The 63,831-nt window shown below is 41.6% G+C and overlaps 1 protein-coding gene across 1 annotated transcript; it reads right to left on the reverse strand.

The window, feature by feature from the left end:
• Window positions 1–15,529: 15,529 nt before the first annotated feature.
• On the reverse strand, window positions 15,530–42,394 carry syt9b (synaptotagmin IXb). Its single transcript, XM_014125481.3, has 7 exons — window positions 42,152–42,394; window positions 34,926–35,289; window positions 34,283–34,823; window positions 18,347–18,467; window positions 17,884–18,055; window positions 17,182–17,311; window positions 15,530–16,096 (listed from the first exon to the last, which is right to left on the reverse strand). The coding sequence occupies exons 1-7, from the start codon at window positions 42,297–42,299 to the stop codon at window positions 16,022–16,024; spliced, it is 1,551 nt and encodes a 516-aa protein (XP_013980956.1). The 5' UTR covers window positions 42,300–42,394; the 3' UTR covers window positions 15,530–16,021.
• Between the last annotated feature and the right edge of the window lie 21,437 nt (window positions 42,395–63,831).

Below are 63,831 nucleotides of genomic sequence, written 5' to 3' on the forward strand. Positions count from 1 at the left end.
TCCTGTCTCAGAGCTCTACGGACAATTCCTTCGACCTTATGGCTTGGTTTTTGCGCTGAAATGCACTGTCAACTGTGGGACCTTATATGGACAGGTGTGTGGCTTTCCAAATCATGCCCAATCAATTGTATTTGCCACAGGTGGACTCCAATCAAGTTGTAGAAACCTCTCAAGGATAATCAATGGAAACGGGATGCACCTGAGCTCATTTTAGAGTCTCATAGTAAAGGGTCTGAATACCTATGTAAATAAGGTATATCTTTTTTGTATGCATGTGTATACATTTCTAAAAAACTGTTTTCGCTTTGTCATTATGGGATAATGTATGTAGATTGCTGAGGATTTGTTTTTATTTAATCCATTTTAGAAAAAGGCTGTAATGTAACAAAATGTCGAAGAAGTCAAGGGGTCTGAATACTTTCCGAATGCACTTTATCCCATGCAAATAAAAACTTGCACTGGCATTCAGTCCACATGCAATCCAAAGTAAATTGTGAATGTTTCCAACATGAGTTTCTCTCTAGCTGATGTGTTCCCCACAGAGAGTAAAGAAAAATAAACATTTTTTAGTTTGATGCTTATTCTCCCTGTCAGTAATGATCGGGTCTATCTCTCTAAGGGCCCCAAGAGGTTGGTAATGGTTACAAAGTCAGTACACAGTCCTGAACCTTAATAAAAGACAGTGCTGCTTGGTAATGTTTGGCCTTGTATCATGCTTTCCCACATTGGATTTACTTTAGACATAGATCTTAGAAGCCTTACCAGGTCCTTGTTAAAGCTTGTTGTTACCTAATTAACCATGATGTATCCAGCTATAGATTGCACTGACCTGTCTGTTCCATTGTTATTTATAGATTCACTCTAGTGACTCTTTTGCTGTTGCACAGTTGATCTTGTGATCGTGTAGGTAGTTAAACAGCAGAGGGACATATTCCCCCTAAAGTATTGTGAAACTGCAACAGTGATAGCCAGCAAGCAACGTCTCCTTCAGCTACCAAATGAAGGCATTAGCAATTCCCCAATTCTTCTGAACCAGCACAACCCTCTTTCCCATTTCCATAATTCTCTCGCATCTTTCTTTTTCACGCTTCCACCATTATCTCACATCAGTGTGAATCAGAATACTAAATTATGACATTCTCTGGAACTTCAAAGGACATTATCCAAAATTCCGTATGGAGAGATGACCCTTTGCTCAGTGCTTTGTGAGACATACTTTGGGCGGGAGAGTCGATCTTGTAACAGTGTGGACAGTGAAAGGACAGTGTGTGTGTGTGTGTGTGTGTGTGTGTGTGTGTGTGTGTGTGTGTGTGTGTGTGTGTGTGTGCACGTCTGTGCCTGTACATTCTCTTAACTGTACATCTTTATAGCGTATGTGAGAGTAACTTCCTCAACTAAGGAAATTCCACCATATGGTGCTGCTTGGTATGCATCCGTCAGTGAATAGCTAATGAGAAACAGAAATTACATGTACATATGCATCATATATTCTCTCATGTTTTTATCTGCACAATCTACACCATGAGTAGAACATGGCAACCCAATTTAGATCTCTGAAAATGTTATTACACTCATAGGAAAAAGGTGCTATCTAGAACCTAAAAGGGTTATTCAGCTTTCCCCATAGGAGAACCCTTTGAAGAACCCTTTTTGTCTCCAGGTCGAACTCTTTTGGTTCCAGGTAGAACCCTTTTGAGGTCCATGTAGAAACATTTACACATATGGTTCTACATGGAATCCAAAAAAGTTCTACCTGGAACCATGAAATGAAATGTATGTATTCACTACTGTAAGTCGCTCTGGATAAGAGCGTCTGCTAAATGACTAAAATGTTTGAAAAAATGGGTCTCCTATGGGACAGCCAAAGAACCCTTTTTCTAACCCTTTATTCTAAGAGTGTGCATTACATTAGAGAGAGTGTTATCCAATGTATTTTTGCATTCCTAAGTTATGTACATGTACTCTACGTACTAGATGTATGTACAGTTGAAGTCGGAAGTTTACATACACCTTAGCCAAATACATTTAAACTCAGTTTTTCACAATTCCTGATATTTAATCCTAGTAAAAATTCCCTGTCTTAGGTCAGTTAGGATCACCACTTTATTTTAAGAATGTGAAATGTCAGGATAGTAGTAGAGAGAATGATTTTCAGTTTTTATTTTTTCATCACATTCTCAGTGGGTCAGAAGTTTACACACAATCAATTAGTATTTGGTAGCATTGCCTTTAAATTGCTGAACTTGGGTCAAACGTTTCAGGTAGCCTTCCACAAGCTTCCCACAATAAGATGGGTGAATTTTGGCCCATTCCTCCTGACAGAGCTAGTGGAACTGAGTCAGGTTTGTAGGCCTCCTTGCTCGCACACGCTTTTTCAGTTCTACCCACAAATGTTCTATAAGATTGAGTCTGATGATCTGAATCTGATGATCCCTCAAAGCTTGTGATTCTGCTTTACTTTGTTTAAAGCATATTCTCCTCCATCAGATGCTGTCTGTTTAGTGGTGGGAATGTTGTTAAATATAACAGTCGGCCACAATCTCTTGATCCCCTGAAGATGTACCTCTGAAAGACAATTGGAAGAATAGGACAAATGCACTGCTGTGTGTCCGTTTCCAGGCCCAATGTCCCCAATAACATTAAGAGAGCCTTTTATGAGGGAAAATTGCCTTGACAGGAAAAACTATATTCTACTTCAATAAGTTGTCTCTTTGTTGGTATTGTTTTATGTTTCAAATCAAGTTTCTTCTGGTCGATATCTGGTGACTACAATGAAACTAAATAGAAGAGACTGAACAAGAGATCAACTGCAGGGAGTGATAAGTCGTTTTGTGATCCAAAATAAGGAGATGAGAGCCATGCTGTGAGCCGAGATTTTCGTGGATGTATCCCTTTAATGGAGATGGATGGAGTAAACGCTGGCAGACTGACTCTGAAGTGCTTTCTGTTTCTTATTGGGATGCTGCTGTCTGTTCCCTGGATGCCAGACCACACAGTCATCTTGGTCAAAGCACATGGCTGGATAATCCTATTGGTATCTGATTCCATAGTCTGTCTGGTCAACATCTGGGCTGTATGTGGATGATGCATTAAGACCAGCTTCAGAATCAGCTCTTGACTCTTATAGACTGTTTACTGTAGAGGAGACCATACTCAAGAGTATGTGTAGCTGGTTCTTATTAATAACAGATAAGATGTTCCAAACCCTGCTGAGAGTAAAACAAAATGGAACAAGTAAGACAGTCTTACAAGAAAGCTGATAAACACTGATAAAGTAATTGAAGGATCAATTATTTTATATTGGCAAACATTGTTCTTCCTCGGCAATCTAAGAACCAGTTGCAACTGGCCCCATAAACCTGTGTGCCCTGTGCAGCCCAGAGTGGTATTCATGGTACAGTACGTTAGCTAAGTGAACAGGGGTCCCAGGGGAGGTCCTGTAGCTGTTCTCCCCCACCGCACCGCAATGTGCTCTCCGTCAGTCCCTGGGCCCTGGATGAGCGCTGTTGCCCTCCCAGTTCCTCAATGAGGATCCATCCAGAGTTCTGAAACCTTGAATAATTCAACTACTTCCCCTCAACGTATTTACATGACCCATTTTAGTGGGAGCCCCATTTCAACACCTATTATGACTTTTCTTGTTGTTGAAAAAAGACACCCCCCTTTTGCTCTTTAGAGTGCTGAAATGCTTTGCCTAATTACAATTTCTTGGAGGGCAATCTATCTCGACCCACCAAGGTTTTTGTTATCGTCCTCAACTCCAAAAGATCACAAACAAGCGTATAGTTCAATGAGCAACGGTCAGACATTGTGATGTAGGCAGGGCAGTTATCTGCTAATAGTCAATGTGTGAATCCCTCGATGATACAGTTGTGTTTGCAGACTAAGTGACCTCATTTGCTGCTCTTTCAACTAAGTGCTGCTCGCTGGTGGAATAATCTCAATTTTGCCCCTGATCTAGGCTGGCTGTAAATCACAGCACTGTAGATAGCAGAAGCTCCATACGGCCGTTCCTCTGATTGCCGTCGATTTAGATGAGAGCATGAAAGTGGGCCACACTTCCTCTTCCTGCCATAATGAGCTGAGAGTCAGACTGGCTAATGAGGAACCATAAAGATCAGAGCACTCCATAGAGTAAAGCAGGCCTAATGGGGTGTGGTAGTGTATAGAGGTGAAACAGATGTCTGCGATTTAAGTAATAAACAAATTACTTAAATAATAAATTCATCTACGTTTACTTTGTTATGTATTATTCTTAAGTTATTCAAACAAATAGTGGCCAACTTATTTAGGGAAGGATCTGTAACACAATTCACCCTACCCAATCTGAAATGGGTTTCTCCCACAGTCCTGGTATGTGGAGCCGGTTGTTGTTAATAACTTGCAAATTGAATGAAGAGAGAGAAATCACAGAAAACAGTGTGATTCCTGGGGCTCTATTTGGATAACCCCTTGTCTACCAGTTTAATTTGAGTGCAGAAGAGGAGAAAAACTAAAGTACTTAATGAGGACACCCTGGGAGTCTAGACTAGTCCACCGTAACATTAAGAGAACACCCTGGGAGGCTAGACTAGTCCACCGTAACATTAAAAGAACACCCTGGGAGTCTAGACTAGTCCACCGTAACATTAAGAGAACACCCTGGGAGTCTAGACTAGTCCACCGTAACATTAAGAGAACACCCTGGGAGTCTAGACTAGTCCACCGTAACATTAAGAGAACACCCTGGGAGTCTAGACTAGTCCACCGTAACATTAAAAGAACACCCTGGGAGTCTAGACTAGTCCACCGTAACATTAAGAGAACACCCTGGGAGTCTAGACTAGTCCACCGTAACATTAAGAGAACACCCTGGGAGTCTAGACTAGTCCACCGTAACATTAAGAGAACACCCTGGGAGTCTAGACTAGTCCACCGTAACATTAAGAGAACACCCTGGGAGTCTAGACTAGTCCACCGTAACATTAAGAGAACACCCTGGGAGTCTAGACTAGTCCACCGTAACATTAAGAGAACACCCTGGGAGTCTAGACTAGTCCACCGTAACATTACGAGTCTGCGCTTTTTAGGGACCCCAGATCATTACATTTTAGTCCAGGGAAGGGTCTTGAGTTTGACAATCGAGACCATCATTCTTTTGAAGTTGAGCCTTTGTAGGCCAGTAGCTATCAATCAGTAACAGTTTTTCTATCAATCAGTAACTGTTTTTCTATCAATCAGTAACTGTTTTTCTATCAATCAGTAACTGTTTTTCTATCAATCAGTAACTGTTTTTCTATCAATCAGTAACTGTTTTTCTATCAATCAGTAACAGTTTTTCTATCAATCAGTAACAGTTTGTCTGTAAAGACACATGTAGTGTAGTGTCTTATGCTAGCAGTTGGAGTATCACTGAGATATGAAGTTGGGAAGTAGTGGATGTTAAGGTGTTGCTTCTTGTTTGAATGGACCCAGCTAAGAAGCACAGATATGCACAGGGAATGTGGTCAAAGAGACTAGATGAAGTAGTTTGTAAGAGAGAGTTCATACTTAAAAGCCAAGCCTTTGGCAGTGTTGTGGATGGAAAATAGAACGTGGATTGCAATTTAAGTAGCCATTTAGGTCAGGCTTTACCAAGGGGACGGTGTGTGTGAAGCACATCAGAGGACCACATCAGAACATACAGTACGGTGGTCAGCTGCTCAGCTATGCAATGTGTGAGAGGTCTATTTGTGTATTTTTGCATGCGTGCGCAAATGTGTCATATATTTGTAAAGACAGGCTGGGATAGCAAGCCAGGTGTGAATCAAGAGGTCACATTAGTCATGAGCACAGTAAAAAAAAATTGTGTTGAAAAGGTAACATGCAAGCCACATAAGTCTGGCAGATGCTATCCAAGAGTTCAGAATAAAAAGGGCAAAAAGTATTTACACCGTTTCTGATTTTCTCTATTTTTGCATATTTTTGATACTGAATGTTATCAGATCTTTAACCAAAACATAATATTAGATAAAAGGATACTTAATTTAATAAATAAAATAACAAAGTTAGGAAACACCCAATTAGCCTGTGTGAAAAAGTAATTGCCCCCTTACACTCAATAACTGGTTGTGCCACGTTTAGCTGCAATGACTACAACCAAATGCTTCCTGTAGTTGTTCATCAGTCCTCACATCGCTGTGGAGGAATTGTGTCCCACTCTTCAAATCAAATTTGATTTCAAATTTTATTTGTCACTGCTCCAAATACAACGTGTGCCTAGGAGACTGGGAATCAGGCCTTCATGGCCTAAATTGCTGCAAGTTAACCACTACTAAAGGACACCAATAATAAGAAGAGACTTGCTTGGGCCAAGAGACACAAGCAATGGACATTAGAGCGGTGGAAATTTGTCCTTTGGTCTGGAGTCCTAACCACCGTGTCTTTGTGAGACGCGGTGTGGGTGAACAGATCATCTCCGCATGTGTATTTCCCACCGTAAAGCATGGAGGGGGAGGTGTTATGGTGTCGGGGTGCTTTGCTGGTGACACTGTCAGTGATTTATTTAGAAATTAAGGCACACTTAACCAGCATGGCTACCACAGCATTCTGCAGCAATACGCCATTCCATATGGTTTGGGCTTAGACAAATCAAATCAAATTGTATTTGTCACGTGATGAATACAACAGATGTAGACCTTACAGTGAAATGCTTACTTAAAAGCCCTTAACCAACAATGCAGTTTTAAGAAAATACCCCCAAAAAAGTAAGAGATAAGAAAAACAAATTATTAAGGAGCAATAGTAAATAACAATTGCGGGGCTTTATACAGGGAGTACCGGTTCAGTGTCAATGTGCGGGGGCACCGGTGTCGAGGTAATTGAGAAAATGATGTACATGCAGGTAGGGTTATTAAAGTGGCTATGCATAGATAATAACAGAGAGTAGCAGCAGTGTAAGGTGTGTGTGGGGGGGGGTGTTTATCGGAGGGCATAGCGGGATTTCTTATAAGCTTCCGGGTTAGAGTCCCGCTCCTTGAAATTGGCAGCTCTGCCCTTTAGCTCGGTGAGAATGTTGCATGTAATCCATGGCTTCTGGTTGGGGAATGTACGTACGTACGGTCACTGTGTGGACGACGTCCTTAATGCACTTATTGATGAAGCCAGTGACTGATGTGGTGTACTACTCAATGCCGTCGGAAGAATCCCGGGACATATTCCAGTCTGTGCTAGCAAAACAGTCCTGTAGTTTAGCATCTACTTCATCTGACCACTTTTTTTTATAGTCCGAGTCTATAAAAAAGGCCGCTTTAGCAGGGCAGAAATTTGATGAACTGACTTGTTGGAAAGATGGCATCCTATGACGGTGCCACGTTGAAAGTCACTGAGCTCTTCAGTAAGGCCATTCTACTACCAATATTTGTCTATGGAGATTGCATGTCTGTGTGCTTGATTTTATACACCTGTCAGCAACGGATGTGGTTGGAATAGCCAAATCTACTAATTTGAAGGGGTGTCCACATGCTTTTATTATATATAGTGTATGTAATTGTTGTGTTATTTGTTCACTCAGGTTCCCTTTAAGATCTGATAACGTTCAGTATCAAAAATATGCAATAGTAGAGAACTAGATACTTTTTCACAGCACTGTACAGTTGTGTAGGAGGACAATCAGCTAATTTAAATACACTCCCACACACTGTACTGTTGCTGTTGACAATGTATCTTTAAAAATAAATCAAATCACTAAGGATACCACATTTTCTGCCTTCAGCTGAAAACATCTATTGCCTTAGAGAGGACATTGACTTGTCCAACAGTAACATATTTTTGGTGTGTTGAAAGTGGCCCAACTGAAAAGCAACTTTCTGCACCCATTGCATCATTGCAGTAAGGACTCATCTGTGAAATCCTTATCGTGGATGGCTTTTTATACATGCTTGTTTGTCTTCTGCACTTAAAGGACAGGTACATTTACTGAGGTCGAAAATAGGGGAGGGTTGTCTAACTAAATGTTTTTCTTTTGGGAGGGTTGTCTTTTTTTTATTGGGCACAGGGGAGGGTAGTGCGTTTGTCCCTGATTTACCGATCTGCAGGTTTTACTATATAATGTCTTCCATTTAGCCACATTTACTCATCTTCTTTCATGCGCCTTCCCTATCAAGGTGTTTTGGTACTTCTCTTATGCACTATGCTTTTTTGTGCGCTTACTATACCACAGGTCAATACAGTCTACCAGTCAACTGTCTATCCTGCCCTCTAGTCATAGTGACAATAGTGGTAGTTGGATCGTTCGTCCAGATCTGCAATAGGTTAACTAGCAATTATACCATACATAAAATCATTAATATCTGCACCAATGTTCAATATAAATCCACAAGATAGAGGAATGAGGCCAGGTGTGTCATTGCGCATGAATGAACAATGAAGACACGGAACTCTTGTTTAGGGACAAACAAATTATCCTACCGAGACTAGCCAACCACACCACACTCCAATGAATAATTGCACTATTGTTTTCAAGTGAGTACAATTCTACTCTAGGCTGTTAACTGTAGTGAAAATGTAATTTCAAGTATAATAATGGCGCAAAAGCCCGTTATTTGAATGTTTCATTCCATTTGGATCAGTTGTGGGTCTACTCTCAACAGATAAGAAGGCACAGTAGCAGGCCAGTCTGGAAGTAGTTTTATTTTGATACTGATGTGCTTTCTTTTGCCGATCATCATTCTCCCAAGTCGTCCTATATACTGTAATGTAGCCACAGAGGCCTATGCTCCCAGCAGGCCCAGTTATTCAGAAAAGCATAACACTGCGTTCTGCCTCCTTTCTGATCCAAGCAGCTATTTCCCGACTTAGAACCTAACGTTTCAATATACCCTAAATATTTGTCATTTAACTTTTAAAATACTGTATATTACCTTTTATGTGTGGCATAAGCCCAACTATTCACAATGTTTTAATCTGATTAGGCTACTTGAAAAGTCTCCTGTAGGCTACCTGCGCATGTTCATCCACTCCACTCTATTAGAATTCCAGCATCCAAACTATGCAACGGCCATTCGATTAATGGAAAGAGACATCTGTTACAAAACACCAAAAAGTTTCATGACATTAGGAGATTGTCAAACCAAGTCTTCAATACTGAGTAAGGAGGGATAGAGTAGGGAGGGATGTATTTTCTGTTTCTTGAGAATGACATACTATTCTTGATTGTGGTGTTGAAAACTCAAACCATGATGATAAGTGCTCGAAGTTGGGAATCTGTATATGTAGTTATGCGTTGCTTATTGGCTGCATTTGCAGCCAAGGGGCGTCTCAGGTCTCCCAACATATCACCTGGCTATGAGCAGACGGCATCCTGGGAGCACCTCAGGTCTCCCAACATATCACCCTGCTCTGAGCAGACATCATCCCGGGAGCGCCTCAGGTCTCCCAACATATCACCTGGCTCTGAGCAGACAGCATCCTGGGAGCACCTCAGGTCTCCCAACATATCACCTGGCTCTGAGCAGACAGCATCCCGGGAGCGCCTCAGGTCTCCCAACATATCACCTGGCTCTGAGCAGACATCATCCCGGGAGCGCCTCAGGTCTCCCAACATATCACCTGGCTCTGAGCAGACAGCATCCCGGGAGCGCCTCAGGTCTCCCAACATATCACCTGGCTATGAGCAGACAGCATCCTGGGAGCACCTCAGGTCTCCCAACATATCACCTGGCTATGAGCAGACAGCATCCTGGGAGCGCCTCAGGTCTCCCAACATATCACCTGGCTATGAGCAGACAGCATCCTGGGAGCACCTCAGGTCTCCCAACATATCACCTGGCTCTGAGCAGACAGCATCCTGGGAGCACCTCAGGTCTCCCAACATATCACCTGGCTCTGAACAGACTGCATCCTGGGAGCACCTCAGGTCTCCCAACATATCACCTGGCTCTGAGCAGACAGCATCCTGGGAGCACCTCAGGTCTCCCAACATATCACCTGGCTCTGAGCAGACATCATCCCGGGAGCGCCTCAGGTCTCCCAACATATCACCTGGCTCTGAACAGACTGCATCCTGGGAGCGCCTCAGGTCTCCCAACATATCACCTGGCTCTGAACAGACTGCATCCTGGGAGCGCCTCAGGTCTTCCAACATATCACCTGGCTCTTCCTGTCTGCTGGGGGATTGTCATCCACATTCTCTCTGTTGCTCTGACTCACCATTAGGCAAACCAAGACTGAAGACCAGGGGAGGGGAAAAGAGCTAGCTAGATTAAATTTTATTTTCATTAAAGTAAGATTAGACCGAAGGGTAAAGAGTGGGATGAAAAGACACGTTCATGCACGGATAAAATGCTTTGTCCGTACTCCCTCCTTGCCTCCATTTTCCTGTTCTAAAGAGCGGGTCCCCTCTGCTCTCTGGTGGTGGCTGTGCTGTTAAGAAGCAGTCACGAGAGCAAACCCATTTTGGCACTGCTTTGCACTTCAGAGCAATCCTGCTGTTTTAAACAATTAATTTTTCTAACTAATTACTGGAGCATAGGGGCTGGATGCTGTACGTGATTAGTAAGAATGCAGGCACACCACAGACGCCAACCCCTGTCAGTTCTTGCACGACTACATTCCAGCAAATGCCAGGTCTTACAATGCCTGGATAGGTATTAAATATATCATCTAACTACATCATGTGACATAACAATCTGATGCCTGACTGCACAGTCGATGACGTGGCATGCAACCATTGGTTGATGCAATACAACTCCTGCACATCTAGTTGTTTAGGAACTCGATCATTAATTGAGCTCTCCATCTGGCTGCTGGTGGGGTCCCATTCTCCTCATCAGAGTTCACCTGATGACTTCCTGCTGACTGCACAGTGCTGGGTGATTGATGTGATTTCCCTGAGGGAGGGGAGTGGTTCTAAATCTGGCTCCAGCACTGTAGATGGAACCGGCTCCGGTCCTGTGTCGTGTTCCCATCAGCAGCCCAGTGTGCAGCTCCAACACTATGATTGGAGCACTCCCCACTGGCCTTCAATCACACCAAACACATTGCGTAATTTTTCATCTTCCATCCCCCTGCCTCAACCTCATTACTGTTTATTTATTTAAAAAAATACATTTAGGGGGTAGATCAGCTTTAATATTGCAGATAGATTGTGGCTTCCATCAATGTAATTGTTTGCATCATTTCCAATCCCCCATATTTTCTTAAATGTTTTAAATATATTTTCCCCTAAACCTACCACCCCTACCCTAATTGGAGTAAAGTAATGGACAACAATACTTAGACTTCTACTTCCAACTTCTACTTATACATTTTATGGGCATGGTACATTGGACCTTTGTTATCCCTCTTTTCCTTTAGTCCAACCCTTCAGCTACCTTCAGCTACCCTCAACACCTATCTCTGAAAACTATCCAGTTCTGATTTTTACTTGCCATATGCAGTACCACTAAAAAGTTGACACACCTACTCATTAAAGGGTTTTTCTTTATTTTTATTATTTTCTGCATTGTAGAATAATAGTGAAGACATCACAACTATAAAATAGCTGATATGGAATAATTTAGTAACCAAAAAAGTGTCAAAATCAAAATATATTTGAGATTTTTCAAAGTAGCCACCCTTTGCCTTTGACAGCTTTGCACACTCCTGGTTCCCACATATGCTGAGCGCTTGTTTGCTGCTTTTCCTTCACTCTGCGGTCCAACTCATCCCAAACCATCTCAGTTGGGTTGAGGTCGGGTGATTGTGGAGGCCAGGTTACCTGATGCAGCACTCCATCACTCTCCTTCTTGGTCAAATAGCCCTTACACAGCCTGGAGGTGTGTTTTGGGTCATTCTTCTGTTGAAAAACAAATGATAGTCCCACTAAGTGCAAACCAGATGGGATGGCATATCGCTGTAGAATGCTGTGGTAGCCATACTGGTTAAGTGTGACTTGAATTCAAAAGAAATCACAGACAGTGTCACCAGAAAAGCACTCCCACACCATCACACCTCCTCCTCCATGCTTCACGGTGGGAACCACACATGCGGAGATCATCCGCTCACCCACTTTGCGTCTCACAAAGACACGACGGTTGGGACCAAAAATCTCAAATTTGGACTTATCAGATCAAAGGACAGATTTCCACCGGTCTAATGTCTATTGCTCGTGTTTCTTGGCCCAAGCAAGTCTCTTCTTCCTTTAGTAGGGATTTCTTTGCAGCAATTTGACCATGAAGGTCTGATTCACGCGGTCTCCTCTGAACAGTTGATGTTGTTATGTGTCTGTTACTTGAACTCTGTGAAGCATTTATTTGGGCTGCAATTTCTGAGGCTGGTAACTCTAATGAACTTATCCTCTGCAACAGAGGTAACTCTGGGTCTTCCTTTCCTGTGGAGGTCCTCATGAGAGCCAGTTTCATCATAGCACTTGGTTTTTGCGACTGTACTTGAAGAAACTTTAAAAGTTCCTGACATTTTCCGGATTGACTAACCTTCATGTCTTAAAGTAATGATGGACTGTCATTTCTCTTTGCTTATTTGAGCTGTTCTTGCCATAATATGGACTTGGTCTTTTACCAAATAGGGCTATATAGGGCTTCTGTATACAACACAACTGATTTGCTCAAACACATTAAGAAGTAAAGAAATTCCACAAATTAACTTTTCACAAAGTACACCTGTTAATTGAAATGCATTCCAGGTAACTACCTCATGAAGCTGGTTGAGAGAATGCCAAGAGTGTGCGAAGCTGTCATCACGGCAAAGGGTGGCTACTTTGAAGGATCTCAAATATAAAATATATTTTCATTTGTTTAACACTTTTTTGGGCTACTACATGATACCATATGTGTTATTTCATAGTTGTGATGTCTTCAATATTATTCTACAATGTAGAAAATAGTACAATTAAATGAAAACCCTTGAATGAGTACAGTGAGGAAAAAAAGTATTTGATCCCCTGCTGATTTTGTATGTTTGGCCACTGACAAAGAAATTATCAGTCTATAATTTTAATGGTAGGTTTATTTGAACAGTGAGAGACAGAATAACAGCCAAAAAATCCAGAAAAACGCATGTCAAAAATGTTATAAATTGATTTGCATTTTAATGAGGGAAATAAGTATTTGACCCCCTCTCAATCAGAAAGATTTCTGGCTCCCAGGTGTCTTTTATACAGGTAACAAGATGAGATTAGGAGCACACTCTTAAAGGGAGTGCTCCTAATCTCAGTTTGTTACCTGTATAAAAGACACCTGTCCACAGAAGCAATCAATCAATCAGATTCCAAACTCTCCACCATGGCCAAGACCAAAGAGCTCTCCAAGGATGTCAGGGACAAGATTGTAGACCTACACAAGGCTGGAATGGGCTACAAGACCATCGCCAAGCAGCTTGGTGAGAAGGTGACAACAGTTGGTGCGATTATTCGCAAATGGAAGAAACACAAAAGAACTGTCAATCTTCTCGGCCTGGGGCTCCATGCAAGATCTCACCTCGTGGAGTTGCAATGATCATGAGAACGGTGAGGAATCAGCCCAGAACTACACGGGAGGATCTTGTCAATGATCTCAATGTAGCTGGGACCATTGTCACCACGAAAACAATTGGTAACACTACGCCGTGAAGGACTGAAATCCTGCAGCGCCCGCAAGGTCCCCATTCGCAAGAAAGCACATATACATGCCCGTCTGAAGTTTGCCAATGAACATCTGAATGATTCAGAGGACAACTGGGTGAAAGTGTGGTGGTCAGATGAGACCAAAATGGAGCTCTTTGGCATCAACTCAACTCGCCGTGTTTGGAGGAGGAGGAATGCTGCCTATGACCCCAAGAACACCATCCCCACTGTCAACCACGGAGTTGGAAACATTATGCTTTGGGGGTGTTTTTCTTCTAAGGAGACAGGACAATTTCACCACATCAAAGGGATGATGGACGTAGCCATGTACCGTCAAATCTTGGGTGAGAACCTCCTTCCCTCAGCCAGGGCATTGAAAATGGGTCTTGGATGGGTATTCCAGCATGACAATGACCCAAAACACACGGCCAAGGCAACAAAGAAGTGGCTCAAGAAGAAGCACATTAAGGTCCTGGAGTGGCCTAGCCAGTCTCCAGACCTTAATCCCATAGAAAATCTGTGGAGGGAGCTGAAGGTTCGAGTTGCCAAACGTCAGCCTGGGTTTTGCCACCAAGTACTAAGTCATGTTTTGCAGAGGGGTCAAATACTTATTTCCCTCATTAAAATGCAAATCAATTTATAACATTTTTGATATGCATTTTTCTGGATTTTTTTGTTGTTATTCTGTCTCTCACTGTTCAAATAAACCTACCATTAAAATTATAGACTGATCATTTCTTTGTCAGTGGGCAAATGTACAAAATCAGCAGGGGATCAAATGCTTTTCCCCCTCACTGTAGGTGTGTCCAAACTCACTGGCTGTGAGGTTTCACAAAAGTTCTGAACCTTTCTATTCTCATAGTTCCTACAGATTCTAAATAAAAAAAATCTAGATTTTTACTAAGAGTATTATTGATCGATTGACTATGGCTTTTCAAATCACCCAGCAGTGCTATTTGCAGAGTTAGTTTTAAGTAAATGTTGAGATTTTTCAGCCATTCCTGAACCTGCAACCCAAAACAGGCTACATCATATGGGCAGTATCAAAACAAGTGAGCTAATAAGTCTCTCTTCGCAGCAAAATATGCAGAGCTGGGATGATTATATTCCCCATAAACACAACAAATATTTTGTATGATCATTTGAATAATAAAACTCTAAGTTTTGTATCAGGTGTTGTTTTGTGTATTTGTATTTATTAAGTATCCCCATTAGCTGCTTTCTATCAGTTCATAAACCATGGAATCAGCACATCAAAAAAAATCTCTTAGCAACTATTTAGCAACCTGTATGGCGCAGGCGTAAACCTGTTGGTCTTGAAATGGAACTGGTATACTTTTTTATTTATCACATTATTATTAAACATTTTGGTCTTTAATGTAGGGTCGACAGACAAGTTCCTTACCATCTCCCCCTTCGATTTACCTCCATTTTTGCGGTAATGCTGTAATCAGTTCATTGCAATTTTTGAGCAGACATTTCCATATATTTTTGTTAGCTCCATGTGTGACACAACTCCACCTCGTTACTGTTTGTTTGGCTGTCAACATACTCGGCATCCGTCATGTGTGGACTTATAACCCTCCCCCTGCCAACCCTCCAACCGCAGGTGTGAAGAGAGTGGGTTTGTGGGGAAAAGTGTTCAGGACAGGCTCTAAGGCCTGTGTCCATTTTCTCTTTTCTTCCTGACACAGCAATTCACTGTTGAGATCCAAAAATCACCTGTCTGTCTTTGTGTGTTAAACTTAATTAACATACCTTTTAGATGCTCTACAGACTATCACTAACATTTCAGTTAACTATCCACTGACCCTAGCCCTAACCTTTACCTGTATTCTAAACCTAACCCTCACAGTAGCCTTAGCAAACTGCTTATCAACAGATGGTTTGCGGATAGTATGACCATCTGTAGAGCATGTTGTGTCAAAGCTTCCTAGAAGTATGTGCATTCTTCAGTATGATCACTGGAACTACTATATAAATATTTATTTAGTAACATCTGAATGGACAATTTACATACTAGGTCTTAGTTTCATGGTACATTTTGTGTTTACAGTATGCTAGTATTTCACATGTAATCAACCAAAGAGCATTAGAAATGACAATATTACAGGAAAAAAGAAAGAACCCATGCACTGTACCCAAAGAACAAATATCAATTAATTGTAACAATGTGTGATAAACAAGACATAAACAAGACTATACAGTTACCTCCCAACTGAAACTGGATCACTTTTTGCATTTTAAACAAATAGTACTAATAAATGGCCACTGGACATGCAGTTTACTAAACATGGTCCCCCACGCAGCTTAATCTGTGTCAGGGAAACTGAGTGTAACAACTACCATCAGCTTAATGCTCTCTCCTACTCTTTTGATGCTGAGGCTCTCTGTTGATCCTCTTCACCACCCTGTGTTCTCCACATAATAATACAAATAATAATAATAATAATAATAATAATATCATGGTGAGGGAGGAGTCTTCAGAGAGTTGGTGGAACCGCCCTGACTTCCACCTGCAGTCCCCTGGCCCACCCACTAGAGAACACACAGATAGGAGACAGAAACACAGTCAGAGAGATGAACATAACAACCAGGCTACAGTATATGAGGTCTAGGAATACAATGGACAGCTGAATTGCACGAAGAGGAAAGATTCAGAAGTGAAATCTAATTTCAGCAAATGGAAAGTAGGAGGCTGAAGTCACATAATGCACTCTGAAGATTTCATTCGTTTTACCCAGAAATTGTCCTCTGTGTGTACGGCCCGGCCCCCCTTTGCGTTCTGTTGCGCCTCTGTCCACAAATCCATTGTCATGCACTGTGCCTCTGCAATGCCATGCTCCGTTTAATAAAAATCACTAATTCAATGTTTCTACTTTTAGAGGACCTCCAATTCAGATTGCAGTTCGTTTAACAACTAGCATGCATTTTCCAGCTGGCATTTAATAGCTTAAAAAGGATGGATGGATGGATGGATGGATGGATGGATGGATGGATGGATGGATGGATGGATGGGGAGAGAGAGAGAGGTCAGGTTTGAGCACAGTTTAAATGGCTGTTTTAGAGAATATTAATAAAGAGGGTGTGGCCTGGGATGTGAATTATTGATGACAACTGTCTGTGGTCTTGAGGGTCAGCGAGTCTTGCACAAAGATTTCAAAACACCAAGGCATGAACAGCCGCGAGGGGAAAATAATGAAAAGTCAAGTGTGTGCATGTGGTTGATGGGTTAAGTAAGCTTCCGGTTCTGTTTCATTCTAGTGAATACACCCCAGGGCTGACTGTGCAGCTACAATGTTAGTAAATGACAGGCACTTAAGTTATTTCACTGTGTAGGCTACATGACTGTAAATGTTAATGTAGTCCAGGAACTGTTTCAGGTCAGTTAATGAGGGTGGAGGAGTAGTGTTTCTAAACAGCTTAGTGAATGAAGCCTCTTCCTCTTGCTTGTTGTCTACTTCCCCTTGAGATGTGTGGTCATAATGTCAAGGATAAAACAGTCTTTCTTCTTCCATCAGTATACACATTGAGTCACATAGAAAGACGGACGGACGGGCGGACATACAGTATTAATGGATTTACCACACACACACACACACACACACACACACAAACTGTACCTCTACTAGGGGGTGCCAGTGGGCGATGGGCTTGCGGGGGTACGATAGCATCTCGTTCCAGTGGCCTCGTCCCAGGCTCTCTGCCTCGTTGCCCACCCTACACACTCCAATGATCTCGTTGTGACCTACACTGTGGGATAGGGGGTCACAACAAACATACAATCTCATCAAAACCTTCTGTTTCCATACATGCACTCCCATTCATGTTTTTGTTTGAAATCATGTGGATTTGTGCTTGTCTACACATTTTCACTTAATAATAATAAAAATCATATCGTAGGTTTGGTATCCTGTCCAACAGCGTGTTCTTTGGTGTAATAATTATAGTGATGTTTGGCAGATTATATCAACTCCTCAAATATTTACTCTGAACAGCATCAGGAGGCAAGGAGTCTGTACTCTGTGTTCTCCAGGCGTGTTCGTCAACATTTTTTTTTTCTCTCGCTCTCTCTCTCTCTATTGAGCTGGGTTAACAGAATGCCAGCTGCTTTCCAAACCCATGAACAACTAAAATGTGTTACACTTAGGGAGGCTCAGCTATGTGTTTGGATATGGCTAATATACTGTTTTCTCCGTTTCTGTTCAGTGTATCGTAGTCACCACAAACTTGTCGGCTATTTGCAGAAAATAAAACAAACTGCTGCCATAACGGTAGGGGGGTTCAGTTCATAGAAGCTTTGCAAAATGTTTTAATGTATTTACCGATCGTAGTCCATCACTGCTATTAGGAGACTGATCTGATCAATGTTCTCAGGAGGTACATCAAATACTATGGCTTCGTTGTAGACTGGATTCAGAGTGTTTCGCTTGGTGGATGTTTTTCTCTTTTTTAATCTCCGTCCCTCACACATCAAAGACACCTTCACATAGGGATCTAGAGAGAGTTGGGACACAGGGAGGGAAAGGGTAAACCCAAGGAGTAACAGATGGGGTATGTCCGCATTAGGCCTCTGGTCAACAGTACTGTACTATACAGGGAATATGATGCCATTTTGGATGCAGACATGGCCTCCTCAACAGTCATGCTATGTTGATATGTTTTGTCATGCCTTCTGCTCATTGGCCAATGTCATTAAAAGACCGGGAGACAGAAATTACAATTCCATTTGAAATATTACCCTGTCATATTAGACTAGAGCCCCAGTCCCCACATGGTTGACCCTACCTGAGGCTCCAGTGATGTCCATGGCTTTGAGGTTCCTAGCCTTGATCATTGTGATGGTCAGCCTTCCAGCCGTTGGTAGGTAACACAAGGAGAACATGAGATCGCCCAAGTCCACATTGTCCTACAAAGCAATGAAAACATCAATGAAAAATGTTTAGTAACTGAATGTCTCACGATGTCACCATAAATTATAGCTCTGGCATCCCTGTTAGAGATTCTGCTGGTTCACAGTGAACCGTGTTTGAGTTAACAGGAAGAGCAGCAATCCAATTATCACCTTTGAAAATAGCTTTTCTGTGAGAGTGATGCGTTCGTCAGACACCAGCATCACTCACAAGGTTAGTTACTGGCAGGGAATATGGAGGCCACGAGTCTCACCTCCAGTTGAGGCATGCACCTCACAATGGTAGGTAACCCTGACAACCCTGTTAATCCTGTAGGTTTTAGAAGCTGGGAGCCCACTCTAAATAAGCAGCATCTTCAGGCTTGGCTAGCACTAGCCTGACATCTGAATTAAGCTTTGTGTGTGTCACAGGAGGTTGGTGGCAGCTTAGTTGGGGAGGACAGGCTCGTGGTAATGGCTGGAGCAGAATAGGTGGAAAGGCATCAAACATGTGGTTTCCATGTGGTTGATACCATTCCATTCACTCCATTCCAGCCATTATTATGAGCCATCCTCCCCTCAGCAGCCTCCACTGCTGCGAGTGTGCTCCTTAACCCTTAGCTCTACAGGTGTGTTATAACAGAGCATTCCCCATGTGTGAAGGTTCCCGTCAGCAGGCCCCTGGGCTCAGTGGGAGGGAAGCCCCATTATTCTGCATCAGCAGGAAAGGTCAGTCCAGCTCTCCATAGAGAAGCGCTCATTATCAGGACTGGCCTGGTCACCTCCTGCCTGGTCAGTGGTCAGTCCCAGTATCACACACACACAGCCTCCCTGAGAAGCTAGCTAGCTCCCACTCTGCTGGAGCTCTGTTGCCAGGGTTATCTGGCGTCTCTGCCTGGCTGTCATGGCTCTGAGAAGCCCATCGTCAATATTGGCAACTGGGTTTAGTTCCTCATATAGCACACTGTGTTCTCTATGGAAAGGGTTTTACTAAGGGAATATGTTCACTGATGAAGTAACGGAAGTTTGAATATACTGAAAGGCAAACACAGCTCCATTTATGCTCGTTGCTCACTCAATGATGACTGACCTGAATTGGAAAATTAATTTCTGTAGGAATAGTGTCCCAAACTGTGATTTCAAAGCTCAAAAGTTAAGCTAAAAGTTTAAGAATAACATGCTGTCTGATGCGCTACATTATTCTAATATGCTGTATATGAAAAATGCATGTTGTTATAAATGGGTCTCAACTCTGATAGTTAACTACTTTGATGTTCCATTTCAAAGCCTCTAAAACACCTTGCATCACATCCACCAGAGATCAATGGACATGGTTGCTAAGGACTTGCACTAATAATGTATGCTGTTTATTGTCTTATTCTTTGTGCATTGTAATTCATGTCCTGTCCTGCAAGGAATGTGAACGATTTTGGAGGTTGTTGTTGACTTTTCATTTTTTAGACAAGGACATTGATTGGGAGTTTGAAAAAGGTCAGGTGCCATGGTGGAAAATGTAAAATTGGCACATCAATAAGTGTTCTTTCTGGATGGTTGTAATGGCAGATCTAATGCAATCTACTGTATCCAAAACAACATTAGGGCGCACTAATACTGCTCTCTGGCCCGTGTCCAATATCACTATCAATTGAATCAAACAAAGGAGTTGATTTATCAAGTCTGTCAACATAGGGCAAGGAACCACAGTGATCTCTAACCTACATCATCATCAGTCCACACTTTGCAATGCTGACATGGTCACTCAGAACGCACAGCAGGAGGTTTCCATCGTAAAGTGGAACAAGTCACACACAGACATGCTCGGCCTCTACACACACACACACACACACACACACACACACACACACACACACACACACACACACACACACACACAGAGGAGAGATTAGGGGTGGAACTATATAACCCCTCCCTCTCAGGCTAAATAATCAAATGAACCACTTCCATCTGCAGACTATAGCATAACAGTCCCCTCTATTCGTTGAAGCACTTCAATCAAGTCAGTGGTGGAATTATGGTAACTTGTGCTCTTTCAATGAAATTACACTGGCGCTCTAAAGGCCCCCAATATGGCTGAGTGAGAATGCTGGCAGTCTATCTTCTGTAATTATCCATCACCCTGGGATCTCGCTCTCTCTCTTTTTAAAGGGCCTCTTAATAGACAGGGTGTGTTGCTACCATGTCAGTAGAGAGAAACAGAGTGAGATGGAGAGAGGAAATGGCTTTGCGATAGCCGGCGTGTGTAAGACCATGTCATCTTATTACAACATCAGACAGTAAGTCAGCAGTTGTGACCCACTGTGGAACGACATGATTCCCCACTTTAGCTGTGCTACCCTGGGCTGCTATCTGCTAAATGTACACTGACAGAATCAGAGTAAGCTAACACATTAGAACCACCTAAGGTAGTACTCATGTTTGACTATTTAACAATGACAGAGTTTGGGATGATTCTGTTGTCATCTTGTGAATAAAAGATTCTTAAAGGCCCAATGCAGCCGTTTTTATATCAATATCAAATAATTTCTGGGTAACAATTTAGTACCTTACTGTAATTGTGGGCAAAAATTATATTGAGCAAAAATGACTTAAAATGGGGAGGGGAAAACTGGAGGAAACTGAAAACTCTCTTTGTTATTGGTCTATTAACCAATTTACCACATGGTGACGCCACTATGGAAAGCCGAAACTTCCGCCCATGCAAACCTGCTGATTAGAAGGTCCTGTGTAGATTGTATTTTCAACCAGCAACTATCAGGAAATAACACTGATCCAATTTTTGGTAACACTTTATTAGTGAAGTCCATCTGTAGATGCTCTACATCAGTAACATTTCAACTATCTACCTACTAACCCTTATCCTAACCCTAAACTTAACCTTAACACTTACCCTTATTCTAAACCTAATCCTAACCATAACCTTAACGTATCAACGCTACATATTCGTTGCCAAACCCACTGGCTCCAGGTCTTCTATAAGTCTTTGCTAGGTAAAGCTCCACCTTATCTCAGCTCACTGGTCACCATAGCAACACCCACCCGTAGCACGCATTCCAGCAGGTATATTTCACTGTTCATCCCCAAAGCCAACACTTCCTTTGGCCGCCATTCCTTCCTGTTCTCTGCTGCCAATGACTGGAACGAATTGCAAAAATCACTGAAGTTGGAGACTTATATCTCCCTCACGAACTTTAAGCGTAAGCTGTTAGAGCAGCTTACCAATCGCTGCAGCTGTACACAGCCCATCTGTAAATAGCCCATCCAACCAACTACCTACCTCATCCCCATATTTGTTTTTGTTTTTCTGCTCTTTTGCACACCAGTATTTCAAGTTGCACATCCTCATCTGCACATCTATCACTCTAGTGTTAATTGCAAAATTGTAATTGCTTCGCCACTATTGGCCTATGTTGTTTGTTTAAAATCTGCGATGGTGACACAAGGCGCTGCACAACGGGACGCCTATCCCTAAGAATTAAATAAAGGTGAAATAAAAAATTAAGATAGTATGACCATCTGTGGAGCATCTACATAGACTATCCAGACTATCCAAATAAAGTGTGACCAAATGCTTTTATAGTGTTAGTTTCATCAGCTGTTGTACAATATGATATAAAACACAGAAACTGAATTTTGACTGCACTGGGCCTTTAATACTCAATGGACCTGGTGGGAATGTGAACAACATTTGGATGTGTAGCTTTTCAGTGGTGACAGGTCTTCTCTCAGCAGTTGGCCTAGTAAATCATCCTGATTGACCTTTTCCTCTTCCCTCTGTCATTCTCTCAACCTGATAAATGGATTGGCCTTTACGTACTTTACTCCTCAATATATTTATATTACTTATTTACTTACTTAATTCTCTTCATTCCTGGAGGAACATAGGGCCTGAATATATTTATAGATGACCTTAAAATAGTTAAAAAACCAAAATCTAGAGCTGCATCACTCATGGGCCTAGATAATGCCTTAAAGCTGGAATAAATAATAGTGAAACGGCCACGTCCGTTTGCGATATTGCAACAAAGTTACTGCAAACAACGAACACTGTTTTTTTTCTAGCTCGTTCCAGTCACTACCTGCAGCGAACTGAAAAGACGAGCGACCCAGGGATGTGTGTGCTTTGGGGACCTTTAACAGAATGTGACTGGCAGAACGGGTGTTGTATGTGGAGGATGAGGGCTGCAGTAGATATCTCAGATAGGGGGGAGTGAGGCCTAAGAGGGTTTTAAAAATAAGCAACAACCAGTGGGGCTTGCGACAGATATACAGAGATTACCAGTTTACAGAGGAGTATAGAGTGCACTGATGAGTCCTATAAGGAGTGGTGGCAAATCTGATGGCCGAATGGCTTCCAGTTGAAGCTCGCATCCGCTACAAGACCATGGTGCTTGCCTACGGAGCCGTGAGGGGAACGGCACCTCCGTACCTTCAGGCTCTGATCAGTCCCTACACCCAAACGAGGGCACTGCACTCATCCACCTCTGGCATGCTGGCCCCCCTACCTCTGAGGAAGCACAGTTCCCACTCAGCCCAGTCAAAACTGTTCGCTGCTCTGGCACCCCTATGGTGGAACAAGCTCCCTCACGACGCCAGGACAGCGGAGTCAATCACCACCTTCCGGAGACACCTGAAACCCCACCTCTTTAAGGAATACCTGGGATAGGATAAATGAATCCTTCTAACCCCCCCCTAAAAGATTTAGATGCACTATTGTAAAGTGGTTGTTCCACTGGATATCATAAGGTGAATGCACCAATTTGTAAGTCGCTCTGGATAAGAGCGTCTGCTAAATGACTTAAATGTAAAATGTAAAAAACATCTAGCCGCTCGAGAGCACCCTTACCTGCCGATCTATAAATTATGTCTCCATAATCTAGCATGGGAAGGATCGTCATCTGAATCAGGGTTAGTTCATCAGCTGGGGTGAACGAGGAGCGATTACGATAGAGGAAACCAAGTCTAGATTTAACTTTAGCCTGCAGCTTTATGTGCTGAGAGAAGGACAGTGTACCGTCTAGCCATACTCTGAAGTACTTGTATGAGGTGACTACCCCAAGCTCTAAACCTTCAGAGGTAGTCTTCTTACCAAACCATATGACCTTTATTTTGGAGGTGTTCAGAACAAGGTTAAGGGCGGAGAAAGCTTGTTGGACACTAAGAAACGTTGTTGTAGTGCGTTTAACACAAAATCCAGGGAGGGGCCAGTTGAGTATAAGACAATCATCTGCATATAAATGGATGAGAGAGCTTCCTACTGCCTGAGCTATGTTGTTGATGTAAAAACTTCTTAGGGCTAGTGGTCCCGCTAGCGGGACAACTTCTAGTTAAATCCTGTTGAGGACAGACGTTCCGCTAGTGGAACGCCTCGCCTAATATCCAATGGTAGAGCGTGGCGCGAAATACAAAAACCTTAAAAATGCTATAACTTCAATTTCTCAAACATATGACTATTTTACACCATTTGAAAGATAAGACTCTTGTTAATCCAACCACATTGTCCGATTTCAAAAAGGCTTCACAGCAAAAGCAAAACATTAGATTATGTCAGGAGAGTACCCAGCCAAAAATAGTCATAGTCAAAGCAAGCATATATGTCACAAAAACCCAAACCACAGCTAAATGCAGCACTAACCTTTGATGATCTTCACCAGATGACACTCCTAGGACATTATGTTATACAATACATGCATGTTTTGTTCAATCAAGTTCATATTTATATCAAAAAACAGCTTTTTACATTAGCATGTGATGTTCAGAACTAGCATACCCACCGAAAACTTCTGGTGAATTTACTAAATTACTCATGATAAACGTTGACAAAATACATAACAATTATTTTAAGAATTATAGATACAGAACTTCTTTATGCAATCACTATGTCAGATTTTAAAATAGCTTTTAGGCGAAAGCACATTTTGCAATATTCTGAGTACATAGCTCAGCCATCACAGGCTAGCTATTCAGACACCCGCCAACGTCGGGGCTCACTAAACTCAGAATTACTATTAGAAAAATTGGATTACCTTTGCTGTTCTTCGTCAGAATGCACTCCCAGGACTTCTACTTCAACAACAAATGTTGTTTTGGTTCCAAATAATCCATAGTTATATCCAAATACCTCCGTTTTGTTCGTGCGTTCAGGTCACTATCCAAAGTGTAACGCGCGAGCGCATTTCGTGACAAAAAAATTCAAAATATTCCATTACCGTACTTAGAAGCATGTCAAATGCTGTTTAAAATCAATTTTTATGCTATTTTTCTCGTAAAATAGCGATAATACTCCAACAGGACAACGTTGTATTCATTCAAAGAGAGAAAGAAAAAAATGGTGAGGTCTCGTGATCTCCAGTCTCACTGTCCCCAGGCAGACCACTTACAAACTTTGCTGCTCTACTTTGCCCAGAGACAGGAGACGCGTCATTCCGCTTTCTGAAGGCTTTAGAGAGCCAATGGAAGCCTTAGAAAGTGTCACGTAACAGCACAGATGCTGTAATTTCGATAGAGATGCAACAGAAGGACAACAAATTGTCAGCAGGGCACTTCCTGCATGGAATCTTCTCAGGTTTTTGCCTGCCATATGAGTTCTGTTATAATCACAGACACCATTCAAACAGTTTTAGAAACTTTAGAGTGTTTTCTATCCAAATCTACTAATTACATGCATATTCTAGTTTCTGGGCAAGAGTAGTAACCAGATTAAATCGGGTACATTTTTTATCTGGCCTTGAAAATACTGCCCCCTATCCACAACAGGTTATTAAACTGGAGTGCGCGCAATTCAAATAAATAATCATAAATAATATGGATTTTAAACATCTTATATTGGCTGAAAGCTTAAAATCTTGTTAATCTAACTACACTGTCCAATATACAGTAGCTATTACAGCGAAAACATGCCATGCGATTGTTTGAGGACGGCACTCCACATAAAAATATTTTTCCACCGGCACAGGTTTCATACATTCACAAATAACGATTAAATATTCACTTACTTTTTGAAAATCTTCCTCTGATTTGTCATCCAAAGGGTCCCAGCTATAACATCTAGTGTTGTTTTGTTAGATAAAATCCTTCTTTATATCCCAAAAAGTATGTTTAGTTGGCGCCATTGATTTGAGTAATCCACTCGTTCAACTTGCAGAGAAAGGAATCCGAAAATCTACCCCTAAACTTTGTTTCAACAAGTCAAAATACATTTCTATTTACTCCTCAGATACCCTAAAATGTAATCAAACTATAATATTTCTTACAGAAAGAAGTATGTTCAATAGGAAACCGATTTTAGCTGGTGCATAATGTCTTCATAGCGCGCAAACACAACTTTCCAAGACTGTGTCCTTCTGCTAAAACTGATATATCTTATTTGTTTTTGAAGTTACAAGCCTAAAACCTTGAACATAGACTGCTGACACCCTGTGGAAGCCATAGGAATTGCATCCAGGGAGCTAACTTTCAATATGACCTTTCTTTTGAATATCTAAGAGGATGGTCTCTCAAAATAAAAACTTCTTGTTGGTTTTTCTTTGGATTTTCTCCTACCATATCTATTGTGTTATATTCTACTATATTGTTTTAACATTTCTACACACTTCAAAGTGTTTTCTTTCCAATGGTACCAATTATATGCATATCCTGGCTTCCGGGCCTGAGCTACAGACATTTTTCTTTGGGCACTTCATTCAGACAGGAAGTGGAGAAAAAAGGAGCCTAGCCCTAAGAAGTTTAATTAAAAAGAGCATGGGGCCTAGGATCGAGCCTTGGGGTACACCTTTGGTAACAGGCAGTGGCTGAGACAGCAGATGTTCTGACTTTATACACAGCACTCTTGAGAGAGGTAGTTAGCAAACCAGGCCAAAGACCCCTCAGAGACACCAATACTCCTTAGCCAGCACACACACGGCCACACAGAGTTCAAGTAACAGACACATCTCAACATGTTCAGAGGAGACTGCGTGAATCAGGCCTTCATGGTCGAATTTCTGCAAAGAAACCACTACTAAAAGTAAACCATCTGCAATGGATCATGTCACACACAGTCATTCGATTAATCAAAAATCTTATCTAATTACAATATGTCCCAAGTTGGCTCAGATCAGTACTATTGAATGTTGTGTCAGGGACACAGATTACTGCGGTCTTTGTAATGTTTGTTATAACAACCCAACAATTAATGTGAACCTGAAGAGGCTATTGGTCTTCCTCTGAGTTCTAGAACAGATGAGTTAAGCTGTGTCTAATTAAAAGTGTTACCAATGTGGTAAACAGCAACAGGTCCCTCCATCCGTATAGATCCAGATCCTTCATCTTCCTGACAGGATAAACCGCCATTGATCCTGTTCTATTGTCTACCGGTTCAATTCAACACTCATAAAGGTGGCTGTCTGACCTAGAGGCTTATAGAGACCAAGTAAAAGGTTTGGAGCTGGTGCACTTGTATCTCTCTCTGGCCCTGGAAGGTGTGGGATATGGTAAAAAAAAACATTTCAAACATTTAGCATTACTTGTAATTGATGTTATCAAAGAAGTAGGTGGTGTGTAACATTTTCAAACAGTGTTCTTGACCTCCTTACTCTTCATGCGATCCTACAGTTTTTATTTATGGAGATGTAGCACTTTAAGGCCAAATGTGATGCCAGTTTACAGCTTTTATGTTACATATGGGATGTTTGAAACCCAACTTCACCCTGAGGTATGATTTATGCATGGACTAGTGCTTGGACTTCTGATGTCCCATGCTCTGTTCCCAGGGGGGCTGGCCCAGTTGGCTGAGTGTGTGCGTGTGAATTTGTGTACATTATGTTTGTGTACATTATGTCTGTGTGTGTGTGGCCGTTTTGTGTGTATATGTGACTGTGTGTGTGTGTGTACTTGCTTACACATTAAAAGGAAACCGATGGCTCCCAAGTGAGCTCACCCGCATGACACAGAATGTAGTTTTTTTTTTTTGATCTAGGAAGTCGCCAAGCTTGACATTCTCTGAGAGTCAACATGTGAAAGTCTGACCTCCTGAGGAAAGCTGTAAAAATATCTAAAAATATATTTAAAAAAAAGTATTTTAGCCTATATTTCCGACCTTATTTAAAGTGACTGGCTGTTAATGGATTGATAGCTTTTAGATCTGTCTTTAATTTGCCTTCAATCTTCCACTAACTCTTCTCCACGTCATACCTTTTAGCAATTCTAATCCAAATGCACAGAAATATGGACAGTTGAAGTTGGAAGTTTACATACACCTTAGCCAAATACATTTAAACTCAGTTTTTTTTACAATTCCTGACATTTAATCCTAGTAAAAATTCCTTGTCTTAGGTCAGTTAAGATCACCACTTTATTATAAGAATGTGAAATGTCAGAATAATAGTGGAGAGAATGATTTATTTCAGCTTTTATATCTTTCATCACATTCCCAGTGGGTCAGAAATGTACATACACCCAATTAGTATTTGGTAGCATTGCCTTTAAATTGTTTAACTTGGGTCAAACGTTCCACAAGCTTTGCACAATAAGTTGGGTGAATTTTGGCCCGGTCCTCCTGACAGAGCTGGTGTAACTGAGTCAGGTTTGTAGGCCTCCTTGCTCGCACACGCCTTTTCCGTTCTGCCCACAAAGTTTCTATAGGATTGAGGTCTGACTTTGTTGTCCTTAAGCTATTTTGTCACAACTTTGGAAGTATGCTTGGGGTCATTGTCCATTTGGAAGACCCATTTTGCTACCAAGCTTTAACTTCCTGACTGATGTCTTGAGATGTTGCTTCAATATATCCACATAATTTTCCTACCACATGATGCCATCTATTTTGTGAAGTACACCAGTCCCTCCTGCAGCAAAGCACCCCACAACATGATGCTGCCACCCCCGTGCTTCACGGTTGGGATGGTGTTCTTCGGCTTGCAAGCCTCCCACTTTTTCCTCCAAACATAACAATGGTCATTATGGCCAAACAGTTCTATTTTTGTTTCATCAGACCAGAGGACATTTCTCCAAAAAGTACAATCTTTGTCCCCATGTGCAGTTGCAAACCGTAGTCTGGCTTTTTTATGGTGGTTTTGGAGCAGTGGCTTCTTCCTTGCTGAGCAGCCTTTCAGGTTATGTCGAAATAGGACTTGTTTTACTGTGGATATAGATACTTTTGTAACCGTTTCTTCCAGCATCTTCACAAGGTCCTTTGCTGTTGTTCTGGGATTGATTTGCACTTTTCGCACCAAAATACGTTCATCTCTAGGAGACAGAACGTGTCTCCTTCCTGAGCGGTATGACGGCTGCGTGGTCCCATGGGGTTTATACTTGCGTACTATTGTTTGTACAGATGAACGTGGTACCCTCAGGCATTTGGAAATTGCTCCCAAAGATGAACCAGACTTGTGGAGGTCTACAATTGTTTTTTCTGAGGTCTTGGCTGATTTCTTTTGATTTTCCCATGATGTCAAGCAAAGAGGCACTGAGTTTGAAGGTAGGCCTTGGAATACATCCACAGGTACATCTCCAATTGACTCAAATGATGTCAATTAGCCTATCAGAAGCTTCTAAAGCCATGACATAATTTTCTGGAATTTTACAAGCTGTTTAAAGGCACAGTCAACTTAGTGTATGTAAACTTCTGACCCATTGGAATTGTGATACAGTGAAATAATCTGTCTATAAACAATTGTTGGAAAAATTACTTGTGTCATGCACAAAGTAAATGTCCTAACCGACTTTCCAAAACTATAGTTAGTTAACAAGAAATTTGTAGAGTGGTTGAAAAACGAGCTTTAATACTCCAACCTAACTGTATGTAAACTTCCCACTTCAACTGTACTTGTACAGGTTGTTCATCTCCATGGGTACTAATTATAGATGTATATTAAAGTGCAACTTGCCCTGTGTAGAGCCAATGGTAGAAAGTACCTAGGCCTAGACTTAATTGTCCTCAAGGAGTTGTCTAAGCCTAATCATACTATTGATTAACTGAAATCCCAACACTGGTGGTAAATCATGGGATCCTGGTTTCCATGGGAAGTAAAAATTAACACGTAAAAAAAGAGCATGGCCCTACAGGCAGACAGTAGATAGATGTACAGTACTGGACTCACTGACATGTCAGAAAGGCTCTAGAGTCTCAATTGTCTGTCTCAATACAAGTCCACAGTCTCATTGGAGTCTCACTGAAGAAATAAGGACTATGGTATCATTGAAGGATTGTACGTAGTCTCAGTGATATACAGTGAGGGAAAAATGTATTTGATCCCCTGCTGATTTTGTACGTTTGCCCACTGACAAAGAAAGGATCAGTCTATAATTTTAACGGTAGGTTGATTTGAACAGTGAGAGACAGAATAACAACAAAAATATCCAGAAAAACGCATGTCAGAAATTTTATAAATTGATTTACATTTTAATGAGGGAAATAAGTATTTGACCCCCTCTCAATCAGAAAGATTTCTGACTCCCAGGTGTCTTTTATACAGGTAACAAGCTGAGATTAGGAGCACACTCTTAAAGGGAGTGCTCCTAATCTCAGCTTGTTACCTGTAAAAAAGACACCTGTTCACAGAAGCAATCAATCAATCAGATTCCAAACTCTCCACCATGGCCAAGACCAAAGAGCTCTCCAAGGATGTCAGGGACAAGATTGTAGACCTACACAAGGCTGGAATGGGCTACAAGACCATCGCCAACCAGCTTGGTGAGAAGGTGACAACAATTGGTGCGATTATTCGCAAATGGAAGAAACACAAAAGAACTGTCAATATCCCTCGGCCTGGGGCTCCATGCAAGATCTCACCTCGTGGAGTTGCAATGATCATGAGAACGGTGAGGAATCATCCCAGAACTACACAGGAGGATCTTGTCAATGATCAAGGCAGCTGGGACCATAGCCACCAAGAAAACAATTGGTAACACACTACGCCGTGAAGGACTGAAATCCTGCAGCGCCCGCAAGGTCCCCCTACTCAAGAATACATATACATGTTCGTCTGAAGTTTGCCAGTGAACATCTGAATGACTCAGAGGTCAACTGGGTGAAAGTGTGGTGGTCAGATGAGACCAAAATGGAGCTCTTTGACATCAACTCAACTCACCATGTTTGGAGGAGGAAGAATGCTGCCTATGACCCCAAGAACACCATCTCCACCGTCAAAAATGGAGGTGGAAACATTATGCTTTGGGGGTGTTTTTCTGCGAAGGGGACAGGACAACTTCACCGCATCAAAGGGACGATGGATGGGGCCATGTACTGTCAAATCTTGGGTGAGAACCTCCTTCCCTCAGCCAGGGCATTGAAAATGGGTCGTGGATGGGTATTCCAGCATGACAATGACCCAAAACACATGGCCAAGGCAACAAAGGAGTGGCTAAAGAAGAAGCACATTAAGGTCCTGGAGTGGCCTAACCAGTCTCCAGACCTTAATCCCATAGAAAATCTGTGGGTTGAGCTGAAGGTTCAAATTGCCAAACGTCAGCCTCGAAACCTTAATGACTTGGAGAAGATCTGCAAAGAGGAGTGGGACAAAATCCCTCCTGAGATGTGTGCAAACCTGGTGGCCAACTACAAGAAACATCTGACCTCTGTGATTGCCAACAAGGGTTTTGCCACCAAGTACTAAGTCATGTTTTGCAGAGGGGTCAAATACTTATATCCCTCATTAAAATGCAAATCATTTTATAACATTTTTGACATGCGTTTCTCTGGATTTTTTTGTTGTTATTCTGTCTCTCACTGTTCAAATAAACCTACCATTAAAATTATAGACTGATTATTTCTTTGTCAGTGGGCAAACGTACAAAATCAGCAGGGGATCAAATACTTTTTCCCCCCACTGTACATATCTATATACAGTATCAGTCAAAAGTTTGGACACACCCACTCATGCAAAGGTTTTTCTTTATTTTTACTGTTTTCTACATTGAAGAATAATAGTGAAGACATAAACTATGAAATAACACATATGAAATCATGTAGTACCCAAAAAAGTGTTAAACAAATTAAAATATATTTGAGATTTGAGATTCTTCAAATAGACACCCTTTGCCTTGATGACAGCTTTGCACACCCTTGGCATTCACTCAACCAGCTTCATGAGGTAGTCTGGAATGCATTTAAAATAACAGGGGTACCTTGTTAATTTGTGGAATTTCTTTCCTTCTTAATGTGTTTGAGCCAATCAGTTGTGTTGTAACAAGGTAGGGATGGTGTACAGAAGATAGCCCGATTTGGTAAAAGACCAAGTCCATATTATGGCAAGAACAGCACAAATAAGCAAAGAGAAATGACAGTCCATCATTAATTTAAGACATGAAGGTCAGTCAATCCGGAACAAGTGCAGTCGCAAAAAACATCAAGCGCTGTTATGAAACTAGATCTCATGAGGACTGCCACAGGAAAAAAATGTACTTTTAAAAATGTACTTTTTAAATTAGCTTTTAACAAGGCACACCTGTTAATTGAAATGCATTCCAGGTGGAACTGGTTGAAAGAATGCCAAGAGTGTGCAAAGTTATCATCAAGGCAAAGCTTGTCTATTTGAAGAATCTCAAATATATTTTGATTTGTTTTTGCTTACTACATGATCCCATATGTATTATTTCATAGTTTTGATGTCTTCACTATTATTCTACAATGTAGAAAATACACTGCTCAAAAAAATAAAGGGAACACTTAAACAACACAATGTAACTCCAAGTCAATCACACTTCTGTGAAATCAAACTGTCCACTTAGGAAGCAACACTGATTGACAATACATTTCACATGCTGTTGTGCAAATGGAATAGACAACAGGTGGAAATAATAGGCAATAAGCAAGCAATAAAGGAGTGGTTCAGCAGGTGTTGACCACAGACCACTTCTCAGTTCCTATGCTTCCTGGCTGATGTTTTGGTCACTTTTGAATGCTGGCGGTGCTTTCACTCTAGTGGTAGCATGAGACTGAGTCTACAACCCACACAATTGGCTCAGGTAGTGCAGCTCATCCAGGATGGCACATCAATGCGAACTGTGGCAAGAAGGTTTGCTGTGTCTGTCAGCGTAGTGTCCAGAGCATGGAGGCGCTACCAGGAGACAGGCCAGTACATCAGGAGACGTGGAGGAGGCCGTAGGAGGTCAACAACCCAGCAGCAGGACCGCTACCTCCGCCTTTGTGCAAGGAGGAGCAGGAGTGGCACTTCCAGAGCCCTGCAAAATGACCTCCAGCAGGCCACAAATGTGCATGTGTCTGCTCAAACGGTCAGAAACAGACTCCATGAGGGTGGTATGAGGGCCCGACGTCCACAGGTGGGGGTTGTGCTTACAGCCCAACACCGTGCAGGACGTTTGGCATTTGCCAGAGAACACCAAGATTGGCAAATTCGCCACTGGCGCCCTGTGCTCTTCACAGATGAAAGCAGGTTCACACTGAGCACGTGACAGACGTGACAGAGTCTGCAGACGCCGTGGAGAACGTTCTGCTGCCTGCAACATCCTCCAGCATGACCGGTTTGGTGGTGGGTCAGTCATGGTGTGGGGTGGCATTTCTTTGGGGGGCCGCACAGCCCTCCATGTGCTCGCCAGAGGTAGCCTGACTGCCATTAGGTACCGAGATGAGATCCTCAGACCCCTTGTGAGACCATATGCTGGTACGGTTGGCCCTGGGTTCCTCCTAATGCAAGACAATGCTAGACCTCATGTGGCTGGAGTGTGTCAGCAGTTCCTGCAAGAGGAAGGCATTGATGCTATGGACTGGCCCGCCCATTCCCCAGACCTGAATCCAATTTAGCACATCTGGGACATCATGTCTCGCTTCATCCACCAACGCCACTTTGCACCACAGACTGTCCAGGAGTTGGCGGATGCTTTAGTCCAGGTCTGGGAGGAGATCCCTCAGGAGACCATCCGCCACCTCATCAGGAGCATGCCCAGGCATTGTAGGGAGGTCATACAGGCACGTGGAGGCCACACACACTACTGAGCCTCATTTTGACTTGTTTTATTAAGGACATTACATCAAAGTTGGATCAGCCTGTAGTGTGGTTTTCCACTTTAATTTTGAGTGTGACTCCAAATCCAGACCTCCATGGGTTGATAAATTGGATTTCCATTGATTATTTTTGTGTGATTTTGTTGTCAGCACATTCAACTATGTAAAGAAAAAAGTATTTAATAAGATTATTTCTTTCATTCAGATCTAGGATGTGTTGTTTAAGTGTTCTCTTTATTTTTTTGAGCAGTGTAGTAAAAATAAAGAAAGCCCTTGAATGAGTAGGTGTGTCCAAACTTTTGACTGGTACTGTATATATTTCACTGAGACTACAGTCCTTCCTTGAGACTGCAGACAACGTACAATCCTTCAATGACACCATAGTCCTTATTTCTTCAGTGAGACTCCAATGAGACTGTAGAAGCCTATTGAGACAGACAATTGAGACTCCAGAGCCTTTCTAACATGTCCAGTGAGATTCAATGGAACAGATGAAACCTACAGTATGTTACAACTCCCTATTGTGATCCATGTAGTCCATGTGAATAATCTAGACAATCTCCAGCTCTGTATCCTCTCATGTAAAAGCAGCCTCTTTACTGCCAACTGAAATGTAGGTCACTACCCCTTGTGTTTCCTGGTGTGATCATGTATTATTCACCCATCTAAGTATATTTTTATGTTAGCCTTCTTTTAACACCATGGGGTGGTTCTTGGGGAACAGTGACTCCCCACTAAACTCTTAGATAATGTCTCCTTATTCACTAATTCATTAAGTCACAATAGTGCATTTATTGTTGCTTGTCCATGTACCTAAGACAATATCAACTGTATTGAGAGACAAAGTGTATTGAAAGACATAAAGAGGTTAGCTTACCGAGGTGACGTACTGGATGTCCCTACAGAGTTTAGTCTCTCTGGGGAAGTCTGCTAGGTCCAGGAAGTTATCCACCACCACCTGGCCAATGATGTCGTGGCGGGAGAAGCGGTCAAAGTCGTAGACACTGAAATGCAGTTTGCGTGTGGGCAGCTCAGCGTAGGCCACAGGGAACAGGAAGACCTCATCGAAAACAGGGTTGAGGGTCTTGCGGTGAACCTTGGTCTGGTGCTTGGTCTTGCGGTCGGGGAGCAGGTAGATTTTTATATAAGGGTCAGAGGTTCCTGTGAAGTCCTTGGCCGGTAAGTCCTGGGCCTTGTGGATCTTGATGATGAGCTGCTCCAGGTCACAGTCGAACTTGAGAATGAAGTGTATCCGGCCGCAGCTGTCGGCCCTCCTGCCGTCGTCCGTGTCCACGGAGTGCTGCTTATAGAGCTCAGGTTTGATCCGGCCCAGAGTGGCCAGGGACTCCTGTCTCTGGAACTGGCCCATGTTGAAGTCTGGGTTGGATAGGTTCATCTGGCGGCGGAATGAGTTGTGCCTACAGAGGGTAGAGAAACCAGTTATCATTAGCTATCTATAGACCTAATGCAACAGGGTTAGTTGAATTGCCTTGTTATTGTTTCTGTGTTGTGGGGCTGACCGGACAGAAGAGGTGGGTTCAGTGATCTGGCGTTGCACGCGGGCAATGTGGCGGATGTGGTTCTCCTTGGGCTTGGACTGGACCTCCAGGGGGATGTCTGGGGACGTGTGGCTGATCTTCATGGCTGACTCTGGTGCTAAAAGGCCTGAGGGCTCCTTAACACAGTCCTCGCTGTACTCATTCTCCACCCCATCCATCTCCATCAGGACTGGCTGCTGGTCCCCTTGGCCATCCTTCAAGCCCTCGGGAAGGCCACGGTCGCACCGTGGCACCCAGCACAGCTTCCATGAAAAGAAGAGTGAGACCCCGAAAAGAGCCAGGCCACAGGTGGTCACCAACAGTGACAGCAGGCTCACCGAAACATCTGGACCGACAGAACCATTGTGAGAGATGGAATTAGGGCAAGTCAGGGGATAGTACAAAGATATTATTTGTATTGATATCAACATATTATTTATGCTATTAACTTTTCTTTATATGTCTCAATGTTTTCCTCATCTTGCTATTGCACAAAAATGTGTACTTTATCATGAACATCACTGTAAGGAAAGACGTAAGGACAATTTGATGGACATTGTCCTCTGCATTTTAAGACGAAGCCTGCAATTGTATCCATTAGCAAGGGATGAAAAACTCCGATGGGTTTTAGCAGGTTATAGAGTACTGCTCAGTCAACATTAACTCATCAGTAAGTCCTCCCATCTCAAATGGCCTCTCACAGACAGTGAAAGGGAACAGGCTTTTGTCTGAGATAGGCTTTTGTCTGGCGCTTCCAACGCCAGGGTTTGTGGGTTCGATTTCCATGGGGGACCAGTACGAGAAAATGTATGAACTCACTACTGTAAGTCGCTCTGGATAAGAGTGTCTACTAAAATGTTAATGTAATGTCTCCCCTCCCCAGTCATTGTGAATCAGGCTATACAGACACCGAGGGCTTTTGGTCCATAGTGAATAAGCCCCTGTCAGTGTCCTGCAACTGCCATAGCTTCCAATCAGATCTGTACGTGTACACTGTCTCTCGGCTGTACTTCCCTTTGATTATCTAGAGCAGTGGAGGGAAATGGAGCCTCATTTGGTGTTGAGTTATTCCTCCCACCACTCCATCCTGGTTGGGCTTTGCAGCTCTGCAGTAAACATTCACAGTGTGCAGCCAGGGATCCATGGGCTCATTGGGCTGGCCCACATACTGCACTGGAGACCAACTGGGACTTCTGCACTAAGCCACAGAGAGATGGCATGCCCAGACATTGTGGGACCAGATTTTGAGGATTCACTCATCTGGTTGTCTGCTATTTTGACAATCTTTGGTATATCTACATTTGGCTGTTCTAAAAAGAGAAGAAATCAAGGACACTTTATGAGGAGTTTGGAAGCAGAATGGCTCTTTCCCTTGCTAATTGAATGTATGAAAGTTGTTGTCCCACCAAACTCCCAGCCCTCCTGGGACAAATCTGGTCTTCCTATCCTAAAACTGACAAGGTGCAATCAATATAATGAGCTCTAAATACCACTGCCTCTAATTAAATCTGCAGCTCAATTCATTACAAACACGACTCAGGGTTAAAGTTAAAAACTTTCTCAAAGGAACATTGACTGACATGTTTAATTAGCACTGGCTTAATTATTTAAATTATTAATATTGTATTAATCAACCACCCAACACTAGCACTCCCACGCACATCGCACACACACACACACACACACACACACACACACACACACACACACACACACACACACACACACACCAAATGTGTAGACATGCTGATTTCACGTTTCACGTGTTTTTTATAATTGTATATCCAGTATGTATAGGACTATGTATATTCAATGTGCTGTGTAGGGGATATAATGTACTAATTAGGCAGCCCTGCTATGGTTGTGTTTGCTCATACTGTGGATTAGAGAACAAATCATGGTGGAACAACATGTGGTGACCTTGATAGGGTCTATCCATATAAATGAATTGAACTTCTCTGATATTTCACACTGTAAGCATAATATATCCTGTGTTCCATTTCAGACAGGCAGAAGCTCAGACAGGCTATGAGAGCAACGTGTGAAAACAGCTTTTAAAAAGAAGCCAAGGTTAAAATTACAAAGAACACTCCTACAATTCAAGCTCCACAGTCTGTCAAAGAATGTGTGAAAGATTATTTATTTACAGTATGTCTGCTAACCAACAAATTAGTGTCCGACAGTTTATGGAATCACACATTTTCTCACATATTTCAATACAGGTGTTGGAACCAAAATTATTTACCAATCGTTTTGTTCTGAACAGAACCATAATTTATTTTGTTCAGTTCCACCTTTCCAACCAGAAAAATAAAGTTCTGAACAGGTTCAAACCCCCAAAAAGTACGTTTATATTGTTATTTTCTGTTAATTTTTAAACCTCTGAAATCATAGCTCGACATTAAATTACTTCACCAATGGATAGAGCAGGTTTCTATGGAGTGGGGCAGGCTATCTACATGCAGTGGACAGACAAGTGTAGTGTAGGATGAGAGATGCAACTGAAATTCGTGGGTGAGGAGAGCACTGTGCATGACGCACTGGGCATCTTGTTGTTATGACATGCATTATCTGGATTAGGTCCACAGAATTGTACCAACAGAGGAGTGCTTCTATGAAGGAACTTTGAATGTCTTTGAGTTGGCTTAACTAACATTGGACCAGAGCTAGCCCTTTATCATGACTCTCAGTTCCATTACATTACACATAATGCCACCTAGAGCTGACGAGAGCTAGACCAGAGCTAGCTAGCTAACTAACAAGCTTGTGTGTGCAGAGCGGCACCAGGGGCGTAGGCATGGGTGGGCCTGGTTCCCCATGCCCTCCCAATCAGATTAAGCAAAAACAAAAAGAATATACATTATTATTACAAAAATACCCCCCCCCTCCCCCAGACTATGCTTCTGAGGAGGGTCAGGTAGCCTACACACACACTGGCAAAGATTTTCAGCTGTCAGGCATGAAGACACTGGAATAAGTTTCTGAGTGACAAAGTCAGGGCTTTGCATAGGCGCTTTGGGTTTTAATAAAAAAAATCCCTGGAATGTAAAATAACATTATTAACCAGTTCCCATGCTTTTTCTGTTCCGGAACAGTATCGATCACTTTTGTTCTTGGTTCAGGTTCAGGTTCTGTTCCTATTTTTATTTTTTATTTTATGGTTTCTGGTTCTGTTCCTTGAACCGATTCCAACCCCTGCTTATAAATGATGTGTGTAAAAACAATCAAATGTAAAGGCACCAACAGTCTTGAGAAATACTGTATTGGGGACTATAACAGAAGTATTGCATATCTTTTTTAAACAATGCAAAATGTTTAAATAGATGTTTCATCTTCGCTAAGAGACTTCACTCCCGGTGACCTGTGTTGACTGTGTCTAACTTTCTCTTTGATGATACAATTGTACGAAACACAACAAGCGAGAGGAGCTGTTGGCCAAGGTTGTCTGATGATCAAACAAATATTTCACACATGCATGATTGGTGTTGATCTTCATAAAGAGTTGCAGGATGGATTTAAACAGGGATTCTGGATTTGCTACATGCATTTTTGGACTTATAAATGAATGTACTCACTGATTCTTGAAGAATATGACTTAAATGCATCATGTGCTTATTTCAACTGCTGTAACCAAAATATGAGTCTGTTTTACGCCAATGTTTTAACCCTTCCCTTATTTTGGGTTCGGGGTCAATTTGGCCCGTATAGTAGGTAAAGTAAGTACATAAAGATTATAAATACAGTAGAAATATATCCCAAAACATATTTTCCAGTAGCTGAGATTGTCTTCTTTCATATGCCTTTTTCCCTGAGTTGATAGTCCCAACTGTTAAAAACGTAGAGCCAAATGTTTGATTACTCTACCAAAGTCATAAATCAATCAAATTATGACATTTTATGACATTCATGACATTTTTTACTATTTATTTGCCAAACTTCAGGCCACTGTCCCCTCGGCCTCTGAACATCACAGGGAAACATACTTATATCCTTGTGATCATCATGGATAGATATTTATTGCACAGAAGATCATTTGTCTCTAGCATAAAGGTCAAAGGTTGAGGTCAAGGTCAAATTGACTTCAGATGAAGTGTTGCTCATCACAGAAAGCAGCTTGTTTCTAGACCAAGGTTATATACGGTAGAACAAGGCCAAGGTAAAATTGCGGGGGTCAAATTGCAGGGGTCAAATTTACTCAGAACATCATGTATGTCACTAATTTTGTATTCATTTATTTATTAATTGTTTTACCAGTTTGAGAAGGGTAGATGAAGGGTCATAGTGGAAAAAGTTATGTAAAATAGAATTTCTGTTCTGGGTCAATTTGACCTGGAACATAAAGGAAGGGTTAAACAACGTAAATGTAAACAAACATTGCACAGCCTCAAAACATAGTTAAAACTGTATTTTTTTACATCATGGAGGCTCAGTCCTTGCATCCATAGCTCTGTCTATGAATTTAAGAGTGGCTACATTTCTCCAGCCCTAGTCTTGCATTGCAATACCTCCAGGGAAGCTACTCCAGCCCCATCCCTCAGCCTTTTACCAAAACAGTGGCCTCCATGTGTATCTCCTGCTGTCAGGGACTAGGGAATACATGTTTACTGATTGATCAATTATTACTGATACTTTTGCACTTCACATGGATGGTGCATCAAACCCATTCAGTTATTGTATTCAGTGGGTGGTAAAGTAACAATCAAGCTGACAAACCTCTGATTTAATCCTGAGATTTTGATGAAGAAACATTACATGGGCTATAGCAAGAAAGATTAGATTGAGAACCACTGTGATGTGAAGTTTTATGCAGGACGAATGCGGAAGACGGAGACCAACTCAGTGGCCTTGTGGGCCCTGAGATTAGAAGGTTGGGAGTTCGATCCCGTGTCAAGACATACAAAGGACTGTAAAAATGGGACCAAGTGCCTCTCTGCTTGGCACTCAGCATTATGGAAATAGATTGAGGGTAAGGCCCTGTGATAGAAAAGCTTCCTGTCCAGGGGGTGTGCTTGTACATCAAGTTGCCTCACACTACAGAAACAGGAGACAGGCATGAACATAAACATGTTCCTAAGAAGCTTCTTGAAGTGACTCATTCTGTTGATAGTACACTCATGGAAAAAGGGGTTCCAAAAGGGTTCTGCGGCTGTCCCTATAGGAGAACGCTTTTTGGATACAGAAATAACTATTTTTGGTTCCATGTACAACCCTCTTTGGAAAGGGTTCTACCTGGAGCCAAATGGGTTCTACCTGGAACCAAAAGGGGTTCTTCAAAGTTTTCTCCTATGGGGACAGTCGAAGAACTCTTTTTGGTTCTAGATAGCACCTTTTTTTAAAAGAGTGTAGGGATTTCATCACTGAATGATCACATTAGTTCTATATAATGTTTGATAATATTCATTGTCCTCACAGATCCGTACACATCCACAACACTCAGTAGGTTTTGATCTACTAAAGTTGAGATTTTCATGAAGTTGAGATACTTTGGCGATAAATGGCCCTCTGAGGGTCCAAGCTGCCCCCTTGTGGTCTCATTATAGAAGACTCCTACACCATACAGGCCTGCAGGCAGTGGGTCATATTGGCTCTCCTATTAGACCCATTGTGTTGTTTATATTAGTCTGCTACTCATCCATAGAGAGGGGAAGTCCAGGTTGTGGCCTTTCATTAAACTGTTGTCTAGTTCCTCTAGGGAAGCACACTGACTGTCATGGTTCAATAAACCTACAGCAGCAGCACCACCAATATTATGTCAATAAGTCACAATTGCAAAGGTGAGAGGTCATTTTGATATGGGGGATTGAGAGACTAGAGAGAGAGGGACCTTTAGAACCGATTGATTGCTTTTCACCTAGAAGGGCTGCGGTAACAGACTGTTGGATCCACAGAAAGCTACTGGTTACTGACAATGCTATCCCACTGCCACAGAGAGAGGCTTTGTTTTGCACGAGAAGATTGTGTGAGAAACACGGAAAGAGAAGTTTCCTTAACCTCATCTCTGTCCTTGATGGATTTGGATGTAAATAAGCTTTTTATTGCATTACCAGAGGATATGATATGGACTTTTCTCATCTGTCCATTGCTCGTAGGCATTTCATACCAGCAGTTTATGTAGCTTTATGGCCACTTATTTCCTACTAAAAATCCCATTTGTAACTGTCCAGACCAGATTAGACTGTCTCCTCAAGTGGGCCTGACCAAAACCAAAGCATCAAGTTTTATAGTGGTCCTCTATTATTCAGATATGGATGGCAACATGGGAGGTTCAAAACTAGTTCCCACCCTTTCCTGGGGGGTTTTAATAGTTTTACATCTATAAAACGTTGCTTATGTGGAGCAACCTGCAGTAAATAGGTCACAGAGTTAACCGGGAAAAGATCTGTTAGCAGAACTTCTGTAGGATCATGCATGTTTCATGGAATTTGTAACATGTTTAATAAACGCATCAGTCAAGCCCAGTAGCTAACCCACTGTAACAAGAGACCTCACATACCACTCTGGTCTGTGACTTGATAGTCCAACCACCACACACTGAGGTACAAACAACATTTCCATTTGATCAATCATTACTATTTGTCACTTAAAGGTAATTTAGTTGTCAAAGTCAATATACAGCTGAAATAAATAAACAGTCAAATTAACCTTTAGAATATAACACACTTAGAATAATTTAGAGTGCTGCTGCCACTGGATGGTTGTGTGAGCCAGTGAGCAAGAACTTCAAAGCATTATGTTATCTGGGCAATGGTAAATGGGTGGGGCTCCGATCCCCTCTGTCAAAACACACACAAATAAAACGTTCCTTTTGTGCTGCTGTAGACGCCTTGATGAACCTCTTGTAGGATATTATAATTATTTGGTATTATTTATTTAACCAGAGAAGTCACTTGCCTAAGTGTATGCCATTTGCCTAAGTAGTTTACATTGTTTAAAAGGGAATGCACTATAGACTGCTATCCAGTTCTGGATAATATTGATGTAGACTACTATGCAACATGTTTCTAGACCTCACTTTTCACTGGAAAAAGTGTCTTGTAAAATGTTTTAAAATCGCCGTATTTGCTATTATAACGCTCTTTTCAAAAGTGTGGATGACAAAAAATTCTGAGATTGAGTCATTTAAGAATATCACCATCCTGTACAAAATCTATCTTAAAATTGTTATAGCTAAATCAATATGTTGTATTTCACATTATTGCACAACATACCTGAGTCTGAGTATCTCGGTCTGGCAAGATCTCGAAAATAGTATATGAAATCCACACAATTGTCGTTTTGCACTTCGCCCCTAGAACATAGATCCGAGAGCAGTTCTAGAGCCTTTCGACAAATCTCGTCCTCTCTGTCTCCAGGCATTTCCCACCAGCATCCTTCTGAATGGAGGGGCTCTTCCGCAGCTCCACACCACTCCTAACGCCTATCTAGACCCCGATCCCCCGTGCCGGGAGCAGACAGTCATCCCAAAGAGCACTTTTTGCCTACACCAGCATCACGCAAGTGGAGAGTGGAGAAAAGCTTTATCCAACTAAGTTTTGCTCTGAAATATTACTTTAGTTTGAATATAAAGTGTGGAAATATTGTGCCACTGTTTGAATCCATCCACTGGCATTCGCTGTCCTTCGTTGTGCGCTGTTCACTAGACTGTGGTGCTGAATTACTGAGCTGCGCTCGTCAAGGTCTTGAATGAATGGCTTTGACGGCACTCAATTATTTCTCAATGCACACTCACAGGAATCTCCATTCTGCCTACCCACCCCCCACTATTGTCCTCGCATTACAGAGCGTCCTATCGTTTCCTGCAGAGCAAGTGATGGAACAAGCAATACAAACACAGACATTGTGGTCAATCAATCAATCATTCAAGGTTTGTTGTTATTAAATGCTCAGTGTGATGGATACTTTCAATGTTAAGTCTTCAAGTAGAGCTTTGATCACCTGACACTTTGTCTTTTTGTTACAGTCTACATCATTCTTATGTTCTTTATCCCTAAAGCTAAAACGTTTATATTTTGCTATGATTCATGCTTTCACCAATAGTTTATTCTTTAGAACCCAGTTTGTAATCTATGTAAAATGTTGGCAACTTATTGCTGTGTTTAAAGCCTCTTGACAAGGTCTTCAATTAAATGTTTTTGTTCTCAATGGACTTACATGGATAAAGAATGGTTAACAAATATTTTAAAAAACACAACTCTGTTCCCTCTCTGAGTTGCACAGTAATCCCAGCATTGATTTGTCACTTTGTAAAGCACCATGTCTGACCTTTAGTTGCTAAGCTAATTAGGGGAAAGGACTGTAAATGTCAGCTGGTTGTAAAATAAGTAAATGAGCAAATGAAGGCTTTTTTCATGTTCCCTAGCTATTCAACATGTAAGATAACAAAGAAATAACTTTTCTAAAGGTATTAACTTGAAAAATGTCATACATTTCTAGGAAAATATGCTTTTCATTCTCCAGCGTCTGCTATGAGTTTTTTGTTTTTTCCATGAACCTTACTTTCCTAAAGGTCTACATTCTACTTTATTGAGAAGCCTTGGTTATCAGTGCTTACAGCCTTGGTTATCAGTGCTTACAGCCTTGGTTATCAGTGCTAACTAGAGATTCTGGGTTCGAGTCCAGGCTCTGTCGCAGCTAGCCGCGAACGGGAGACCCATGGGGCGGCGCATAATTATCCCAGATTTGTTTGGGTTAGGGGAGGGTTTGGCCGGCAGGGATGTCCTTGTCCCATCGTTCACTAGTGACTCCTGTGGCGGGCCGGGCACAGTGCACGCAAACACGTTTGCCAGATGCACAGTGTTTCCTCACACATTGGTGCGGCTGGCTTCCGGGTTAAGTGGGCATCGTGTCAAGAAGCAGTGCGGCTTGGTAGGTTGTATTTCGGAGGACGCACGGTTCTCGACCTTCGCCTCTCCCGAGTCCGTATGGGAGTTGCAGCGATGAGACAAGACTGTAACTACCAATTGGATACCACGAAATTGGGGAGAAAACGGGGTTTAAAAAAACAACAGCCTTGGTTATCAGTGCTAACAGTCTTGGCGATCAGTGCTAACTTGTGGTGCTGATATCAGGGAGTCTCGGCCATGTACATAGGCTGACAGTACTGTACGTGGCCTTCAGATTGCATGCCTGCATAGGACAAAGCCAAAGGAGTTAGCGAGGTACTGCTCTGTCATGGGCAGCCTATCTGTCTGGAGAAGGTGCTTTCTGTATCCCTAAGTGTCAAGATACTGTATCTGTCATTTGAATTGTTTGAATCCTTCAACTCTAATGTGATTTGTGGATTCAAATAAAGTATTTAAAATATGTTGTGTGTGTGTGTGTGTGCAGGTGCTGTAGAACCCATTTCCACAGAGGGTTCTATTGTGCCTTCCCTGTGGCTCAGTTGGTAGAGCATGGTGTGTGCAACGCCAGGGTTGTGGGTTCGATTCCCACGGGGGGCCAGTACAAAACAAAAAAACAAAAAAAATGAATGAAATGAAAATTAAATGTATAATATGTATGTATTCATTACTGTAAGTCACTCTGGATAAGAGCGTATGCTAAATGACTAAAATGTAAATGTACATGGCAGAGGTGGGACCAAGTCATTGTTTTACAAGTCACAAGTAAGTCTCAAGTCTTAGCACTCAAGTCCCAAGTCAAGACAGGCAAGTCCGAGTCAAGTCTCAAGTCCTAAACTTTGAGTTTTAAGTCCAAAACAAGTCAATGTGCACTTCACCAAATGTAATAAAATTTCATATTTTTAACATGAGTAATAGTTAGTATATTACATTTATGCAAAACATGAATGCTTTTAAAAAATATCTATATATGTATTACTTTCCAAATAAATGTTATATTAACATGGAAATACATGGGTAGCCATGAGAACCCCCCCCCCCCCCATCCCCCCAATAGTGATCGACTATTGAGGATGGCTATGGGGCGCAATCAGGCGATGTAGGCTTGTACACAATCGCCCAACCTTAACACACACACACACACACACACTCTCTGTGTGTGGTTACAGAAGGCTAACGTATGTCAATGGTTTTAGGAACAGCAGTAACATCAGGCAGGATTTAGGCTACCAACTGCCTAGCCAGTTGTAGCTCAATCTTGGGTGCAATGATCACGTTCCCGCACTGACCTGACTGTGTGGAGGCTCATTGATTTAACGTTACATTAGCCTACATGATACACTAGTAAAGTAATAAAATATATAGCTGTTGTCTATATTAGCCACGACTTACCATTCTTTGTGCAGCTTCAAATGTCGAACAAAGTTGGAAATTGTTGCGCCTCCGTCTGTAATTTTCTTCCCGCATGTTTTGCAAGTTGCAATCCGTTTTTTGTTGATACAGCGTCCTCTTTATATCCGAAAATAATAATTTGGGGTATCATCTTTCCAAGGGCTCCATCTGAATTCACCCGGCGACGTTCCTCTGCACTGCCACACACAACTTTTTCTCAGCTGGCACAATTTGATTGGCTGCTGTCCGATTCAAACTGTAATCCGTTAAATGAAGAGTTGATGCACTGCACACTTTTTTTAATAGCATAATTTTTAATATTTGGGCTTTGGGAGGGTATCAAGTCAGGTCGAGTCATAAGGCTCAAGTCCAAGTCAAGTCACAAGTCATTGGTGTCAAAGTCGAGTTGCAAGTCATCATATTTCTGACTCGAGACCACACCTTTGGTACATGGAACCCAAAAGGGTTCTATCTGGAACCAAAAAGTGTTTTACTTGGAACCAAACGGGTTTTTCCTATGGGGACAGCTGAATAACCTTTTTGGAGCCCTTTTTTCTAAGTGTTCCTGCCATCGTCTAATGGCGCCGTGCTAACAGTAAATTCACTGATCATTATGATGTGATTAATCAGAGGTCCCTGGAGCCTTTGGCATGTGCGTTTGTTCATTAGGGAGGATTTTCTGAAGGCTTAGCTTCTCCCAGCTGCCTTACAGGAACAAAGGGGATCTGTTCCTCCTCACTGTGAAAATGTCAATCAGTCCATGCTGTGATAGAGAGGCTACTCTCAAAGTTTGGCCAAGTTCTTCAAGGTCTTCAGTCATTATGACAACAAACAGCACAAAACACTGATTCAGTGATTCAGTTGATAACAGATGTATACACTCTTACAAAAAAAGAGTTCCAAAAGGGTTCTTCGGCTGTCCCCATAGGATAACCCTTTGAAGAACCCTTTTTTTTGAGGTAGAACCTGGAACCAAAAGGGTTCTACCTCGGAAAAAAAGGGTTCTTCAAAGGGTTATCCTATGGGGACAGCCGAAAAAACCCTTTTAGGAGTGTAAGAAGTGGATAGGGTATTTGATGATCAGACCAAAGAGATGAGATGAGAGCTTAGTCCAAAACAAGGCAGCCTTTTAAACTCTTGGCATTTGGGTTCAGGAAGTGAGTGAAAGAAAAGACAAGCTTCATTGGTATGTAGAATATATACAGAGTAGTATCACTGGTGCCTTGTCCTTGGAATCTTCAGCTGTTTACTGATAGACTGCGATGGTAGTGGATACAAACACCTGTATCTCCATCAGGAAATAACTTGAGATTCTTTATATTGTATTTTTGATGAGCAATTTGGACTGTACATTTTGAAAGACTATTTAGATTTCTCTATACCCAGCTGTTTATTGTTCACTCCAATAGTACAGCGGCCAAGCACCAACAGTTGTGGCTTCATGCTGAGGGAAAAAAGTGGATAGCTTTTCCATTCCCCATATCTGAGTCTGCTTGCTTGTCGTCTATGGCAACTAACAGACTGAAGAAAAACGGCCTGTAGCTCTCGTCCAGTCTCCTTGTTGCTCTCACATAAACAGTGTACGTCTCTCAGAGGCAGTAGAAATCAGAGGGGGAATAAAGCATTAGACATACATGGGGATTGCTCCTCTCTCATCATGGAATGAAGACTAATGAGTGTAGTACAGCGGCCTCTCTATGTCTCTTCCCCCCACTGACGTGTATTTATGGATGCCAAGGGAAGCCAAGCTTCCCCAAAAAACGTACCAAAAAATATATACACAATTTATCTTCTCTGCGTTTCATAGTTTTCCTTCAATTCGCAAGAGGCTGAATATACTGTATCTCAACGGAGAAAGCATCCGAGTGAGCAAAACAGTGCCCCTCTGTCTCTATGTTTAGAACATCTATCTGATGCTGTCTGGTCCAAAAGAGCATGACATTGTTGCAGCCCATAACATTGAATGCAAGGGAAGCCAGTGAGCATCTGGCCTCCCTTGATTTAAAAAAAGTATAAAATAATAGCCAATGAGCATTGAACTAAACTGAGTGAGCTCAACTGTGAATGGTCCTGGTGCACTGAAACAAAGTGTCAATGGAAGCCAGGTTGGATTTGGCATCACTCCTACCAAATCCAATCGAGAGTATACGCCATTGACAGAAACAACTTGAATTGTTGCATCTTTAGCTAGCTAAAATCGTCCCTTTCCTAAATTAGCAATGGGTGGAGATAGGGATTTGGACTTGTGGTTTTACTTAATTCTCCGTACTGGCCAATGATTATAATGGCAATTCTTATCCAACCCTTAGTTCATACATTGTGCCCCTGGCCTGAGAGGATGGAAGTTCAATATGTACAGTGCCTTGCAAAAGTATTCATCCTCCTTGGCGTTTTTCCGATTTTGTTGCATTACAACCTGTAATTTAAATAGATTTTTATTTGGAATGGACATACACAAAATAGTCCAAATTTGTGAAGTGAAAAAATACGTATTTCAAAAAATTATAAAAAAATAAAAAACCGTAAGTGGTGTGTGCATATGTATTCAACCCCTTTGCTATGAAGCCCCTAAATAAGATCTGGTGCAACCAATTACCTTCAGAAGTCACATAATTAGTTAGATTGCACACAGGTGGACTTTATGTAAGTGTCACATGATCTGTTACATGATCTCAGTATATATACACCTCTTCTGAAAGGCCCCAGATTCTGCAACACCACTAAGCAATGGGGCACCACCAAGCAAGCGGCACCATGAAGACCAAGGAGCTCTCCAAACAGGTCAGGGACAAAGTTGTGGAGAAGTACAGATCAGGGTTGGGTTAAAAAAAATATCCAAAACTTTGAACATCCCACGGAGCACCGTTAAATACAGTATTAAAAAAATGGAAAAAATATGACACCACAACAAACCTGCCTGAGAGGGCCGCCCACCAAAAACTCATGGACCAGGCAAGGAGGGCATTAATCAGAGAGGCAACACAGAGACCAAAGATAATCCTGAAGGAGCTGCAAAGCTCCACAGCGGAGATTGGAGTATCTGTCCAAAGGACCACTTTAAGCCGTACACTCCACAGAGCTGGGCTTTACAGAAGAGTGGCCAGAAAAAAAGCCATTGCTTAAAGAAAAAAAGAAGCATACACGTTTGGTGTTCACCAAAAGGCATGTGGGAGACTCCCCAAACATATGGAATAAGGTACTCTGGTCAGATGAGACTAAAATTGAGCTTTTTGACCATGTCAAAAATGTCTGGCGCAAACCCAACACCTCTCATCACCCGGAGAACACCATCCATCATTCCTTCAATTCTGACCAGTTTCCCAGTCCCTGCCGATGAAAAATGGGATGTTTTTCATCGGCAGGGACTGGGAAACTGGTCAGAATTGAAGGAATGATGGATGGTGCTAAATACAGAGAAATTCTTGAGGGAAACCTGTTTGTCTTCCAGAGATTTGAGACTGGGACAGAGGTTCACCTTCCAGCAGGATAATAACCCTAAGCATACTGCTAAAGCAACACTTGAGTGGTTTAAGGGGAAACATTTAAATGTCTTGGAATGGCCTAGACACACCCAATGCCTAGATGTCAGCTATGGATTTTGATATGAGTAATCACATTGACACAATGTTGACATAAAGACTGCTGTACACCAGCGGAACCCATCCAACTTGAAGGAGGTGGAGCAGTTTTGCCTTGAAGAATGGGCAAAAGTCCCAGTGGCTAGATGTGCCATGCTTATAGAGACATACCCCAAGATACTTGTAGCTGTAATTGCTGCAAAAGGTGTCTCTACAAAGTATTGAATTGGGGGGGTGAATAGTTATGCATGTTGAAGTTTTCAGTTGTCTTATAAATCAAATGATACAACCCCCCCCCCTAAAAATTGATTTTAATTCCAGGTTGTAAGGCAACAAAATAGGAAAAATGCGAAGGGGGTGAATACTTTCACAAGCCACTGTAGCTAGATGTATAAGGCTAATGTTAATTAGCTGACATTGACCATGAAAGGAAATTAGGCTAGCGAGCAAGCATTTTAGCCAGGTAGCCTAAGACAACAAAAACTAAGTGTGTACTGTATGACAGTCATAGACCGTTTTGTCAACATGAGAGGAGGATGGCATTGGCGTTTCTCTACAAGTTGGCTATATAATTCTACTTGCACTAACACGCACACACACTCTCACTCACTCACACAAATCAGAAACATGGACAGCCACATCATATTTAACTTACGTTGATTGGACTAAATAGTTTTTTTATATATTTTAGTTGTCACTGTATTAGACTAAGCATAGGTAATTTGATGATGCTGAAGCTCCTGTTTTCTTTACGACTTGCGGTAACTCTCTGTGGTTCTAAATCAATAGTTGTTTAGTTGTCCGAAAATGACGGAAACATTAACTTGCTTGACCATGCTGAAGGTCATGTTACTGTTTGTTACATGCAATATGCTTTGTGGACTTCACCGGACAGAGGATGCTCTCTGGTTTTGTGATGAAACAAAGGTGTGGTTGAATTTATTCTGCCACTGTTTCTTCTTATTGTCTCTGCCTTTAGTAACATGGTCTTTTCTTCTGGCTACCCCAGTGATTTTACCCACTCACTGCCACTGAGTCTCAATGTCACAGCATGGTGCCAACTAACTAGACCATATATAGGCAACCAGTCATACAGTATAGGAATGAGGCGCCCATCTTCTACAAAACCCATACATTTAAGGTGGTAATGTGCTATTTAAACAAAACCTAAGGGGTCACCCGGCCACTGATTTGTTACAAAGCTGAGGGATGGGGCTGAAGAAATGGAACCACTCTCAAATTCATAGACAGAGCTACGTATGCAAGGACTGATCATCCATGACATCACAATTATAGTTTAACCATGTTTTGAGGCTATAAAATAGTTGTTTACAATTACATACATTTCAAAGAATTGAGTATATTTTGGGTCCAACAGTTTTACCAAGCTTGTGAGACATCAAGAATCAAAGGGTATGTCATTTATTTAAAAGTCCAAAAATAGACACTCCGATTGCTCCTTTAACGGAAAGCGTATCAACTGCTTGTCAAAGTGCTAGTGCAGAGACTGCATGGGCTCAGATCAATCAAACCTGTATGTACTGTATACTGTAACTTATGGTAGTATACACAGTACTTATCATTGTCATGATAGGATGTGATTTCTGGCAGGCAGCAGTTGCACTGACTAAGATGCTGCATAAACATACATTAGCTATGGCAGGTTTGATTACATTTCACCCAGAGTCCTATTGTGAATATAATGGATCAGAGTTATGGCTGGTTTGTGTCTCTGTTGTACTGACATCGTAGAAGGAGGGAGGAATGAAGGATGGGCCGGTTTTTACAGGAATCCAGGGGATGTTCCACATAACAACCCTTTGTGCATCTCTAGAAGATTAAGGAGTTCTGTTTACATGAAGTATAATGATGATTATACCTGCCAAAATGAATATAGGTTTATGGTGGTGTGTGTTCATCAAGTCAGTGTTATCATCATTGAGTAAAGTAAAGGGGGTTGGATGTTTGAGAAATAAAACACTGTCTGTAACTACATCAACTAAGAGTTAGTATATCATACTGTAATGTTTCTCATAAGGCTGAGATGTGAGGAATGGCATTCATATAAAGGGGAGGAATAACATTCATATAGAGGGGCAGTGGTTTAATGAAAGTACACAGGGAGCTCTCGTTAGCCTCAGATAAAACATTTTGACAGTGTTCCCGTAAACACGTATTTCCTCTGTGACTAATAAGGATGCACACCCCTTCTGCAAGGGGAGGTAATCATAGTGCTTTGAGACAAGACCGGAGTGTCTGATACATCTATACTAGACTCGCTAACAGTAGCCCTTATCCAGTTAGCTAAACACTCATTCAAATAACTCTATTAGAAGCAGTGTGCCATTTTGGAAGTTTACTTGAATCACAGTGTGAAACTTCAAAAAAACAAAGTACGTTTTCAGTTACAGTAGCATAAAGCACAGAATGTCTTACACAATAACTGCACTAAATGTACGAAATAAGTAATGAGTACTCAATCTAGAATCAAATATAATATAAAGTTATTAGAATGCAACTGTATGCTTGATATTGCTAAGCTAGGTGTCCCTAGGGATAATAGCACTGAAGCTAATGCAAAATAGCTAACTAAATTCTTCATCTTTTACAGAAACATGAAAATGATATGTGATAAACATTTATGTTGTGTAAATAAACAAATGTACTTACAGACATTGCAATACTATCACACTTGCACATCTTACATATTGCGTCACTTCTGAAACTGCTTCCTGTCACATGACACAAACTGGTACACTGCTGCACTTAAACTGCCACAAGGGGGTGCTAAACAACTAACAGGTCCAGAACACGCCCGCCTGGGGTCTTTAACGATCCCAAATAAACCTAACTCTGACCACTGGGGTCTTCTGAATAAAGAAGGAGAACCACTATGGAGATAGGCAGAAAGAAGAACTTCATAGTTCCCTCCTTAGCAACTCTCACATTGACTTTCCTCAACATCCCGTCACGGCTGGGTTGGGTCTTCACAACGATGGCCATAGGCCCTTCCTGTCTTTTAGCCTGACTGTCCTTCATTAAGACCACATCCCTTTATTTAAGATCTGGCCTCTTGTCCTGCCACTTGCGTCGGCTCTGCAGTATGCAAAGATACTCCCGCTACCACTTGTTCCAAAAGGTGTCCGCTAGACTTTGTAGCTGCTTCCACTCTTGCTTGTAGAGTTGCATGGAGGAGCATGCAGTTGAGGACACGACGTGCAATGCCAATCATTCGCTCCCTTGCACCACCCATATGGGATGAGTGAGGTGGGTTGAACACCCAGATACATTTCTGTTCTTGGAGATACTGCTCCATGCTCTCTGAACTGGAGCTTGATCCATCCATCCTCAGGTCTCGGCAAGCACCAATAAAGTTTAGCGTGGGCCCTCAGCTCCTCAAAAAGTTATACGGCTGCACCATTGAGTGCATCTTAACTGGCTGCATCATCGCTTGGTAGGGCAGCTGCTTGGCATCCGACCGCAAGACACTATAGAGGGTAGTGCATATGGCCCAGTACATCACTGTGGCTGAACCCACTGCCATCCAGGACCTCTATACCAGGGGGTGTCAGAGGAAGGCCTTAAAAATTGTCAGATTCCAACCACCCAAGTCATAGACTGTTTTCTCTGCTACGGTAAGTGATACCAATGCACCAAGTCTGGAACTAACAGGACAATTAAAAGATTATACCCCCAAGCGATAAGACTGCTAAATAGTCCGGCTAGTTATTTGGTTAAATATTTAACTATCTGCATTGACCCTTTTTGTACTAACTTTTTTCACTCATCTCATACACTGCTGTTTATTATCTGTTGACTAGTCACTTTATTCCTAGTTATCTATCGACCTCAACTACCTCGTACCCCTGCACATGGACTCGGTACTTGTTCCTTGTGTATATAGCCAAGTTATCGCTACTCATTGTGCATTTATTATTGCTTTTCTATTATTTCTCTCTCTGTATTGTTGTGAAGGACCTATAAGGAAGCATTTCACTGTTAGTCTACACCTGTTGTTTACCAAGCATGTGACAAATACAATTTTATTCGATTGGTGCTTATATTTGTCCTATTTCACACATTCAAGTGTGTATTAATACGCATGTGTGAATTATATACATATTTTTTGCATATCTCAACTCCCCCTTAGACGTACTTGGAAACCAGAGTCACAGCCACTGTAAGTGCTTTGCTCAAGGGCACCACACAGGGATGTAGTACACTTAAGTGGGGGGATGAATAGCTGAGAGGTGGTGGTCATGAGGTAGGCTCTGTGTGATATGGAGGTCTAAGAGTCAACCTGAAGAGTTATGTTCTGCCTAAGTTTACTGTTCACAGAGGACTCTGTGGTCGTATCAGTTCAGAGTGGTCTCGGCAATCCCAGACCTAGGGCAGCAGCACTAGGTTTGGGAATCATGTCAGATTTTCTTGGCCAATTCGTGGAGGGTGCTCTTCAGACAGACAACTCTCCCAACATTGGTTGTAAACTTGAAACGATTACGTCATAGCGCTTGCAAACTACTCACTAGCCCATCTGTAAATAGCCCACCCAACTACCTCATCCCCATATTGTTATTTATTTTTGCTCTTTTGCACCCCAGTATCTCTACTTGCACATCATTATCTGCACATCTATTTATCCAGTGTTAATGCTAAATTGTAATTATTTCTCCACTATGGCCTATTTATTGTCTTACCTCCCTAATCTTACTACATTTGCACACACTGTATATAGATTTTTCTATTGTGTTATTGACTGTACGTTTGTTTATTCCATGTGTATCTCTTTGTTGTTTTTGTCACACTGCTTTGCTTTATCTTGACCAGGTCACAGTTGTAAATGAGAACTTGTTCTCAACTGGCCTACCTGGTTAAGTAAAGGTGAAATGAAAACATTTAAAATAAAAAAACTAGCGAAATACACTAATTGAAAATATCCTCCACGAGTTCCATCTCGCTAGCTACCAGGAATGTTAACGGCAGGACATGAACGTATAGGGCTCTGCACGGATTTCTGGTGCGCATCCCAACTTTTCTGTAGGAGAAATAGGTTATTGACTGACAAAGACCTAATAAAGCAGTCAACATTTAAACCATATTGTTGTGTTCTGGTGTACTATCCAAGTTCATTACGAGAGACATACAGGTATTCTATCCTATCTACTGCATACAGAACCGAGTACAATTCATTACTAGAGACATACAGGTATTCTATCCGACCTACTGCATACAGAACGGAGTACAATTCATTACTAGAGACATACAGGTATTCTAGCCCTTTCCTCTCTGCCAAACTAATGATGGTTTTAGTACAGATGTGTACTGGAACACTGACAGAGGCATTTGTGTGAACAGTGACCTGGGGAAGGTTTTCTGTAGCGACTCCCTGATCCACCTCTACGCAGACGACACCATTCTGTATACTTCTGGCCCTTCCTTGGACACTGTGCTAAAAAACCTCCAAACGAGCTTCAATGCCATACAACACTCCTTCCGTGGCCTCCAATTGCTCTTAAACACTAGTAAAACCAAATGCATGCTTTTCAACCGTTCGCTGCCCGCACCCGCCCGTCCGACTAGCATCACCACCCTGGACGGTTCCTAGAATATGTGGACAACTATAAATACCTAGGTGTCTGGTTAGACTGTAAACTCTCCTTCCAGACTCATATTAAACATCTCCAATCCAAAATCAAATCTAGAATCGGCTTTCTATTTCGCAACAAAGCCGTGAGCTCCACTCACGCCGCCAAACCTACCCTAGTAAAACTGACTATCCTACCGATCCTCGACTTCGGCGATGTCATCTACAAAATAGCTTCCATTACTCTACTCAGCAAACTGGATGCAGTCTATCACAGTGCCATCCGTTTTGTTACCAAATCACCTTATACCACCCACCACTGCGACCTGTATGCTCTAGTCGGCTGGCATTCGCTACATATTCGTCGCCAGACCCACTCCAGGTCATCTATAAGTCTATGCTAGGTAAAGCTCTGCCTTATCTCAGTTCACTGGTCACGATAACAACACCCACCCGTAGCACACGTTCCAGCAGGTATATCTCACTGATCTTCCCCAAAGCCAACACCTCATTTGGCCGCCTTTCCTTCCAGTTCTCTGCTGCCAGTGACTGGAACGAATTGCAAAAATCGCTGAAGTTGGAGACTTTTATTTCCCTCACCAACTTTAAACATCAGCTACCTGAGCAGCTAACCGATCGCTGCAGCTGTACATAGTCCATCTGTAAATAGCCCACCCAATCTACCTACCTCATCCCCATACTGTTTTTATTTTATTTACTTTTCTGCTTTTTTGCACACCAGTATTTCTTCTTGCACATCATCATATGCTCATTTATCACTCCAGTGTTAATCTGCTAAATTGTAATTATTCGCTTCTATGGCCTATTTATTGCCTACCTCCTCATGCCTTTTGCACACACTGTATATAGTGTGTGGTTTTTTTCTACTGTGCCATTGACTTGTTTATTGTGTTGTTTGTTTACTCCATGTGTAACTCTGTGTTGTTGTCTGTGTCACACTGCTTTGTTTTATCTTGGCCAGGTCGCAGTTGTAAATGAGAACTTGTTCTCAACTAGCCTACCTGGTTAAATAAAGGTGAAATAAAAATAAAAATAAATGTACGAGTTCTAAACTTCCTTAATAAGCACAATGTCTTGAGTAAAAGCCAAATTGAATTTGTTCCAAAACATCGCACGACCGATCATATTTACACACCCTGATAAACTTTTCCACCAAACTTCTTAGGGATCGGAGTCCTGTGTCACCATCACAGATTTTAGAGAAACATCAATTGTCAGTACATATAAGTGTCTTATATCGGCTGAAAGCTTAAATTCTTGTTTAATATAACTGCACTGTCCAATTTACAGTAGCTATTACTGCGAAAAAATGCCATGCTATTGTTTGAGGAGCGCTCCTAACAACAAAACACTTTTTTCACCACGATAGGTTTGATAAATTCACCTCTGAAGGTGAAATGTGTACTCACATTCTGAAATCTTTCTCTGATTTATCATCCAAAGGGTCCCAGAGATAACATGAAGTGTTGTTAGATAAAATCCTTCTTTATATCCACTCGTTCAATTTGCAAAGAAAGGAATATGTGAAAATCTCACCCTAAACGTTGTTTCAACCAGCCAAATCACATTCGTATGTATTCCTCTGAGATCCTAGAACGTAACAAGACTTCACTATATCATTAGGGGTGTAGTATATCCTATAGGACACCATATTTGGTCAGAGAGCGACGCCTTCATGGCACGCCGATGACGCGGGCGGTCTTCACTTGAATGACTCTAACTTTGTCAAATAAGCACCAATCGGGCTCCAGCAAAGCTAGCTAGATAATCAATGAACTGGGCTTTACAGGAGTATCTGGAAACCATGTATCCGTCATAAAATGTAGCTACAGACCTTGTATGATAGCATGCCTTTTCATTTTGGACAAAAATTATAAGAATATGGAGAGTTATGAAAACTGATTGTTTTGCAAATGTTGAACTTATAATATGGCTACTAATACTTGGAAAGCTGAATCAAAGTCCAAGTATACAGATTTGACGATATTCTTGCAGAAAAATGTAATGTAAATGTCTCCACGATTTGCCCAACTGTACCTGGGGACTTCACACTAAAAGTCTTAGAGAGAGAGAGAGAGAAAAAAAACAAAAAAAAAACAACCTCATCAGGAGGAATTGGCTATCCAAAATGGGGATATGTGGAGAAATCACTTTGCAATATAACAAAAAGATATACAAGAAACATTACAAATCCTTGAATCAGCAGTCAAAGACTATCAGAATCCTGTGGATACCCCAATTACAGAAGAAGAATTATTGGAAAAACTATGCACTCTCCAACCCAAAAAGGCCTGTGGGACTGATGGTATTTTAAATGAAATGATCAAATATACAGACCACAATTTCAAATTGGCTATACTCAAACTCTTCAACATTATCTACACTGCAGGTATTTTCCCCGATATTTGGTACCAGGGATTGATCACACCAATCTATAAAAATGGAGACAAATTTGACCCAAATAATTAGAGGAATTTGCGTTAACAGCAACTTGGGGAAAATTCTCTGTGGTATTATAAATAGCAGACTACATCATTTCCTTGACGAACACAACGTCCTGAGCAGAAGCCAGATTGGATTTTTTTTAAATGATCGTACAACAGACCACATTTACACCCTCCACACTCTAAGAAAGCATTTGATTCAATTTGGCACAAAGGTCTTTTTTATAAACTAATAGAAAGTGGCATTGGAGGGAAACATATGATGTTATTAAATCAATGTACACTAAAAACAAATGTGCGGTTAAAATTGGCAACAAGCAAACAGACTTTTTCTCTCAGGGACGGGGAGTGAAACAGGGCTGCCCAATAAGTCCAACACTATTTAACATCTACATGAATTGGCAAAAACATTAGAAGAATCGGCAGCACCTGGTATCACCCTTCACAACACTGAAATCAAGTGTCTGCTGTACGCAAATGACCTGGTGCTGCTGTCTCCCACTACAGAGGGGTTACAGCAGCACCTAGATCATCTTCACAGGTTCTGTCAGACCTGGGCTCTGACCGTTAACCTAAAAAAAACAAATATAATGATATTCCAAAAAAGGTCAGGAAATCAGGATGACAAATATAAATTCTATTTGGACACAGTTCTATTAGAACACACCAACAACTACACATATCTAGGACTAAATATCAGCAACACAGGTAGCTTTCACACGGCTGTGAATGAGCTGAGAGACAAAGCAAGGAGAGCATTATATGCCATTAAAAGGAACATCAAAATCGAAATTCCAATTAGAATCTGGCTCAAAAATGTCCAATCAGTTATAGAACCAATTGCTCTATATGGCAGTGAAGTATGGGGTCCACTCTCTAAAAATGAATTTACCAAATGGGACAAACATTCAATTGAAATACTGCACACAGAGTTTTGCAAGACTGTATTGCAAGTGCAAAGAAAAACGGCAAATAACACATGTAGAGCAGAATTGGGCCAATACCCCCTCATTCAAATAGAAAAAAGAGCCATCAAATTTTACAACCATCTAAAAACAAGTGACCCAAAAACATTCCATCACACAGCTCTACAATGTCAAGAGATGAAACAAGAGAAGAGTCCCCTCAGCCAGCTGGTCCTGAGGCTCAGTTCACTAACCCAAACCAACCCCATAGAGCCTCAGGACAGCACAGAAAATCTGGCCCAACCAAATCATCACAAAAGAAAAGAAAAATGTATCACCTATTGGAAAGACACCACAAAAATCAAAGTAAACTTCAATGCTATTTGTCTCTATAAAGACAGTACATAGTGGCAGACTATCTGACCACTGTGGCTGATAGAAAACGGAGGAAAACACTGACTAGGTACAGACTCAGTGAGCACAGTCTGGCTATAGAGACCGGTCGTCACAGACAAACCTGGCTGCCCAGAGAGGACAGCCTGTGCTCACTCTGCTCCATTGGAGAGGTAGAGACAGAGCTGCATTTCCTATTACACTGTGACAAATACTCAGACCTAAGAGAATATTTCTTCCCCAAAATTATAATTCAATACAAAGAATTTGAAACTATAAAATATGAAGAAAAAATCGAATATTTATTGGGTGAAAAGTGAAATATGTGTTCTCCTGCCACAACCTGAGGGACAGCCAGTGAAAAGTGCAAAGTAATGTCGATAATATTTCCCGTTTTGTTTTGTCTTTCATCCCATGTCATGTATCTTCTCAGTCATGTTGACACTGGTCTACTACCATTGCTTTAATGTATTGTTGTTCTCATTAATATTGTTGTTGTAGTTGTTGTTAATGGTAATCCCATGTCCACTACTACTATTATTGCTGTTGGTCCCACCATACAGTGGGGGAAAAAAGTATTTGATCCCCTGCTGATTTTGTACGTTTGCCCACTTATAAAGAAATTATCAGTCTATAATTTTAATGGTAGGTTTATTTGAACAGTGAGAGACAGAATAACAACAAAAAAATCCAGAAAAACGCATCGACCAGCTCACTGGTCACCATAGCAACACCCAACCGTGGCACGCGCTCCAGCAGGTATATTTCACTGGTCATCCCCAAAGCCAACACTTCCTTTGGCCGCCTTTCCTTCCAGTTCTCTGCTGCCAATGACTGGAACGAATTGCAAAAATCACTGAAGCTGGAGACTTAGATCTCCCTCACTAACTTTAAGAATCAGCTGTCAGAGCAGCTCACAGATTGCTGCAGCTGTACACAGCCCATCTGTAAATAGCCCATCCAACCAACTACTTACCTCATCCCCATATTTGTTTTTTGTTTTTTTCTGCTCCTTTGCACACCAGTATTTCTACTTGCACATTCTCATCTGCACATCTATCACTCCAGTGTTAATGCTAAATTGTAATTACTTTGCCACTATGGCCTATTTATTGCCTTACCTCCTTACTTCATTTGCACACACTGTATACAGATTTTCTATTGTGTTATTGACTATACATTTGTTTATCTCATGTGTATCTCTGTGTTGTTGTTTTTGTCGCACTGCTTTGCTTTATCTTGGCCAGGTCGCAGTTGTAAATGAGAACTTGTTCTCAACTGGCCTACCTGGTTAAATAAAGGTGAAATAAAAATAAAAAATAAAAACTGACTAGGTGTCCCCCTTTCCCTACTGCATTGTAGATTAATCCATTAATGGATTGAAACCAGTCCTTTGATCCACAATGACTATTTGTCCAAATAATGACTTTAACCAATCAATAAAACATTTGGGCAGAATCAGTACACCTAAATGAACAAAAATGTAGGAGAGAGGATCAGACTTGAATGCAACGCTAAACTAGTTGCCTTGAACGCAGCTCCCTACTAACTCAACAAGCACCAGCTGTTACTAACTTCCAATCAGCTCCATGCATGTTGTAACACTTTAACTAGATGCTGTGAAACGCAGCTTCTCAACAGCATCAGCTGCAACTCATTGCTAATCACCCTCCACCACTGCCACCCTACTTAAACTACCCCAGCCTGACGATGTCTACCTGAGACTCCAAGCCAAACTCAAGAGTCAACACCCCTGGATCCTTCATCTGCAGCCTACGGCTCTCATCTGGCCCATTCTCATTCCCCTCCTGAATCCTTCTCACATAATTTTCCTCAATAAATATTCTAAACCCATTTCGATGTCTGGTCTTTAAAACTCGTGAAGTAAGCCAAACTGTTCAGACGCTACAGACGTTTTTGCGAGAAGACCGACCTCCCGGATGTCTCATGGTCCGTCAAACACCTCTGTAGCTCGGCCACCTTCCACTGCAGATGCGGAACGCCAAAATAGGAGGTTGTAGTGGATTAAGATGCAGCCCATACCAAAAAAAAAACTGATCTCTAGCTTAAATTGACGGATTTTGATGGTTATTTTTTATGTTACTTAGATTGAGGCACTGGTATGTCAATCGACTCCAGGAGGTTTTAATGACTACTATGGTTGTCAACTGGTGCATTGAAATTTGAATTTAGGATCTGATTGCTACAAATTTCACTACACAATGGGTGAAATGGAGAAATGCAGCATAATTCTCTTATTAATTAAATCCATTCATTTGGTCATTGTATGGTATCAGAGCAGCACTCTACTGTGGTGTGATAGATTCACTGCGCTTTGGGAGTTTGTGTTTTCTCAGTTTCTATTTATAATGTGCACGTATACAACCAATGAATTAAGGCAGACTGCATAATGTGTCTTTAGCAACAGGACCTGTGTTTCTGAGACTGTAGGCTAATTATGGACATCGGATGACATCAGCATTTGAAAAAAGGAGAACATTTTGGGAACACTAACTATCTGGGAGATGTCATGTCAACGTAATCAGTTTTCATCCTTGTCAATAAAGGTGGTAATTGGGAGCATATTCAGTGTGCGGTTCTTTCTGTTCTTTTCAGATGTCTTGTCTGCACAAAACCTTCTGTATACGTCACATTTTGGTGACACAATAAATAGCATTAAAACAACGATTTGAATGCGTGTTTGTGTATGTTGACATAGCCATGGTGAATACTGGTGGAGAACGCAGTAATCCTCCCATGGGGATTGGCTCACCCACACAACCTTTTACACTGACTTTACATATCCATGGCAACTATTTTCCTCTCACAATGGGACCAGAGATGTCCATTGACTCCATGGAGGGAATCCCACACATCACAGGGAAAGGGTTTAACTATTGCAGTGGACTAAATCAGGGCCACACAGAGTGATTCTTGAGAGTCTTAAACAAATCTACTTTGAAACAAAAGTATACACCTCACACACATGGTTATGGGCTTAAAAAAGGAAGACACCTGTACCATGTCAGATATAGAGTTGAAATGTATTACATTTTGAGTTTGCACCCCAATATTACACTTTATATACCTCACAGAAGACTGAAATATAACAAAAACGTTTGACAGAAATACCGGATTTTCGTTTATTTTCAATTTTTATAATGTTTATTAATTATGAAATTCTGAACATTCCACCCTTGAGGCCATTAGAGGGCGATTTGGTCCCTTGACTGCAGGAAAGGGCTGCACTATGTCCAATACACTGTATGTCAATACACTGTATGTCAACACTCTTAGTCAGTAAATCAATTAGTATGGGTCCACACTACAGTATGTCCAATACACTGTATGTCAACACTCTTAGTCAGTAAATCAATTAGTATGGGTCCACACTACAGTATGTCCAATACACTGTATGTCAAGCGGCTATGTTCATCTCCATACTAGTTAACACTCTTAGTCAGTAAATTAATTAGTATGGGTGTTCTGTGATCTGAGAGAGTTAAGATATATGGATTTGTATAGAAATTGCATCTTACTCACTTATCGCTCAGATACAGTACGTATCTCTCAGTAACTCTTCTGACCAACCTATTTTCAGCACTGCCTCAGTGTGACAGCTATGGTGGTGGTGGCTGCTATAGTTTTTTTATGACATGGTGGGCTTCTGCCCTAGCTTATACTTAATTCAGCATGTCTTCAGAGATCTTCTGTTCAGAGGGTTTCTGAAATTAATGCCCTTGAGCGGATCTACTCTTCACTTATACTGCATGTTTTATGTCTCAACTGTGCATTTAGGCATGAAATGTATATTTGGAGAGTAGAAGTAAGGATTTGGTTCTCACAGGGAATGGAAGTATTTAGTGTTTTATTAGGATCCCCATTAACTGTTTCCAAGGCAGCTGCTACTCTTCCTGTGGTCCACACAGAAAACAAAATAACAAATTAAATACATAAAATACACAATATAATAACACCACATAATACAATGTATAATACAATACTTAATACAATACAAAATATATCAAAATGTTCTGTCTCTCTTCACAGTCCCTGTTGTGTCGTAAGATGTTCTTTCAAAGGAAAAGTAGTCCATTGAATATGGCTTTTAGCCCTGGTGAGGTTGGACCAGTTTGAGAGAAGTGTGTTTAATTTCTGTCCTTTTGAAAGTGCATCTCAACAAACAAGATATGTGTCTTTTTATTGAATGACAGTCATTAACAAGCATCCTCTGCTAGCTTTCCATCCAGCACACCTAAACCTCACATCACCGGGTTATTGTGCTTGCCATCATATATCCCTGTAGTTCAACCCATTAGATCCCATTTCAGTGCCTTTGCTGGCCATGGGCTGTGTGCTATCCATTCAGCACACTTTGCCAAGTCAACATACTAAAATATTAATGTGTTGGAGCCTGGGGGCCATAGGGCAGTGAGCTGCTATCTCTCTAGGTAACGAGGAGCTTCTGAGGGCCAGGCCCCTGGCCTCATCACCACCAATATATGGATTGAAAATTCATAAAGGGGAACAGTGAGCAATAACCCGGTCAATACATTAATATGCTCTTATTAGGGAGGAGAGGGAAAGGAGAGACTGTAGAGACCAGCTCACTGAGACACTGACAGGAAAAGCACAGTCAGATAGTTAGCCTCACACATGAGATAAAGGCACATTCTGCACAGATCAGAACAGAATGGAACATAACAGAATGGAACAGATTAGAAGAGAATGTAACATAACAGGACAGATCAGAATGGAACAGAACAGAATGGAACAGAGCAGAACAGAACAGCAGAACAGAATTGAACATAACGGAACAGAACAGACGCAGAGCAGGCTCATACACAATCTGTGTTGGATGAGTTTGCTTGGTTGAGACTGGGAGAGAGAACAGATCATTTAGAAACAGAATCTCCTACTCCTCTCTAACCTGCAGTAGAGTGCGATAGGATCCCACTGCAGAAGAGCACATGCCTATTATACCTTATCCTCTGACAAAACAACAACAACAACAACAATCCTATTCTAGAGAAGGAGCCTACTGTCTAGTTCCCTTCCTGTTGTTTACACAGTCATTCAAAGAACAGAAAACACAGTGGACTGAACCAAGCCACCAAAAAAAATCAACAATATCTGATTGGTCCAATATAATCATCATCAGGTGGGGTCCCAGAGGAAATTATGTGCACATAAATCGCTTTGGATAAAAGGGTATGTTAAAAGGCGTTTATTATTATTATTATTGTAATATTACTCCGTGGTATGGACTGTGAAATAATTGGGAGGACCATTAAAGGAGAATACCATGCAGAGAAATGAATAAATGCATCTAATGAATTCAATGTTCTAATGAATTCAATGTTCTAATGAATTCAATGTTCTAATGAATTAATTTGCTTTGAGCAAAGTGGCCCAGCTTTCGTTTCCTTTTTGTCAAAGAACAACTTAGTTTTGTATCTATTCTGCTGTGTTATTTTTCCTGTGTTAAAATATTGTTTTGAAGTAAACCTATGGACTGGTCATGACATTCCTCATCATTAGTAGCTTTCAGCATTTTTGTTTTAAAGGTAACAATTACTGGTCGTACTTGTTTCGGACACTTGTCATGTGGTTTTACAGAGGCATTACTATGAGGCATTTCCTGAGCTCCCTGTGTCCACAGGCAGTAGTCATGTCTAGCCATTTGCAGCATGGCCTTTCTATGTCTTGACTTGCTATTGATTTGCTACAT

This window comes from Salmo salar, chromosome 10 (assembly GCF_965601325.2).
Source record: "Salmo salar chromosome 10, fSalSal1, whole genome shotgun sequence".
Classification (NCBI taxonomy): domain Eukaryota; kingdom Metazoa; phylum Chordata; class Actinopteri; order Salmoniformes; family Salmonidae; genus Salmo; species Salmo salar.

What these genes read in the sequence shown, in the direction of transcription:
- syt9b (XM_014125481.3), bottom strand. Translation starts at nt 42,299, where the DNA reads ATGCCTGGAGACAGAGAGGACGAGATTTGTCGAAAGGCTCTAGAACTG. An exon ending in GAACCCACCTCTTCTGTCCG is followed by an intron (nt 34,824 to 34,925) that starts GTCAGCCCCACA and finishes TACCCTCTGTAG; the next exon opens with GCACAACTCATTCCGCCGCC. An exon ending in GCAGTGATGGACTACGATCG is followed by an intron (nt 17,312 to 17,883) that starts GTAAATACATTA and finishes CCTATCCCACAG; the next exon opens with TGTAGGTCACAACGAGATCA.